This window comes from Seriola dumerili, unplaced genomic scaffold (assembly GCF_002260705.1).
Source record: "Seriola dumerili isolate Sdu_G_001 unplaced genomic scaffold, Sdu_1.0 BDQW01000219.1, whole genome shotgun sequence".
NCBI lineage: Eukaryota > Metazoa > Chordata > Actinopteri > Carangiformes > Carangidae > Seriola > Seriola dumerili.
In genome coordinates this window covers 4,070,895-4,141,803 of record NW_019174474.1, presented here as the reverse complement: position 1 = coordinate 4,141,803, position 70,909 = coordinate 4,070,895, and the positions used below count along the sequence as shown (strand labels likewise).

The window sequence follows — 70,909 nt, the reverse complement described above, 5'->3', positions numbered from 1 at the left end:
TTTCTACCACGTTTCCCTGCTGTAAATTCATGTGGTTTCCATGTCAACGAGTACTCACCATTACTCAACTCCCACACAGTCCTGTCACTATGACCTCAGTACTGTGTACACTGCAAGTGTGTGTGTGCGTGCATGTGTGCGTGCGTGTGTGTAAGTGTGTGTTTGTAAGTGTAAGTGGTAGAGTGGTGCGTGCACCGCGTTTGCTTTTATTGAGATTTACATTTACATTTACTCATTTGGCAGACGCTTTTATCAAAAGAGACTTATAAGTGGGAGGGACAAAACTAGAGCTTCAGTGCAGTTCGAGACCTTGGTGTTTGTACTAAGTACTACATCTATTCAGTTAGTGCAAGAAGATCAGGCAAGGAAGTTCACCAAATGTGCATAGTAAGTGCTAGTTAGGCATGTTAGGGTACAGGTATTAGGAGAATAGGTGCTCTCGGAAGATATGAGTCTTCAAGAGATTTTTTGAAGATAGAGAGGAATGGCCCTGCTCTGATAGAATTTGGTAGCCTGTCCCACCATCGGGGGAACCACAGCTGAGAACAGTCTGGACTACAATTGCCTTGTATGCGGGGATAACAATGTCCGACGACATTCCTTAGAGGAAAGCAGTGGCCGAGAAGAAGCATAAGGCTGTATGATTCAAGTAGATGAGCGCAAGGGTCATCTGGTGTGAACAACAGGTATATTTGGGTGTCATCTGCATAGCGGTGATACAAAGCTATGTGAGTGGAGAATTGGACCCAGTGCTGATCTTTGGGTCACTCCTGTGGGGAGGAGATAGGATAATGATGTTTTAACTTGCCATGACACACTAAAGCAGTGCCCAGTGAGATATGATGAGCCATGTGAGAGAGTACAGACAGTGGGATGTGGTGGTTCATTGTATCAAGGGCTGCTGATAAGTCCAGCAAGAACAGAGGACTGAGCTGCAGCTCAAGCATGTCAGTCCCTCTCACTCTCCCCTAACTTTCCTGTTTATCTGTGCTATCAGTATAAAATAAAGCAGAAATGCCAAAAAAAAAAAAAAAAAATTCTATTAGGGACAGGAAGTCTGCAAAGCGGAGAGTTGATGTTCATATGACGTATGATAATTAGTGAACAACTATGTTCAGGAATAAAAGACAACAGTGTGTCTCGCTAATCCACCAAATTGTCCTGGTGGATGGTAAATGACAACCATGGAAACTTTTACCAAAGCAGTCACCAGAGATAGACAGACAGTGATAAATAAATTTGACCTAGTTTCAGATGGACAGTACTATACTTCTCAGTATGCCTACAAGTCTTCCTCACCAGATTTAGTTTGTCTAGTTGTCATAATTTAGTTAAGATAAAGTATAATGTTTTTGGAAATAACACCGGTTCAGAGAGTTGGGGGGGGGGGATTGTCATTGGTTTTTGTAGGGATTAAATAGACGACATGAAATATATAAATTAGAAATCTAGAAAAGCTGACAGGTAGATTTTGTTACCTTTTTCTGACCAGTTGTTGGCTGTAGCCTTATATTTAACAGAAAGATATGAAGGTGGTATTGACCTTCTCAACTAACTCTTAGCAAGAGAACATCTGTTCAACTGCTTATTCATGCAGTTATCAAATCAGCCATTCATGTGGCAGCAGTGCAAAGTATAAAATCCTGCAGATACAGGTCAATATTTATGTGATCTCAGTGACTTTGATCATGGCATGATTGTTGGTGCCAGACGGGCTGAATTGTGTATTTCTGAAACTGCTGATCTGTTTCACACACAACAGTCTCTAGAGTTTACTCAGAATGGTGAGAAAACAAGTGAGTGGCACTTCTGTGGACTGAAATGCACTGATACTGAGAGTGGTCAGAAGACAATATCCAAACTGGTTGGACACGTTGAACCTTGAGATGGGTGGGCTACAACAGTAGAAGACCACATCAGGTTCCAATCCTGTCAGCCAAGAATAGAAATCTGAGGCTGCAGTCAGCACTGACTCACCAAAACTGGACAATCGAAGAGTGGAAAAACGTAGCTTGGTCTGGTGAATCTGGATTCCTGCTGTTGCATGCAGAAGGTAGGGTCAGAATTTGCCATCAACAGCATGAATCCGTAGAACGAACCTGCCTTGTGTCACAACAACAACAACAACAACAACAACAGTCTAGGCTGGTGGTGTTGGTGGTGGTGGTGTGATGGTGTGGGAAATGTCTTGGCACACTTGGGTCTCTAAATGCCATTCAATCTTGATTTGACTGCCACAGACTGTCTGAGTATTGTTGCTAACTGTGTGCCACTGTTTATGGCCACAATTTACCATCTTCTAATGGCTACTTTCAGCATGATGCATGTAAGCCCATGTCACAAAGCAAAAGTCTCAAACTGGTGCCATGAACATGACAATGAGTTCAATGAATTTCATAGGCCTCCTCAGTCACCAAATCAGAATTTAAAACACCTTTGGGATGTGGTATAATGGGAGATTGGCAGCAGGAATGTGCAGCTGACAAATCTACAGAATCTGCAGAAATTATGCAATACAATCAGGTCAACGTGGATCAGAATCTCAAAGAAATGTTTCTAACATCCTGTGGAATCCATGCCACAAAGAACTGAGAGTGTTTTGAGAGCAAGGCGAGGACCTATCCAGTATTGGTATAGTGTTGCTAAGAAAGTGCTCGGTGAGTGTAGACCCAAAATGTTGATGTATTCCTTTAACCTAATTTTTTATGTGCTTTCCGCATATGAAGGCATTTGTGCATTGTAACACCATCATGGTATATGTTTTGGAACTATATGAAAATATGTACGATAATTGCATTTATTTAGAGTGCCTGTACCTTTAATTGGTGGTTCGTGTCCATTCTATTCCGAAATAATTGCCATGTTGCCTCCATTAAAGCTTGCCTATTTCTGTCTTAGTCTTAGCAGTCTTAGCTGCTGAGATCACAGATTTGGTAGGAGGTGAAGGAGTGAGGTGGATTGAAAAGACAATAGTTGATAAGACTCCTGTCTTGTGAATCAAAGAAAAGATGAGCAGACAGATTCAAGTGCTGATACACAAACAATGCAAGCAGTTGTGCACAAGATGGAGTGTTTCTAGTGTTGCTGAGTTGAGGGAGAACGGGATCCATCACTCTGTTTCAAACTTCTCTTAAATGTCTTCTTTTTTTCAACATCCTAAGCTGTGTTGAACACCCTCTCCCCCGGCTCTGCTCCTCCACTGGGACATACTCTGCATATTGTGCCGCACCTTTGCACAAATGCACAGACGCATGCTCACATATAAACACTCACACACTCACACACTTGCAAGCAAACACACATTCTCTGCACCATGCGAGGCCTCACTACTGCCACCGTTGCCATGGTGACTACACTGCATGTTTGAATTAAGCATTACATTACAGCAAAAGCATCTCTCTCTCCCTCTGACTCTGTCTCTGTTCCTCTCTCTTTCTCCATCCTCCACCATCTCCTCTGCGCCCTGCTACTGTACCAGAATGTGCAGACTGGTGAGGAAATGAAGATGTTTGATATGGACTGTACCGAGGACGGCGTATGTACACTAGATCTGCAGCTGCTGACAACAGCAGGATAGTTGGGCTTTAGTAAGGCACCAGGGCATCCGTGGGATTTAGAGATCTATCGCGCTACATTGGTGCATTGAGTGTTAGCTGGTCGATGTAAGATAGAGTGAGCTGATCCAGTTGTACTGTGGGGTATTGTTAGGAAACTTGGGTTTGTTAAAGCATGTAGAGACTGCTACTGTATGTGATTTTATGATTACTGTATGACTGCATGGCATTACGCTGTTACTGCCGACTAATACATGACTGATTTGGTTAATTACAGTGTCTGTTGTGACCTAATTTAAACCTGTAACTCTGTAGTTTGCATTTGGACCTGACATTTGGTAATTGTGTTTTATGGCTTTGAAAGAGACGATAACAGCCCAGCCTTGTGTGTATACTAGGATTGGGAGGCTCCCATGAGCTTTGTTGTATAAAGTCTGCAGCGCATCATTTTCCTTAGCTGTTGAATTTACTGTCATCTCTTCATCTGTCAGCCCACATGTCATTATGCCCTCCCTCAGGGAGCTTTCTCTGGGTATCCGCATGTGGTCCAGCATGTGGGAGGATATGCATGTGTGTGTAAGCCGGTGTGTCGATGTGTTTCTGTCTGATGCACACCTGCTAAATTCCAGACAGGCAGCATATTAAAAGTAAGATGGACGACTTTTTCCCTCTCCTTGCCTCACACATTTTATTCATTCTGCCTACTGTGGCGGACAAATTCTGTTGTTCTGTGTGCTATGGGAGGATTCAGAAAGCTAGGAATGTTACCGAAAGGACTGAGCTGTACATTTACTGCCACTGGGCTCCTCGACAGAGAGGAATTCTTGCAGCACAAAGACTGAGAAACTGAAAGTCTTGGAGACAGACTGACAAATTTAAAGGCGTTGGACCAACAGAGAACAAAACATGAAGAAGTTGAGCTCCAACCGTAGCCTGAACAAGGTCCTGGCTAAGTGCGAAGCGTCCAGTTCATCTGAATTTGACCAGATCAAAGCAGTGAAGACAGGATGGGCTGGTCGTCTGGGGGATGCCAGGAGGGCACTGAGCCGCAAAACCAAAGGATTTTCATCTCCCTCAACTTCATCCTCAACACCATGCCTTTTCTCCACAGCTCCCCCACCACCCAAGAGAGCTCCAAGCACCACGCTGACACTGCGCTCAAAGTCCATGACCGCTGAGCTTGAAGAACTGGGTGAGTGCCAGAGAGCTGGCATGCAAACTCCAAACTCTCCTCTTCCTATTCTGTCATATTTCTGCTTTCCCTTTGTCATTAAAACTTGGTGTGTCTCCTAACTTTTAGAATAGTCACTTCTGTTGGCTTGTTCTTGTCATTTTCCCTCCTCTGCTGACGCTATCTTTTTCCCACCAAGCTTCTGCTCGGAGGAGAAGAGGAGGTGAGTCTGAGGCAAGAAACTGACACTTCTCTGAACGTCATAAAGATGATTTGTCACTGCTTTGTCAGTTTAAGCAGTGTTGATTAGAACAGAAGAGCAGAACACTTGAAACACGTGGATTCTCTTTCTTCACTTTTTGTCTTTTTTTTCTCTCTCTCTGTCTCTTCCAACTCTTAACACTCACTCCCTAGTGTTCAGCAAGGAAACACAGTGAACTTGTATTGAGATAGCGCAGTGATTTTGTACAATGATGACAGAGCATGACTTTATATCGCAGTGTATAGCTACATTTTGGAGATGCCCTTTTAATCACAGTCCGTAGTCGTTTCTGTGTTATCGGCATCAGAAATGATGGCACAACATTTCCCCGGATTTCTGTCTCGATATTTAGTTCTTGTTCATTTCCTTTTCTACAGAGAGGCTAGATGAGATGTTGGCATCCCAGGAGTCTATGTTGCGTTCTCAGCCCTCGGAGGCAGATTACAGGGCAGCCACTGTCAAACAACGGCCTACCAGCAGGAGAATAACACCAGCAGAGATCAGTGTGAGTGCACCTCCACGCAGAACACTGGCAGACAGCACATACCACTATACTGGCATATATACAAACTCACTCTGACACATAATGTACTTAAAAAACCCCTGGAAACATGTATGCATGCATTATTTTGTGTTACTTTGTTATTTTACTGAAGCTTTAAAGACAATAAAAATGTCTCTCATAACATGTTAATATGTCGGTTTGTTGCGCTGCAGTCACTGTTTGAGAGACAAGGGATGACTCTACATGGAGGTCTTCACCCAGGCATTGAGAGAGGTCACATACCACTACCAAAGGGGATGTCCAGGACCAAGTCTTTTGGTAAAACAATCACCCATCCTGTAAATATTCAAATAAGGTGAATGATAGTGTATCTTATGTACAGTATCATTATAGGTAATACATTAACATGCAGAGGATATAAGGTCTTTTTTTGTAAATTGCATCACCACACCCACAAAGAATAACATGTAGGCAGCAATACAACAAGTAGAAAATACAGAGGATGAAGCTACAACTTAATGAATCTAATTTAAAGTGCATATTGATAAAGAATCATTTCCTGTCAAACCTTGAAAGATGAACAAATGTTGACAGTTGACATAGTTACAAATACATACTTACATTGCATTACATGTTCAGAATGTGCAAATGTGCTTCCTGAATATTCACAGAAATAGATTTGCAGAGCAGATGTTCAAGCACAGAGCCTGTTTCTGAAGTAGATATACACATTCATTATTAATACTCTCTGTATTATTAAACATTTTCCCTGTTTTCAAGTACACTCATTAAATGAATGTTGAATTAATTGTAAAATAAGTCAAAAATAGTTAGATGTTACATGTTTTATTAAAGTATTGTATAGCTGGGGTTGAGACACCTGATTCATAATCAACTGTGTGAATTAACAGATTTACGGATGGATGCATTCCTGTGTGTGAAGCTGTGGATCTGCTGGGCTCGTATAACATGTTCCTTTTTCATGAGTTTATACCTCATCACCAGATGATCTGTGCTTTCCCCCCCCACCCTCATCAGGTGCCACTGAGGAGGATCGGCTGTCTGCCCTCGCAGGCGAGCACCGATTTCCCCGTAGTTCCTCTATGACAGACAGCCTCAGAGACCACTCACAGACCCATCCTATCCCCCCACCTCCACAAACCGCACCTCCTCCCCCTCCTTACTATCTAGACACTGGTCCTCCCCCAGCCTTTTGCCCTCCTCCGCCCCCATCCAGGACCCAGAGTCAGGGCCATGAGCCTGGAGGACGCTCCAGCTTCAAGCCCTCCTCCCTGGACCTGCCTTACGAGGCTGCTCAGCGGCAGGCCACGCACATCGAGAGACAGAAGAAAGCCCGCTCCATGATCATCCTCCAGGACTCTTCCCATCTACCTGTAGAACCTACAGAAATTCCCCGACCTTCTGCTGCTACTCCACCTGAGCGAATCAAAAGGAAGGGTCGAGTTATTGACAACCCTTATGCTAATGTGGGTCAATTTAGCATTGGACTGTACACACCCACCAAGCCCCAGAGGAAGAAAAGTCCCCTGGTGAAACAACTACAGGTAGGTTACATGTTAGGGATGATATCTGATTTGACCTTTTGTGCCAAAGACCCTATGACCTTTGGTTGGTTTTTTTTTTCACTGCAGGTGGAAGATGCACAAGAAAAAGCTAGTTTGGCCTTAGCTGCTGCCCACTCCCGAGAAAGCTCACCCTCAGGACGACACCCACATACCCATGGGCACACACACACCAGCCGTGCAGACTACTACCAGCAGCAGCTGATGGCTGAGCGAGAGCGTATGCGTGCCCAGGGAGAGATGATGCTTCAGGGTAAGGGACCCTTTGCTGCTGCAATCGCTGGAGCAGTGAAAGACCGTGAGCGACGGCTAGAAGAACGGAGGAAATCCACAGTCTTCCTTTCTGTTGGGACCATGGAGGGGGCGTCTACCACCAGCTCTGACGCCCCCTCTCTGACTCAGTCTCACTCCATCGATGAACGGATGCTCACCCGAGAGCTGGGACAGCTGCCTCCCCCTGCCTTGGCCCTGAGCCCCTCGCCTAGCGGGACCACTTTCATCCATCCGCTCACAGGAAAGCCTCTGGATCCCAACTCACCACTGGCTCTTGCGCTGGCCGCAAGGGAGAGGGCACTGACCTCCCAGAGCCAGTCCCCAACTAGCAGCCCAGAGCCTAGGACTAAACAGGAACGGGCAGGCCAGGGCATAATATTCATTGACACTCAGACCAAAGAGTCTCCACATGAAGGGGCACCCACATCTCCCCCTTTTTCACCTAAAAGCGCCAAGGCACCAGGGTATGGAGTTGGATCGTCCCCGGCATCAATTTTAGTTCCCCAGCCCACCAAACCACAGTGGGCCACATCACCATCACCTGTATCATTTCGACAGGAGATGGAGGCCAGAGTAGAGGAGAGGAAGGAGGAGAAGAGACTAGAGGATAAAAAAAGTATGTTGATCAGTATTATGGATACATCACAGCAGAAGACAGCAGGGCTAATGATGGTCCATGCTACCAGTAATGGCCAGGCTGTTGGGGTAGGTTCAGAATTAGAACAGACCCCTGCCCCAGCGTCCATGGAGCCCAGCAAATCTCCAAGTCCACGAGCTAAATCCCCCAGTCCCACCGTTTCCCAGCCCCAGCCCCAGCTCCAGGCCCAGCCTCAAACTCAGCGTCCTGCCAGTCCAGCCCAAGAGAAGAGTCTGGCTCAGGGAAGCTCCGAGGAGGATGTGGATCCATACACAGTGACCCTGCCCCCTGTAATGTTGTCCTCCAGTGACGAGGAAACAAGAGAGGAGCTACGAAAGATTGGAGTCGTTCCACCACCAGATGAGTTTGCGAATGGGCTGCTGGCACAGGCACAGGAGACGCCAGTGTCCCCAACTAAACCTGCCACCTCTTCCACAGCCCCTACAACAACAACACCACAAACTCCCTCAACCCCAACAACCCCTATTGTGACCCCCACCCAGCCTCAGCCTCCCCAGCCCCCACCTCCAGCCAGTGCAGCAGCTGTCTCAGGGAAGCCCTCTGACCCTCTGGAGCCCCCACCGGTGGGCGAGTCTGGCTCTGCAGCTGACTCAGGCGTGGAGGAGGCTGACACGCGCAGCTCCAGCGAAAGAGAGCGAGACCACCATCTCGAGACCACCAGCACCGTCTCCACGGTTTCCAGCATGTCCACATTGTCCTCAGAAAGCGGCGAGCCTGCCGACACACACACCACGCACACCTCCTATGCCGACGGGCAGACTTTTGTGCTCGACAAGCCGCCAGTGCCTCCTAAGCCCCGACTCAAGTCCCAGATAGGAGGCAGTAAAGGCCCTGTCACCTTCAGGGACCCTCTGCTGAAGCAGAGCTCTGACAGCGAGCTGCTATCACAGCAACAGGCTGCTGCCCTGGCTGCTGCTGCAGCTGGAGGAGCTGGGCTCCCCTCAGGTGGTTCAGCCTCAGTGACTGGACTAGCTCCCACCAAGCCGCGCTACCTCTTCCAGCGTAGGTCCAAGCTGTGGGGGGACCCAGTGGAGCCCCGTGGGCCAGGAGTGGGGCTAGGTATTGGGAGTTTGGGCAATCTTGGTGGGCTGGGACTGGGGCTGGGTGCAGATGAGGGAGCAAAACCATCTGTTATGGGGGAGCTCAGTTCACGACTACAGCAGCTAAATAAAGACACTAGGTCACTGGGAGAGGAACCACTGGGGGCATCACTTGACCCAGGGAGGAAATCACCTGTGGCAGGTGCCAGGTAAGAGATAAATCTAGTAAAAAAAAACTGTTCTGCAAAACTGTATGTAATACTGGGTGACAGAACAAGTGGTCACATTAAAAGTGATTATTTCAAATTTTATTCATACCTCTCACTCACATGGTGGCAGAGACATGAGACATAGCAAACAATTTCAGGGCTCAGCCTCAGAGAAAATGGTCTTAAATTGATGCATACTTGTCAAACACTGAGATTAATTCTTTACCCTTATTTAACAAGCCCATTGGATGAAAGAATGCAAACACAGAGGCTTTCATTTATTATTTAAAAGCAAACATATTTTATTACACCGATTTAGTCTATTTTAGCCTGAAATCCTATAGCATTTCTCAGTAAAGGGACATCTCGAGGCCGAGTCAAAGCCAGCGGCTTTAAGATTTATTTCTGTAGATGCTGTGATTTTATTCACATTATTAAAATATGCAAATTAAATTTTAAGCCAGTCTACTGTGATGGTTAGTGATAAAGACGTCACAGGTCACCAACACTGCTGGCATTAGCTTCCCTGACAATATTAGTGTAGAAACATAGTTAATATGTGATGTACATTTCTGTGAGCCATACAGTCTGTTGCAACATCAGCAAGAAGAAAGCACATATGTGGCATATAAAAGAGGCAAACACAAACTTGCTTACACAGTGACATCAGGGTTATCTGAGGCTTCTGAAGCACAGTAGTGTTTTATGTCTGTTTTCTGTGGGTGTTTTTGTTCACACCATACCTGAAAGTACAATGAAGTCGTTTATATTTCTGCAGATGTGAGGACACCGAAGAGAGTAAACCTTAAGGTTATAGCCCCTAGGGTAAACCAAAGCTTTTTTAAATATATTTTTTCCTAACAAGCCTATCAACTAATCCCATTGACAGAGAACAACCCTTTTATACTTTTTGTTTCATGTATTTTCTTTTAAAAATAATTTGTTACCTTGTTTGCATCACCTGATTTCTTCACTGCTTTTTCAGAATCTTTCAGAAGAAAATTTCTTAACAAAATACGATAAAGTATTTGGCTATAGTGCCAGAATTACTGGTTTTAGAGATATACGATAGTACAAATGATTGCTCTGGTCTCGGATCTAAACTGCTCCTTGTTTCCATAGTTACAGATGTACTGCTTGGCCTCCTGTTAAGTGATGTGTGTTGTAAAGTACATACAGTAGACAATAGTAGTCAATAAGTTAGTGTTACTGTGTGTGTGTGTGTGTGTGTGTGTGTGTGTGTGTGTGTGTGTGTGTGTGTGTGTGTGTGTGTGTGTGTGGGGTGTGTGTGTGTGCGTGCGTGCATGCGTGTGTGTGTGTGTGTGTAGTAGATTATCTGTTGGTGCAAACAAGGTAACAGGGCTTGGAGGCATGCACTTCCTAAAAGCCTATCCTCATCTCACACACACTCTCACTATTGGGTTCTAACCTATGACCCTGCTAGTAGTTACCCTTCCAGCTTTTCCTTGACCTTTTACCAGAGTCCGTGTTCAAATAACACATAATACATCCTTATATCCACAGCTCTTTGTAGCCATCACTGATATAAATTTCATAAGACTTGAAACTGTAGTTTCCTTCTTATCACCGCCCCCCTTCCCACAGTAATATCAGTGATAACCTCAAAGATTTAAGGATGTATTTCAAGTATTTGAACATGACCGAACTATAATGGTGTGTCATGTTAAAACCATCCACACATGTTCTTGGCATTAGCAGTCATGTTAATGACGAGACAACCAGACAAAGTCCTGACCTCGTCAGAAGTCCTGAGGTGCCATGTGGAGTAACTGTCAAATAAATGGTGGAGTCTTCAGTTTGATCTACTCATAATTTGGCTTAGGAGTTTTCTCAGGTGTACAATAACCTGCCTCAGCCTGGTTGTCTTTTATGGCTTGGCAGGTTGGAGTTAAATTCTGATGTTTGAAGAATGAAAGTTGTCTTCTTGGGTTGTCGACTATAGTTTTATTCAGCCATGAAATTGACACTAACTGATGTTGATTTTAATGTGCTGTTTAGGAAAGGAGTTCAGATACAGTGATTTATCTATCCCAGTCTTAGAATGTAGCCATCAAAGAGCTCAGGAGTTTGTAGGCACTGTTCAGATGCAGTTCAGTTTGATTTTTATTGCTTTGTCCTCGTCTTTGTGAATAATTAGGGTGGAAAATTGCGCTGTACTTCACTGCTGATTAAGAGGAAGCTGAAAGATATGAAGAGATCATCTAAGATTGAAAAGATTTTAGAATAGACGCTTTCGCAGTCGTCTCATCATATTGACATCTGCAGGTGGAGCTGCCCAACTTCACACAGCTGAAATCAAATTGCTTCACATTTTTTGTTACCATCCAGCTCTCAACAAAATCAGTTACATAGCTGTCTCAGTAAAAGAATGAAAAGTCTTTCTAGAATTGATCATCACAAGGCTTCTAGTTATGGCCTTTTAATGGCCTTACACTGGCACTTGTTAGTATTTTGTGACCATAACTGTCCTCAACATGGGTGTAGCAGAAGTCTGCTGCTACTTCTTGTTTTTGCCTCTGGACATCTTGGAGGCAAGATTTACCTCCAGTACCTCCATGGATATAGCATTGACATGTATTTAGAGTAACCAGTTGTTAGTTAATGCCTTAGAAGCATGTTTTGCAGCCACATCCTTTTATAAGGATTGCACTATTATTACTAATAGTCGTTTACTATCACAATAGTTTGCATAGAAACACTTAAGACAATGCATTGCTTGGGTGACCACAAGTTAAATATGTACCGTAGTCACTATGTGACTTTGAGCCAAATTCAGCCATTACTCATTGACAGAACACAACATCATGATCCCTGGATGGAAAAGGTGACCATGATATCAAATACAACATATCATATAACACACTGTTGTGATTGGGCTCGCCCTTTCCAGACATTATGCAATCAAATTCATCCCCACCATCCCCATTCTGACAGTGGATTGCCCTTGGCTGTGGCAGAGATGATCATGCACACCATTATTTCTTTCTCTCTCTCTCTCTCTCTCTCTCTCTCTCTCTCTCCATCTCTCTCTCTCTCTCTCTCTTTCTCTCTCTCTCTCTTCCTCTGCATTTTTGTCTCTTCAGCTACTGGAACATTTCACATATAACAGAGGCATCCCAGCACCCTTAACTGTAATGTTCTTCCATCACTTACTCCATGCACTGTGTGCCCCATTTAAACCCCTTCAAAAACCGCATATGCTGCTATATTTTGTCTCTCTTGTATCCACCTCATTCACATGCTGTGTATCATAGCTTTGGGTGGTTTAGAAACCTATGGTCCTCGTTTCATTTCAGTTATGCTTTTTGGTTTTCTGTTCTTCTCCGTTTATGTAATTTGCATAACTTTGTTTTGTTTTTCAGTGATTGTGTTGAGGATGGCCATGGTCCCTGACTGTCTTGCTTATTGGATACTGTAGGTGTCTTAAAACACGCTAAAACAGATCAGAATATGCTGCAATTTGTACGTCTTTATAAGGCAATACACATACACACATCTCACTACAAAAAAATGAAAAATAAATTTAAAAAAATGTATATAGATATGTATAAAATAACTTGTATTTTGCCAGCAAGTATAGAAGTTCTTGAGGTCCGCATAATTTCAGAATAAGTGCAAAAGCAACCACTAAAGTCCAGGGACATGTGCCCTCCTTTTATTGTTGTGTTTATTTGTTTGTTTGTTTTTCTTTGTTTGTGCAGTGTTTGATATGTGAATAGTGTGCTCATTTCTCTCTCATGTAGCCCACTGGTCAGACCTTCCCGTGCTGGAGCCTACTCTGATGTCTTTGTCACGCTGCCACATCAGCAACACCAGCAAACAAATGCACACACAGACACACACATGCACGCCTGTACAGTCACATACTCACACGTGTACAAACATAAGGCACGTCAAAGACAGCAGAGTTGGCTGAAGCAGATTATAAGTCTGGTTGGCAGGCTGCGTCTCATGGAGTGATGCTAACATTCTCTCCCATTGCTCTCTCTCTGCTCACCTTGCATGCTCCGCCCTGCTGCTCTGATCTGATTGGTCTAGAACTGACTGTGCGCCCAGGAGGGCAGGACGACTGTGTAAGTGCGCATGGAGCTCATCTCATATCCGTCGGCTCCCTGTAGTCTGATCATTTTTCCAACCTGTGCGCTGCCTGGCTACCTTTGCTCCATTACACTCTTTAGTCCAAATCTCACCCATGTCAAAAGTTCCAAACACAGTAGAGGGAAAACATGTGCTACACCTGTACATGAGACACCTGCTAACATGCATGAATAAAACAGACACCATCGCACCAACTCTTTAGGCCTCTCCCTTTTGCTTCTCCCTGCTTGCACCAAGCTAGACAAAACTGTCATGTTAGCCTAAATCTCCAGTCCATCTTCTCCTTTCTGACCATCCTTTCCTCCATTAGCTCAATAGTATACTAATGGCTTATCAGCCACTCTTAGACTGTTTGACAAATTTATACTTCTGTTGTATTTCAAAAGAGGATGACCTGTGAAACAATAGATTAACCAGTATTTGCTGTACCTGTGAAAGAAAGTGGAGTGCCTGTTGCTGCAGTATCAGATTCCCACTGCTAAAGAATTATTGCTGAATTGTATTAGTACAGTTCTTCCTCTACATTATGCGGGTGGTAAGATTGGGTTGGTTTCCTAAATGGTAGATTTAATGTTCTGAATAAAGTGTTAGCTGCACCTCCATGGTAAATAAGAATTTGTTTGATGAAATGAAGCTAAGCTTTGTCCTTTAGCAGCAGTTCCAAGATATGATAAATTTTAGAGCTGTTGTTTTCATACACTCGTCATTATTCATCATACAAAGGCACATTTACTATATGTAATTTTTCTTCTAATGTGCTGAAAGCCAAATATGAAATTCTACTCTTAGTTCTGCCTACTGTGTCTAAGTGAATGTGTGTGTGTGTGTGCATGTCTGTCCTGTATTTGTTATATATTAAAATGTGAATTCAGAGTAATTCACAGGAATCACTTGAGGGAAGCAACAGTGCCTTAACAGGCAATAGCTTTTCATTAAATTCACGAGAGGGACAACACTCAGTAACGGTCAGAAGGACTGAGGGTGGAATATGTGTCAGTCAAAACAGAACTTCATTCTCAAATGCTGCCATATATTTCCTCGTATAGTTAATGTACAACTTAAAATTATGATGTAAATCCAAAGTGATGTTTCATGACTGAGCAGTAACAGGATTTTTATCCAAGGCTGTAAATAATCTCAGAAACTCATGTTTCCACCAGTGAATGTAGCTTGCTGCTGTGATGTTGCTGTGATGTGAGAATAGCTTGGTCTTTCTAACAGTCTTTAACCTCTAGCTTACACTAACTTGAACTTTAAAAGAACTGACAACAGTTTATACATACTGCATAACCCAAAGCTCTCACTCCTTTCCTTCTTTATTTTTACTTGTTCACCTTCATCTCACTCTCTGTCTCTGTCTCCAGACTTTTCAGCAGCCTAGGCGAGCTCCACACCATTTCTCAGAGAAGCTATGGCACCACATACACCATCCGCCCTGGCAGCCGTTACCCCGTCACCCGACGCACCCCCAGCCCAGGTTCAGGCTCACCTGATCGGGGCGACCCTCTTGGACGATTCTCAGGCTTCGGCCTACCGCCCTCACCGACTACACCGCCACAAACCATCCTAAAATCCTCTAGCCTCAGCCTACCCCAGGAGCCTAAAGAGGTCCGCTTTGTAATGAGGAGCTCCAGCGCCCGTTCCCGCTCTCGCTCCCCTTCCCCATCACCCTCCCATTCCCCTGGCCTGGGGTCACCACTTTTAGCCCTGCGGCCCTTCCACCAAAAACCCCTCCACCTCTGGAACAAGTACGACGTTGGAGACTGGCTGGAGAGCATCAATCTGGGGGAGCACAGAGCAGGGTTTCAGGAACATGAGATTGAAGGCTCTCACCTCCCAGCTCTAACCAAGGATGACTTTGCAGAACTGGGAGTGACACGAGTTGGACATCGCATGAACATTGAACGAGCACTAAAACAGCTGCTAGAGAGCTGACCCCTGCCCTGAGACACAGCAACAGTTAGAGAGAAAGATGAGGATAGAACGGGGAAGATGCAAAGTTGATGAAAATGAAGAGAAAACATAGGAGCCACTCCTCTTTTACTCTGGCTGCTTTTATGTTCTGCATCACAAATGTTTACTTGTCGTCCTCAGCGACACTTTACGTTACCATTCTGCATCAATACCCTGCACTTGGCACTGCACTGAAGAGGAGGACACAATACATTTGTCCCCCTCTACTAGGCCCTTAGTGTCTGCCCACCTTCTTGCCTGCAGCCAATTAGATCAGACTTCAAAATGGGCTCTGGTCTTTGCCGAGGAGAATCGCATGAGCTCCAATTAAAACATCTGATTTGGGAAAACAGTTGTTCCCTTAGTAACACCCACACTTTCTCTCTCACTTTTCCCCTCCTTTCCTCTCTACCTCTATCCCTTCATCTATTAGGCCTCTGAAAGCCTTTTGCAGTTTGAGTAAAGGAGGAGGAGGAAGAATTTTTGTTCCAAACAGAAAGCTCAGTTGCCTTTCAAAATATTTATACAGAGATCAACAATGACAAACACAGGACTATGGACATAGTGCTGACACAGCTCTGATAAGGTGCGTCTTCTCTATACCTGCTGTTGTTTTTAAACCGAAGACTTTAGAGCCCAGAGGTGGAGCTCCACAAAGTAAACCACGGGAGAAAACCCCTCCGCCTTGGTACCCAGACTGTGCTATCTATTATATTTGGAGAATGTTTAACCAACACTCGTGGCTTTTTTCATAATCAATTTTTTGGTTTTCCAAAGGGAATATTATATATAGGTATTATATAATATGATATATATGTATCTAAATATAGCTTTCAGAAGAAAAGACAATGTTGCAAAGAGGAAATGTAATAATTTGCGCCTGTTTTTGGTTTTTAGTATAGAAGGCAGAGAGAAATCTTTATTCCACCAATAGTTTACTCATTTCTACCAATTATATACATAAATATACATATATATATATATATATTTGAAAGAAAAAAGTATATAGATATGGAAATGAAATTTTTGTCATAGGTATACAACTTTCCTTATGGTCACCCTTTCTTGAACCGTAGCATGACGAGTTGCATCATGGTCTTGAACAGAGAGTTTGTTGTTTGTTTTTATTTTCTTACGGTCTTCCTTCATACTAAAGGGCATCCCGTAATGTGAGGCTGAGACCCCAGTTGACACCCATCCCTACTGCTTCAGCTACAGATCTTACCAACGTTGCTCTGTCTCTGATTTATCCACCTTATGAGACAGCTAGTCGGTAAAAGGGGCTCTTCATCTTATGCCTGTTACTCAGGGATGGAAGTTTGGGGCACTAGCATGGAGAGGTTGTTGGCTGTTGTTTTAATACTATCCATTTAAATTCTTACCTGTAAGGACACTTTAATACCACCACAGTCTGAAAAATGTTAGAGGGCTAGTAAAAATTTCCATCCCTGCAACCCCTGAGGATGCTTCTCAGACTGGGCCGCACAAGGTCGAAAGAAGGTCAGGAAAAGGAAACATTGGGGTGCTTCTCATCACCAGTAGAGAGGAAATGACCATGGAAGATTTAATTTTTCCTACAGGAGGAAACCACTGTTAAGTTCCAAGTCTGTTAACCTGGCCAAATTTACCTGGAATATAACCAACAAAAACTTGTCAAACAAGGGCTTAAATGAGCTAGACATACAGTATGTGCCCTTCTGAAGTGGCACTGCAGGGAACGTGTCTGTAGTTTATCAGGCTGTGGGGATGGGAAAGCCTCTGTAAGGTCTTAAAGAAAATTCAGTATTTTACAACCTGGCAGCGTCTTGCAACATCAACTGCTTCCCTGTATCTCTACAATTTACTTAGTGAGTAAAATAATATCATAAACGGTGGCAGCCAGAACTCTGAAAATAAGACCCAGGTTGTAAAAAATAAATGAATAAATAAAAATAACTGAATTTTTCTTTAACAATATAAAAATCTATAATTGTACTCATGAGTAGCTTCTGCTGGCAGTGAGAAACAGTGAGTTTTATTCACGCAACAACAAAAAAAAAAGCATTTTATCCATAGCTTTTCTCTGACAGTTGAGGTAATCTCTATTACCACAAAAAAAGACACCTCCATACATCAGCAGCATCCAGTCAGTATGCCAAGTCAGTTTCACTTGGCGAGAAGTTGTGTACATCTTTTTTTCTTTTCTTCTTTGCTAGCAGTTTGTAAAAGCGGGTGGCAAATATAACGTTGTATCTGGGTTGTAGGAATAGCACTCACTGCCTCACTGTGACCTCACTGATTATTTTACTTCTGACTCTGTCCTCAAACTCATTTGGACTTTTTGTGTTAATGGTTATTTTTTTAATTCTTTTATTTTTTCCTCTTTTGTTGTTGATTTGTTACCCTCGGACACTGTGGGTAGATTTTGTAGCGTGTGAAACATGATACTTAAATCTTTCACTCATTTGAATTTTAGAGTGACAGAAAAAAAAACTAATATCCTGTCCATTCTAAACGTACTTACACTTGTAAAAACGAACAAACTACAAATATTTGCTTTTTTTAAAAATCACAAGCAATGTATATATGATAGATTTCATATAAATTTTTGAAAAACACAAAGTATATAGATCTATATATGAATGTTTGGCATATATGCATAGTTAACCACCTGTGGAAAAGGTGAGCAGATTTTATTCTTTCTATGAACTCTTGAACTTTTGAACTCTGAACTATGAACTAGGGGATGATTTGCACAAAACAAGGTGACAAGGTGCTAACATAAAAGCCACCCATTGTTCAAGCGCATGCGTGCATCTGGATTCCCTGAATCTCTCTGTGTGGTCGTTCCTCTTCAGCGTGTGTTTACAGCTGTGTGTGTATGTGTGCAAGTGCTTGTTTGTTTCCATTTTGTGTGTGTTTGTGAGAGAGAGACGATGAGAATGCACACATGACCGTGAGAGAGTGTATGGTTGATCGATAGGGTTTACATCATTGGAGCTAGTCCACTATAGCCTTACTGTATTACCATCAGAGATTCCCGGCAGTGGCTGTGTCACAAACACACACACAATACATTCACACACAAACAGAAAAATGCACACATACATTTTCATTTCCAGAATGAACTTGTTTTGCATTCTCGTCTCGTACTGACGTCTTCGAAAAGTGGACTGCCCAAGAGGGAGGGAGAGACAGAGAGAAAGAGAGATAACCATGGGATACTGAATGAAACCATTGTAACATTTTATACTGCAAGACAACTATAACTCACCTTGTAACTGTGTAGGCACAGCTTACACAGTGTCACTGTTTTGTACACCCATTCCCAGATGACATTTGCGCTCTTTACCCTCCACTCTGTCTGGCAGCACTCCTTTTTCCTTTTTCAGACCTTCAGTTTCTGAGTTTTGGATATGCTATATGAGGTGATCCAGTGAGGAACAAACAACACAAAGGAAAAATGTGCCAAAAAATAACTTAACTTTTAACTGTATATTTGTCTTTGCTTTAGGACTATCTTAGTTACAGCATTCTTGAGCTGTTAGACTCAATAATATGGTGCCATCTCCTGGAAATCTTGAGAACTACGGACATTTGTTAGATCCTACAGTATTTCCTGCAGGTGGAAATACAGTCATTGTTATTATTTTGTAAAGAACCAGGCTATAAATATGTATATATGTATATGTATATATACATATATATATAGCCTGTGTATATCTACCTGTGAGCTTTGCATCAACATTTCTATTTAAATTTTGAGACAAAGTATCACAATTGCTTGATTTTACTGTGATGAAGGTTATTATCCAGCTTGGCTTACTGTTCCCCTATAAATACAAATAACGAATGAAACACAAACAACGTGTACAGTCTGGACTCACACAGGCTGGCCTGGTTAGAAGAAACAATGCTGTAGTGAATACCTGGTTGGATTGTTGTGTAAGTTTACCACAAATACAGATGCAAAATGAACAACGTGTAACAGACTTACACATCATTAGGTCAAATAAGTTCAGTGAAGGGTTATCTTTGTCTTATTTTCTAATCAACAAAGCACAATCTACATAGTGTAGGGGGAGCAGTGTAACCTTTTTAAAAATCCACTGGGTTCCGGTCACCCACTGGAACCAGTGATCTTATCATGAAAGGGGTTTTTCTTTCATTGTTGGTTTTCTCCTTGTTTGCACTGTGAAGTTTAGAATGGTGGATGTATCACTGCAACGCCTCAGCCTTGTCTCACAGGTGAACTTCCCCTTCTCAGCATCTGATGACCAGGAAAATCATCTGCAACTTCTCCCACCGACCTCTGGACGCTTATAGCAGTACAACCCCTCCTTCATTTTAATAAATGAAAGCCCACGTTGAAACACAAGTAAACCAGAAGCTACCTAGTATTCCTCATGCAGCAGAGTAAGGGTGATAGTGAAGGTTGAGGCAAGATCTGAGATGTTGCCCAGGATATCTCCACCACAGAGATATATGTTTGTTATATTATGTAATAAATTTATAATTAAAACATGAACTGCGTCAAATTCTTGTTCCTGCTAATTTAGATTGTCTCAGAATTAAAACTATGTTCCAGTGTGATTTATTGTGAGTAAATGCCACATAAAACAGTCAAATATAAATAGAAAATATACATACATGGTTTCTGTGTACATCATAATCATAGAAATAACTGAATTATGTGTTATCACCTTGTCTTACAGTGAGGCTTCACACAGGTTCTTCATAGCAACGTTCCTACAAATCACAAAGGACACAGCCGAACATTTCACAAGGCTGAGACCTTCACAAGAGCACAGCACAGTTGATGTCCGCTCATACATGACCAGCAGCTGCATGTTCTAAAATGCTGAAGTAGACTACTTAGTGCTCTTGTGCCAGCTGCTGAATCACACAGCAAGTCGGAAAGAGACATGATAATTTGGTTACATGGTACATTAAGTTTTCATTTGAGAGGCGCTGAAAACAGACTTTACATCATAAAATGAATGCAAAAAAAGCAGCCAACAGAAACAGCTCCCTGCTGGCCTTGTTCACAACACTACAAACAAACATTGAGAACAGCAGCAAATACAGTTCATAATCACACGTTCTCTTTGCTCTGTGTGGGTTCATCTTCAATGCCTCATATTCTTATTACGTGACACAAAGTAATTGGTTTTCACGCAAACATTCAGCCTCACTGTGGTATATTTCACAATTATAATGGTAGATATTGTTAGACAAAGTATGAGTGACAATGCTAAAATAGCAGCTAAATGAACCTGGTAAACAACACAATTCCTAATTATTACTCCAGATTTATTTCCCTGCCAATGTCACTGTACAGATGGAGGGCAGCGACTTAAAACCTGATGAAAAGACTGTCAGCCATCCTCCAGTAGCAGACTTACAATCCAATAGTATAAAAACAGACCACCACAATTACATAAGGACAACATGCTTGTTGATTGTGTCCATCACAGAAAATCAGAGATATCTGGCATTTTGACTAAAAGAATGATCTACTGGCAGCATCAGCTCCAAAGGAGGATAAATAATCCATGAGATGACAAAAGGGTTTACAGGATCTGTAAAAATCTGTCAGGCCAACTCAGGACTCTCTGCTTTCAATCCATCCTCATCTGTCTCTGAATTAATTTCTTTCTTCTCCAGGTCAAAGTTCTATAAGAGGAGTGAGACAAAATTACATCAGTACAAATATGTTGTCAGTCAAAAATGCTTATACAACTCATTTCAGCAACATAGAAAAGAGATTACTATGTGCACTTTCCACATGAACAAAAGATTTGAAAAGTAAATTGTGTTGGGGTTCATGAATCATAGTTCAAATAATGTAGGTTTTGAGTAATCATGTAAAAAATCTATTAAAAAAACAACAATGGCAGATTATAAACCAATTATGGAGTTTTTAGAGCAACAATTGCATAATACAACATTTTTCAGTCTTTGCAGTAAACATTATTTAGTTAGGGTTGCATAAAGCTACACCAGCTTAAAAGATGAGCACATCAGTGATCAGACTATGTTTTAGTATTCAGAGAGAAGTACCTCTAATTCTTGCATTACTTCATCCATGAAGTCGCTGGGGTTTTGCTTGTAGTCCACTGCTCTCTTGATCATCTCTCTGAACATCTGTTGTGACAGTTACAGTCAAACTATCAACATACACGCGCAGTTAAAGTGGTCTACAAAATGTATGATCTTACACTGAATTATAAACTGAATTAATCCGACTGTTTGTTTTAAAAAATGAGCACTGTCAATCCTTGTACAATTACATAGCATGATCTGTAAAACTACTAATGAGCTTGAAATACATGGACTTATGGATCACTAATATTTAATACTTAGAACAAAGTTCAAACCTTGACTACATTAGTCCCATCGGCCGCTGATACAAAGTAAAATGGGAGTCCTTGCTTCTTCCCAAAGTTAAAGCTTCTCTGCGTCACCTTCAAATCAGCTGTAGACAAGAAAAATCTGATACGTCCACATCAGTAAATCTAGTCACCTTTGTTGGTCAAAAGGTGAATCAAATGACCAATGTTTGCAAAATGAAAACAAACAAACATGATTACTCATCCTGCTGTAGCATTTTAAGTGCATAAAATCACTGTAAGAACTGAGTATTCATTGTTATGTGCAGTGTGAAAACCAAACTCACCATCGATTTTGTTGGCAACCACACAACAGGGTATCTCAGGTCTGTAATCTCTCAGCTCCTTATACCAGTTGGCCAGATTCTTATATGTGATCTTCCTTTGAACATCAAAAACCTTAAACAGAAAGCAGAGTATAAAAGAGTGCTCCCTGCTTTGCTGATTTCCACTGGTGCAATTCAACAATTATCTGACAGAGAGATAGAATCACCATCCTCATCTTAAATTCCATTACATGACTGCAGTGAGCAATGAGATAAACCCTTCAACACCAAGCAAACAATCTTAACTCTTAAACTCATCCTCACCAGAATGCACTGTGAAATCATGCATGAAAAATGCATGAAGCATGACCAAGTGATATAAGGATCAATACACAATGTTTAGACCATTTTATGATTTTTTGTGAAAGTAACCCATCTGAAATATTCTATTCCTTTCATCTCTGAGCACTAGAATTTCAGTCTCAGTTTACCTCGTGGCAAGTTCCTGGTAGGAAGCAAGAAAGGGCAAACTAAGTGATTATTGAAAGGCACCTATCTTAAAACCAAGAGTGTGGCTTACCATGATGCATGCATGTGCTTTGTGATAGTATGACGGATGCATGCTCTGAAACCTCTCCTGACCAGCTGTGTCCCAGAAATCTGTGGATCAAAAAAAAAAGCCATCGCTGCAGAAGCAACAAGAAGTCTGATCCTGGCTAATGCTGCTGATTTAAAAATGGTTTTAAGATGGGTGAAATTATTTCCAGTGGTCACTCAGAGCACAACAAAGCAGATGCACAATACATACCGACGGCTATCGTCTTGTTTCCTACAGCTGCGGTGTGTTTGTAGAGAGTCAGAGCATAGGTTGACAACTGCTGAGGACGGCTGTAATAAGAGTTAAGGATCTTAACCTCTCAGGAAGGTCTGCTTTGGTGGACGCATGCCCACTTGAGTTTAAACAGCATGATCATGTGCAGACAGTGACTGTAATGGCTATGACAGGACGATATAATGTTAACTGTAAAATACAGTCACTGCTTCATTTTAAATTTCTAGAGCTGCTAAAGGATACTATTCATCCATTAGAAACCTCTCCATCAGCCTAGAAAGAAATAGAAACAGTCTGTGTCAACGCAACAATACTGTTATGTTATACAGGACAACAGATACTGAGGAAAGATAAAAATATAATGAAACACATCACAAAAAGGTAGTGTGAGATTATGACCACAAATACTTACTTAGATTTACCAACTGCGCTGTCGCCCAGACAGATGATCTTCACTTGTTCGTCTGCATCGTATTTCTTCTGGTCCAGTTCAGGAATGCTGCCAACGTCACCAGCCATTCTCTTCTTTTATTGCTTTGACTGGGATGATTGTATCAGCAGATGCTTGTCTAGTTGGGTTTATAACTTAAATACCTGAAAAAAACTGAGTTCCAAAAGGAGCTAGCATCCACCGGCTTGTGACAATAAAAAGTGTTAGCTAGTTTGCCACCGGTTAGCTGAGGTTACCATTGCGTAGTTCGACTGGATGGCAAAACCGATTCTAGCTGAAAGTGACAATGGCACATAAATAGTCATTGATTACATTTTAAAGTCTCTTGTAAACACCGTGCCATTACCTTCTCAGTGCGCTCCGAGACACTCAAGGATGCAACTGGTGCTAACAGCTAACAGTGTGCTAGCGCCGCTAAATGAATTAGCGTTGATAGCGTTTGTTAGCCAAGGGTACTTATTCAAATGTCGACGACTGTCTTGTGTATACTATTCTTCTGTAACACGAGGACAATCTATACTATTTTCTTCACTAGCGAATCAGGGATCCGGATAAAAGTTTGTAGATGTTGCATGAAGTCCCCGACGGTTTTCGTTTCTATGCAACGGAGACGCCCGAAGGACCACTTCAATAAGTATGCTACTGTCCTTGTATGTGCCTGTCAAAAATCCTAAATATAACATTAAAACTAATTATACAAGTATGTATGTAGAATTCTGCAATTTTGCAGAATTTTCCCTTGAACAACATACCCTTCCTCACGGCCTGCCTTATTATGCCTTTTTACTATGACTTTTTATGCCATACTATACTATGACTTCGTTTTTCCTTATTTTACTGTTGACCCTTTATGCCTTACTATACTATGACATTTTATGCCGTATTATACTATGACTTTTTATGTCTTACGATACTATGACGTTTTTATACCTTACTATACTGTGACGTTTTTTTAAGCCCTACTATACTATGACTTTTTATACCTTATGATGCTATGAAGTTTTTATGCCCTCCTATACTATGACTTTTTAAACCTTATTATACGATGACCTTTTAATGCTTCCTATACATTTTTATGCCTTACTATACTATGGCCTCTATGGAGCAGCTCGGTAGAGCAGTGGTTATAACTAGAAAATGACAAGGTTATGGATTTTAATCCTGGTTTGGGTCCTTTCTCTATGTAGTTTACATGTTCTCTCTGTGCATGCCTGTGTTCTCTCTGGGTACTCCGGCTTCCTCCCACAGTACAAAAACATGAATATTAGGTTACTCAAGTGCCTTACTATACCATGACTTTATGTCTTACGATACTAACACATTTTTATGACGTTTTGTGCTTTACTATACAATGAGGTTTTTATGACGTTTCATGCCTTACTATGGTATGACGTTTTTATGACTTTTTATGCCTTACTATACTATGATATTTTAATGACTTTTAATACCTCATTATACATGACGTTTTACTATGATGTTATTATGACATTTTTACATATTACTACACAAGGCCTTTTTCTGACATTTTCATGTTTTATTATACTATGGCGTTTTATGACTTACTATACTATGGTGTTTTTGTGCCTTACTATACAATGACCTTTTATGCCTTACTATACCATGACATTTATACCTTATGTACTATGACCTTTTATGCTTCCTATACTATGACACTTTTATGCCCTACTATACTATGGCTTCTGTATGGGGCAGCATGGTAGAGCAGTGGTTAGAACTTCTGCCTTACAATGACAAAGTTATGATTCGAATTCTGGTTTGAGTCCTTTCTCTATGTAATTTGCATATCACCCTGTGCATGCATGTGTTCTCTCTGGGTACTCCGGCTTCCTCCCACAATCCAAAAACGTACATATTAGGTTACTCAAGTACCTTACTATACAATGACTTTATGTCTTACTATACAAACACATTTTTATGACGTTTTGTGCATTATTATACTATGAGGTTTTTATGACTTTTCATGACTTACTATACTATGACATTTTCATGACGTTTTATGCTATACTATAGTATGACATTTTTTGACATTTTATGCCTTATTATAGAAAGACATTTTATGCCTTACTAGGATATGATGTTTTTATGTTGTATTATGCCTAACTATGCCATGGTGTTTTTTTTACATTTTTATACTTTACGATACTATCACATTTCCATGACGTTTTATGCCTCACTATACTATGAGTTTTTTTACATTTTATGCCTAACTATACTGTGACGTTTTTATGACTTTTCATGCCTTACTATACGATGCCATTTTAGGACATTTTCATACCTTACTACACATGATGTTTTATGCCTTACCATAATATTATGTTTTTATGACGTTTTATGCCTCACTATACTATGAGGTTTTTTGCCTTACTATGCTATGACGTTTTCTGACATTTTCTGCCTTACTATGCTATGAAATGTTTTGACATTTTTATACCTTACTATACTTTAATGCTTTTTTTGAGATTTTTATACTTTACTACACTATGACATTTTTTGCCATTTTTATGCCTTACTTTACTATAACGTTTTTAAGTTTCATACCTTACTTTAATTTGACAGTTTTTTTGGGATTTTTATACTTTATACTACTATACTACACTATAATGTTTGATGCCTTACTATAGTATGACGTTTTCTGACATTTTTGCCTTACATTACCATGACGTTTTTATGCCCTTTTATGCCTTACTATAATTTGATGTTTTTTATGCCATTTTTATGCCCTACTATACTATGACATCTTTATGCCCTTTTATGCCTTACTATAAAGGGCCTTTCTCTGACATTTTCATGCCTTACTATACTGTGATTTTTTCATGACTTTTTATGCCTTACTATACTATGACGTTTTTATGCCCTTTTTTGCCTTACTATATTATGATGTTTTCTGACATTTTCTGCCTTACTATACTATGAAATTTTTTGGCATTTTTATACCTTACTATGCTTTGATGCATTTTTTACGTTTTTATTGCCTTACTATACTATGAAATTTTTTGACATTTTTATACCTTACTATGCTTTGATGCTTTTTTTACGTTTTTATTGCCTTACTATACTATGAAGTTTTATGCCTTACTATACTATGACGTTTTATGCCCTTTTATGCCTTACAATAGTATGACGTTTTTATAACATTTCATGCCTTACTATAATTTGACATTTTTTATTACGTTTTTATTGCCTTACTATACTATGAAGTTTTATGCCTTACTATAGTATGACGTTTTCTGACATTTCCTGCCTCACTATGCTATGAAATTTTTTGACATTTTTATACCTTACTATAATTTGACATTTTTTTTTACATTTTTATTGCCTTACTATACTATGAAGTTTTATGCCTTACTATACTATGACGTTTTATGCCTTACTATAGTATGACGTTTTCTGACATTTCCTGCCTCACTATGCTATGAAATTTTTTGACGTTTTTATACCTTACTATAATTTGACATTGTTTTTTACATTTTTATTGCCTTACTATACTATGACGTTTTATGCCTTACTATAGTATGACGTTTTCTGACATTTCCTGCCTCACTATGCTATGAAATTTTTTGACGTTTTTATACCTTACTATAATTTGACATTGTTTTTTACATTTTTATTGCCTTACTATACTATGACGTTTTATGCCTTACTATAGTATGACGTTTTCTGACATTTCCTGCCTCACTATGCTATGAAATTTTTTGACGTTTTTATACCTTACTATAATTTGACATTGTTTTTTACATTTTTATTGCCTTACTATACTATGACGTTTTATGCCTTACTATAGTATGACGTTTTCTGACATTTCCTGCCTTACTATACTATGAAATTTTTTGACATTTTTATACCTTACTATACGTTGACGTTTTTTTTACGTATTTATTTCTTACTATACTATGACGTTTTATGCCCTTTTATGCCTTACAATACTATGACGTTTTTATGACATTTTATGCCTTGCTATACATTGAGGTTTTTTTTACATTTTTATTGCCTTACTATACTATGACGTTTTATGCCCTACAATAGTATGATATTTTATGCCTTACTAAAATTTGACATTGTTTTTAACGTTGTGATTGCCNCATACTTACATTTTCTGCATTATTATACCGTGAAATTTTTTGACATTTTTATACCTTACTATACTTTGACGTTTTTTTTACGTTTTTAATGCCTTACAATACTATGACGTTTTATGCCCTACAATAGTATGATATTTTATGCCTTACTAAAATTTGACTTTTTTTTTACGTTTTTAATGCCTTACAATACTATGACGTTTTATGCCCTACAATAGTATGATATTTTATGCCTTACTAAAATTTGACTTTTTTTTTACGTTTTTAATGCCTTACAATACTATGACGTTTTATGCCCTACAATAGTATGATATTTTATGCCTTACTAAAATTTGACTTTTTTTTTACGTTTTTAATGCCTTACAATACTATGACGTTTTATGCCCTACAATAGTATGATATTTTATGCCTTACTAAAATTTGACTTTTTTTTTACGTTTTTAATGCCTTACAATACTATGACGTTTTATGCCCTACAATAGTATGATATTTTATGCCTTACTAAAATTTGACTTTTTTTTTACGTTTTTAATGCCTTACAATACTATGACGTTTTATGCCCTACAATAGTATGATATTTTATGCCTTACTATACTATGACGTTTTTATGACATTTTATGCCTTGCTATACATTGAGGTTTTTTTTACATTTTTATTGCCTTACTATACTATGACGTTTTATGCCCTACAATAGTATGATATTTTATGCCTTACTAAAATTTGACATTGTTTTTAACGTTGTGATTGCCTTACTATACTATGACGTTTTATGCCTTACAATATTATGACATTTTTATGACATTTTATGCCTTACTAAAATTTAACTTTTTTTTTTACGTTTTTATTGCCTTACTGTACTATGACGTTTTATGCCCTTTTATGCCTTACAATAGTATGACGTTTTCATGACATTTTATGCCTTACTAAAATTTGACTTTTTCTTTCACGTTCTATGAAATTTTTTGCATTTTTATACCTTCCTATACTTTGACGTTTTTTTTTACGTTTTTATTGCCTTACTATACTATGACGTTTTATGCCCTTTTATGCCTTACAATAGTATGACGTTTTCATGACATTTTATGCCTTACTAAAATTTGACTTTTTCTTTCACGTTTTTATTGTCTTACTATACTATGACGTTTCATGCCTGACAATAGTATGACGTTTTTATGACATTTTATGCCTTACAATAGTATGACGTTTTTATGACATTTTATGCCTTACTAAAATTTGACTTTTTTTTTCACGTTTTTATTGTCTTACTATACTATGATGTTTCATGCCTTACAATAGTATGACGTTTTTATGACATTTTATGCCTTACTAAAATTTGACTTTTTTTTTTACGTTTTTATTGCCTTACTATACTATGACATTTTATGCCCTTTTATGCCTTACAATAGTATGACGTTTTTATGACACTTTATGCCTTACTAAAATTTGACTTTTTTTACGTTTTTATTGCCTTACTATACTATGACATTTTATGCCATACTATAGTATGACGTTTTCTGACATTTCCTGCCTTACTATACTATGGAATTTTTTGACATTTTTATACCTTACTATACTTTGACGGTTTTTTTTAAGTTTTTATTGCCTTACTATACTATGACATTTTATGCCCTTTTATGCCTTACAATAGTATGACGTTTTTATGACATTTTATTGCTTACTAAAATTTGACATTTTTTTTTCACGTTTTTATTGCCTGACTATACTATGACGTTTCATGCCTTACAATAGTGTGACGTTTTTATGACATTTTATGCCTTACTAAAATTTGACATTTTTTTTTACGTATTTATTGCCTTACTATAGTATGACTTTTTATGCCTTACTATAGTATGATGTTTTCTGACATTTCCTGCCTTACTATACTATGACATTTTTTGACATTTTTATACCTTACTATACATTGAGGTTTTTTTTACATGTTTATTGCCTTACTATACTATGACATTTTATTCCCTACAATAGTATGACATTTTTATGATATTTTATTCCTTACTAAAATTTGACATTTTTTTTACGTTTTTATTGCCTTACTATACTATGACGTTTTATGCCTTACTATAGTATGACGTTTTTTTGACATTTTATGCCTTACTAAAATTTGACATTTTTTTTAACGTTTTTATCTATGACGTTTTATGCCTTACTATAGTATGACGTTTTTATGACATTTTATGCCTTACTAAAATTTGACATTTTTTTTTACGTTTTTATTGCCTTACTATACTATGACATTTTATGCCCTTTTATGCCTTACAATAGTATGACGTTTTTATGACACTTTATGCCTTACTAAAATTTGACTTTTTTTACGTTTTTATAGCCTTACTATACTATGACATTTTATGCCATACTATAGTATGACGTTTTCTGACATTTCCTGCCTTACTATACTATGGAATTTTTTGACATTTTTATACCTTACTATACTTTGACGGTTTTTTTTAAGTTTTTATTGCCTTACTATACTATGACATTTTATGCCCTTTTATGCCTTACAATAGTATGACGTTTTTATGACATTTTATGCCTTACTAAAATTTGACATTTTTTTTTACGTTTTTATTGCCTTACTATACTATGACGTTTTATGCCCTTTTATGCCTTACAATAGTATGACGTTTTTATGACATTTTATGCCTTACTAAAATTTGACATTTTTTTTTACGTTTTTATTGCCTTACTATACTATGACGTTTTATGCCTTACTATAGTATGACGTTTTCTGACATTTCCTGCCTTACTATACTATGAAATTTTTGGACATTTTTATACCTTACTATACTTTGACATTGTTTTTAACGTTGTTATTGCCTTACTATACTATGACGTTTTATGCCTTACTATAGTATGACGTTTTTATGACATTTTATGCCTTACTAAAATTTGACTTTTTTTTTTACGTTTTTATTGCCTTACTATACTATGACGTTTTATGCCTTACAATAGTATGACGTTTTTATGACATTTTATGCCTTACTAAAATTTGACATTTTTTTTTACGTTTTTATTGCCTTACTATACTATGACGTTTTATGCCTTACTATAGTATGACGTTTTTATGACATTTTATGCCTTACTAAAATTTGACATTTTTTTTTACGTTTTTATCTATGACGTTTTATGCCTTACTATAGTATGACGTTTTTATGACATTTTATGCCTTACTAAAATTTGACATTTTTTTTTACGTTTTTATTGCCTTACTATACTATGACGTTTTATGCCTTACTATAGTATGACGTTTTCTGACATTTCCTGCCTTACTATACTATGAAATTTTTTGACATTTTTATACCTTACTATACTTTGACGTTTTTTTTAAGTTTTTATTGCCTTACTATACTATGACGTTTTATGCCCTTTTATGCCTTACAATAGTATGACGTTTTTATGACATTTTATGCCTTACTAAAATTTGACATTTTTTTTTACGTTTTTATCGCCTTACTATACTATGACGTTTTATGCCCTTTTATGCCTTACAATAGTATGACGTTTTTATGACATTTTATGCCTTACTAAAATTTGACATTTTTTTTTACGTTTTTATTGCCTTACTATACTATGACGTTTTATGCCCTTTTATGCCTTACAATAGTATGACGTTTTTATGACATTTTATGCCTTACTAAAATTTGACATTTTTTTTTACGTTTTTATTGCCTTACTATACTATGACGTTTTATGCCCTACTATAGTATGACGTTTTCTGACATTTCCTGCCTTACTATACTATGAAATTTTTTGACATTTTTATACCTTACTATACTTTGACGTTTTTTTTAAGTTTTTATTGCCTTACTATACTATGACGTTTTATGCCTTACTATAGTATGACGTTTTTATGACATTTTATGCCTTACTAAAATTTGACATTTTTTTTTACGTTTTTATTGCCTTACTATACTATGACGTTTTATGCCTTACTATAGTATGACGTTTTTTGACATTTCCTGCCTTACTATACTATGACATTTTTTGACATTTTTATACCTTACTATACATTGAGGTTTTTTTTACATTTTTATTGCCTTACTATACTATGACATTTTATGCCCTACAATAGTATGACGTTTTTATGACATTTTATGCCTTACTAAAATTTGACTTTTTTTTTTACGTTTTTATTGCCTTACTATACTATGACGTTTTATGCCTTACTATAGTATGACGTTTTTTGACATTTCCTGCCTTACTATACTATGACATTTTTTGACATTTTTATACCTTACTATACTTTGAGGTTTTTTTTACATTTTTATTGCCTTACTATACTATGACATTTTATGCCCTACAATAGTATGACGTTTTTATGACATTTTATGCCTTACTAAAATTTGACTTTTTTTTTTACGTTTTTATTGCCTTACTATACTATGACGTTTTATGCCTTACAATAGTATGACGTTTTTATGACATTTTATGCCTTACTAAAATTTGACATTTTTTTTTACGTTTTTATTGCCTTACTATACTATGACGTTTTATGCCTTACTATAGTATGACGTTTTTTGACATTTCCTGTCTTACTATACTATGAAATTTTTGGACATTTTTATATCTTACTATACTTTGACATTGTTTTTAACGTTGTTATTGCCTTACTATACTATGACGTTTTATGCCTTACAATAGTATGACGTTTTTATGACATTTTATGCCTGACTATACTATGAAATTTTTTGACATTTTTATACTTTACTATACTTTGACGTTTTTTTTTACGTTTTTATTGCCTTACTATACTATGACGGTTTAGGCCTTACTATAGTATGACGTTTTCTGACATTTCCTGCCTGACTATACTATGAAATTTTTGGACATTTTTATATCTTACTATACTTTGACATTGTTTTTAACGTTGTTATTGCCTTACTATACTATGACGTTTTATGCCTTACAATAGTATGACGTTTTTATGACATTTTATGCCTGACTATACTATGAAATTTTTTGACATTTTTATACTTTACTATACTTTGACGTTTTTTTTTACGTTTTTATTGCCTTACTATACTATGACGGTTTAGGCCTTACTATAGTATGACGTTTTCTGACATTTCCTGCCTGACTATACTATGAAATTTTTGGACATTTTTATATCTTACTATACTTTGACATTGTTTTTAACGTTGTTATTGCCTTACTATACTATGACGTTTTATGCCTTACAATAGTATGACGTTTTTATGACATTTTATGCCTGACTATACTATGAAATTTTTTGACATTTTTATACTTTACTATACTTTGACGTTTTTTTTTACGTTTTTATTGCCTTACTATACTATGACGGTTTAGGCCTTACTATAGTATGACGTTTTCTGACATTTCCTGCCTGACTATACTATGAAATTTTTGGACATTTTTATATCTTACTATACTTTGACATTGTTTTTAACGTTGTTATTGCCTTACTATACTATGACGTTTTATGCCTTACAATAGTATGACGTTTTTATGACATTTTATGCCTGACTATACTATGAAATTTTTTGACATTTTTATACTTTACTATACTTTGACGTTTTTTTTTACGTTTTTATTGCCTTACTATACTATGACGGTTTAGGCCTTACTATAGTATGACGTTTTCTGACATTTCCTGCCTGACTATACTATGAAATTTTTGGACATTTTTATATCTTACTATACTTTGACATTGTTTTTAACGTTGTTATTGCCTTACTATACTATGACGTTTTATGCCTTACAATAGTATGACGTTTTTATGACATTTTATGCCTGACTATACTATGAAATTTTTTGACATTTTTATACTTTACTATACTTTGACGTTTTTTTTTACGTTTTTATTGCCTTACTATACTATGACGGTTTAGGCCTTACTATAGTATGACGTTTTCTGACATTTCCTGCCTGACTATACTATGAAATTTTTGGACATTTTTATATCTTACTATACTTTGACATTGTTTTTAACGTTGTTATTGCCTTACTATACTATGACGTTTTATGCCTTACAATAGTATGACGTTTTTATGACATTTTATGCCTGACTATACTATGAAATTTTTTGACATTTTTATACTTTACTATACTTTGACGTTTTTTTTTACGTTTTTATTGCCTTACTATACTATGACGGTTTAGGCCTTACTATAGTATGACGTTTTCTGACATTTCCTGCCTGACTATACTATGAAATTTTTGGACATTTTTATATCTTACTATACTTTGACATTGTTTTTAACGTTGTTATTGCCTTACTATACTATGACGTTTTATGCCTTACAATAGTATGACGTTTTTATGACATTTTATGCCTGACTATACTATGAAATTTTTTGACATTTTTATACTTTACTATACTTTGACGTTTTTTTTTACGTTTTTATTGCCTTACTATACTATGACGGTTTAGGCCTTACTATAGTATGACGTTTTCTGACATTTCCTGCCTGACTATACTATGAAATTTTTGGACATTTTTATATCTTACTATACTTTGACATTGTTTTTAACGTTGTTATTGCCTTACTATACTATGACGTTTTATGCCTTACAATAGTATGACGTTTTTATGACATTTTATGCCTGACTATACTATGAAATTTTTTGACATTTTTATACTTTACTATACTTTGACGTTTTTTTTTACGTTTTTATTGCCTTACTATACTATGACGGTTTAGGCCTTACTATAGTATGACGTTTTCTGACATTTCCTGCCTGACTATACTATGAAATTTTTGGACATTTTTATATCTTACTATACTTTGACATTGTTTTTAACGTTGTTATTGCCTTACTATACTATGACGTTTTATGCCTTACAATAGTATGACGTTTTTATGACATTTTATGCCTGACTATACTATGAAATTTTTTGACATTTTTATACTTTACTATACTTTGACGTTTTTTTTTACGTTTTTATTGCCTTACTATACTATGACGGTTTAGGCCTTACTATAGTATGACGTTTTCTGACATTTCCTGCCTGACTATACTATGAAATTTTTGGACATTTTTATATCTTACTATACTTTGACATTGTTTTTAACGTTGTTATTGCCTTACTATACTATGACGTTTTATGCCTTACAATAGTATGACGTTTTTATGACATTTTATGCCTGACTATACTATGAAATTTTTTGACATTTTTATACTTTACTATACTTTGACGTTTTTTTTTACGTTTTTATTGCCTTACTATACTATGACGTTTTATGCCTTACAATAGTATGACGTTTTTATGACATTTTATGCCTGACTATACTATGAAATTTTTTGACATTTTTATACTTTACTATACTTTGACGTTTTTTTTTACGTTTTTATTGCCTTACTATACTATGACGTTTTATGCCCTTTTATGCCTTACAATAGTATGACGTTTTTTTGACATTTTATGCCTTACTAAAATTTGACATTTTTTTTTACGTTTTTATCTATGACGTTTTATGCCTTACTATAGTATGACGTTTTTATGACACTTAATGCCTTACTAAAATTTGACATTTTTTTTTACGTTTTTATCTATGACGTTTTATGCCTTACTATAGTATGACGTTTTTATGACATTTTATGCCTTACTAAAATTTGACATTTTTTTTATGTTTTTATTGCCTTACTATACTATGTCATTTTATGCCCTTTTATGCCTTACAATAGTATGACGTTTTTATGACATTTTATGCCTCACTATACTATGAAATTTTTTGACATTTTTATTGCCTTTCTATACTATGACGTTTTTATGACATTTTATGCCTTACAATAGTATGACGTTTTTATGACATTTTATGCCTTACTATACTATGAAATTTTTTGACAGTTTTATACCTTACTATACTTTGACGTTTTTTTTACATTTTTATTGCCTTTCTATACTATGACGTTTTTATGACATTTTATGCCTTACAATAGTATGACGTTTTTATGACATTTTATGCCTTACTAAAATTTGACTTTTTTTTTACGTTTTTATTGCCTTACTATACTATGACGTTTTATGCCTTATAGTATGACGTTTTCTGACATTTCCTGCCTTACTATACTATGGAATTTTTTGACATTTTTATACCTTACTATACTTTGACGGTTTTTTTTACGTTTTTATTGCCTTACTATACTATGACGTTTTATGCCCTTTTATGCCTTACAATAGTATGACGTTTTTTTGACATTTTATACCTTACTAAAATTTAACTTTTTTTTTCACGTTTTTATTGCCTTACTATACTATGACGTTTTATGCCTTACAATAGTATGACGTTTTTATGACATTTTATGCCTTACTAAAATTTGATATTTTTTTTTACGTTTTTATTGCCTTACTATACTATGACCTTTTATGCCTTACTATAGTATGACGTTTTCCTACATTTCCTGCCTTACTTTACTATGAAATTTTTTGACATTTTTATACCTTACTATCCTTTATGCTTTTTTTGACATTTTTATGCCTTACTATACTATGACGTTTTAAATGACAATATATGCCTTACTATACACGGCCTTTATCTTTTTCTCTGACTTACTAGACTGTTATGACCAGCTCAATTAACATTTAACATTCAAGGGAGGTCCACACAGTAGGCTTGAGTTAAAGTGATATTTCTTTTAATGCAAAAGGATAACAAACATAGTTCACAGGATGTGAGGTCAGTTATCAGTGTGTGGTGGAGGTATATGTTTGTCTTGTGTGTGTTGTATGGTAGACACCAACAAAAAAAATTAACAACAAATGAAGAGACTGTCAGGGGGTCTGCTGTCCTGGGAGAGAGAGCCAGAAGCTTGAGGAAACCTGGCTTTTATGCCCTTCCTCACAGGTGCAGCCAATCAACAACCTAAGGTGGGTGGAGTCTCCTAGGAACCAGGAAGCCAGGCAATGCAAACCCAACCAGGAGACCAGGGCATAGCAGACATGGCATTAAGCATAGGAGCGGGTAGAACACCTGTAAAAGAGGACAGAAGCCAGCAAGCCAGGGCAACACATGCGGCTGGGGCCATCACAATACTATGACTTTTTAAGCCTCACTATTATATGACTTTTTTGCCTTACTATATATTGACAATTTTGTGCCTGACTATACTATGACCTTTTACTGCTTTACTGTACTATGACTTTTGTCGCCTTACTACACTATGACTTTTTATGTTTTACCATACTGAGAAATGGCTTACCTGAAAAATAAAATTGGCTTAAAAATTATGTTACATTAATACAAATCTCAGATGTGCTGCTAATGAAATATTTTTAATTAAGTGTAATTTACTTAAATACTGATAGTGGTCATAAACCTGACAAAGTGACAAGTACCAATACAACAAGGTCCATTACTGTGGCAAAAAAATATGATCTCAGTAATTCTGAGTAGTTTGCCTTTTGTCTTTATTCGTTCATGCTGTGTGAATTTTTCATTTGAAATAAGAGATGATATGTGGCATTATTCAGCCACATCTACTATGAGGGGTGAGATGTATTCTGAGTGACGCAGTCCAAAGGAGAAGCTTGGAGCTTTTGCTCTTGTGACGGTCACCTAGGAAGAGAAAAGTTTCAGTAAATGAACAAAATGCAAAATATTTTTGGCCTGTATGATAATTAAATGAGGCATAATGGGGTTTCTTACATTCTCAGGATAGTGCGTGCCAGGTCCTGGTTTCCTTGTAGTTTCACCAGGAGCAAAGTTGCGGCCTGTCATGCTGAAATGGGGTGGTTTTTGCCTGTAAATACAAGGGTCCACAACTTTGTAGGCAGCAGGGCCAGGAGTCTGGGGGAAAAACAAAGTATAGAGAACAAGGATAAATCACAAGAATTCTGCATTATTTTAAGAAAATTGCTCTCATGACTGTGAGTATGTACCTTCTTCAGATCCTCATGGAAGCTTCCAGTTTTGCTGCGGCCACAGAGGGAGTAGGTGGGAGCTGCAGATGTAGCCACAGTTTTGGGCCCCAGCACAGGAGGCAGATTGTACGAGGCTGGACCTGCAGAATGAGCCAAAGCTGAAGTTTATATTCTTTGTGCCATGAAACTTTGTAAATCACAACTCAATTCAAGATGACACACAAATACAATATGTTACCAGGTGTTTTGTGAGTGCTCATGTCTTTGCTCCTCCCAGACAGAGAATAAGCAGGAGCAGAGCGGAAGATGGACCTTCCTGAACGCTCTGGGGAGTAGCGGCCTGCACACCAAAGACACACACCAAATTTATATAAAAATACTGCTGACAGGCAAACTCAAATCACAATAGTCTGCATCCAAACAAAACCAGCATATTGTCAACTTCTGATGGGTAGTTTGCATGTATATAAAATCAGCAGTATTTTATTTCCATGTGCTTTTACAAAGTATATTCTAATGTGTGAGGGCTGACCTGGTCCAGGGGCCTGGAACAATCTTGGCTCCTTTGGGCGACTGTGGAGAGAAAATGCAGGAGTGCCGTCTCGGCCATCTCTGGTGATGTTGGAGGGAACAAGGTATCTTGGTCCAGGGGAGCAATCAGGACTGGTCTGGTTATGAAGTTTACCTAAGCTGAACACTGGTGCTTTGTATTTGGTAGGGTCATGTTTATTGACACCTTTATTGCAAGAAACAAGGACAGACAATGTCAGTACTAATAATGGTGTTTGTGGTGAAAAAAGGCTTAATGGTCATTTTGGCCATACCTGTGAGTCCAGGCAGTGCATACTTGGGTCCCGGGCTACGATAGAGAGCGGCTATAGGCCCTCTTGGCTTGTGGGGCCTCCAGGATCCAACCCAAGGTTCAGCACTAGCCATTACCTTGAGAGAAAGAGATAGATTGAAACCAAAAGAAAATTGGTAAATTGGCTTTTAAGTCAATAAAAGAATGATAATAGGAATGCTTCTGCTGTCCCTGATACCCTGCAGTGCAGAGAGAAAGAAGTCATTTTAAAAAGCCAAAAATGCACTGATGCATGGGGAGGTCATGGTATAAAAACAATTGATATTGAATTAGTAAATATTGGTTAGAATGAAATACTGCAACAGTATTAGAATTGCTTGAAGTGAATATTCTCTCTGATTCTCTGCTGCACCTGCTAACACTTGGGATACTTTACAACAAGTTCTATAAGAGAGGGTATTATGGAAAATAGTTGGGGTTGATTTTGTTGTTAGAAATGTATCTGAGGTGCTGTTGAAGCCTGAGGCTGGCACTCCTTACTGTTCCTGATGTGATGGAAGTGCATCATTTAAACATTCTGCACCATGAGCTGCTCCTCATTCTGATGTCACCAGGAAATGCAATATCACCACCCAATCACAGCAGTAGTTTTTGAACAATAATAATAGCAGTAATGATGAAAAAAAATATCTAAACTTTATATTAATTTTTGTAATATTAATCTCTCTATTTCTGCGCAAAGCAGCAAGCTAAGTTACTGGATCATAAATCATTCCACTGGCCAACTTGCTGGTAGCAGTTTATGTATGTTGTTACACAGCAGTGAAACTTACAACAGTTCATTTAGGTAATTTAATGAACTAGTTACATTATAGGGAAGCTGCTATTTGTCAGTATATACATACAGGGTAATTTGCAGGTAAAGCAAAACCAATGCCACACCTGAATCAGTACAGTATGTTTTACAAACCCAGAGTAGCCTGTCACAAAACCACAAGATGTCTACAAACAGTAACTGCAGTTCATTTAGACGTCAAATAAATAGATAATTGATTGTACCTTATAGAAATCCTGTGATCCTGTCGCGAGTGTCCTTCTATGTCAGGTTTTATCCCCGGAACTCAGCATGTGCACTGAACCCAAACACAGATTGTTTAGTGGTAGTCAACTTCACTATGACAACGTTGCCATGGAGATGACTCTTTGACAGGCATGTCTATGAATATGTGTGTGTGTGTGTGTGTGTGTGTGTGTGTGTGTGTGTGTGTGTGTGTGTGTGTGTGTGTGAACAGTGTAGGAATTTACAAAATGTGAATACATAAAGCACAGTGTGGAGATGGTGTAAATGATTTATTAGGTATAAAAGGCTGTAACAGGCCAGAGGGTCCCACTGTGACAGTTTGGTTAGATTTAATCTGATTGTACTAAGGTACAGTAGATTACATACTATTTAAAGTAGACATTCAACAATATACATTACAATAAAGCATTGTATTGTGTCTCAAATTCTAATTTGGGGGCTTTATCTCACGTTTAACAACTGTTCCATGACAATATGCAGAAGTGCCTCATGGCATAGGTGAATTAGGCCAAGGGTCCCAACATTTGCATCCACCTGATTTTTTTTTTCTTTTTCTTCTTTCTTTTTTTCATAGCTCATAGGCTGTTTGATTGTGGTTTCAAGGATATATTCATGTTCAAATATGAGAGGGTTGGATCTGAGAGTCTTAATCTGTAAACACACAAGTTTAATATTTGTACCTATTGTTCATTAAGGGCAATGAATGCTCAAAATTATATGAATGTAAAAAGAAATTCTCAGCCAATTAGCCAAGATTTAATGAAAAAACTTTGTATCTGCTTGAAATGAACAGTCATCTTATGCTCCATTACATTTTCATGCATGCATTGAGCCTTATGAGTGGTTTAGTATGTCAAAATATGAGCAACTGATGATGATTGATTGATCATGATTTATGCTTCTGGCCCTGACTGTCACCAGCATACCAGAGAGAGGAATTCATATTATAATTATCGTTATTATATCATAGTAATTATTATTTATCATTATTTACATTTTAGCAAAGTTAGCTATTTATTTGATGTATCTAAAAATATAAAGCCAGCTGGTTTTGAATCTAAATCCACTGTGTTCTTGTTGTGTGTTCATTTTGTAAATAGGAAGATTTAATTAGGTGGTAACAGTAAGATGCATATGGGGATTCCCTCACCTAGGGCTGCAAAAAGGTTGAGACTGGTCCTAATCAGCCTTTTCACAGCAGACATGTTAACCTGTTACAATAGGAAACATCTTACTAAGGTATTTCTATTAACATTGATCTTGGCTCTGTTCTGTTCTCAGGTTCCCAGTGGGTCATGGCAGTGTGACAGTGACCAGCAGCCTGAAACTGAAGCAGCTAAATATAATTCATCTTTACACCTGAGCTTTTCCTGTGACATGTCAAAAATGTCGATCATGAAAATTACACCTCCTGACTTTGTCCACAATCAGGTGTCCTGGATGAAATACTGACTTTTTTCAAATGAAAACTGCTGTGAAAATTGTTGTTCTAATATGGATTTTTCTTCATAGTGTAGCATTGGTGCTGCAGGCCCTCATGAGGTATCTGCAGTTGTGGAAAGTTTCTCTCAAACTGGACTTCAGGAGCTTCATCAAAGTTGCAAGGTTTCCCATTTCCTCTTGGGGGCGCTATTGGTAAAAAGAAACAAAAAAGGCAATTATTGAACTATTACGCCCTCATATTAAAGTGTTGCAGCAGCAGCAGCACACACACACACACACACACACACACACACACACACACACACTTAGACATGATATAATTCTATAGTCTTACCCTTGTAAGTGCTCGAATCAGCCGTTGTAGCACTGCATCCTCTCTGTGTGGACACAGGCTGGTCACTGTACCCACACAGCTCAACAGACAATAGATGGTGTGTTTCTGTGGCTGTAATAATATTTAAAATATTTTTTTTTTCAGAGTGCAAAGAGTGCAAACAACAGACAAAGGCTTTTGCATGTGTGTCCTTACCTTCTTGAGCACACTTAGAGGCTTCCTGTTTTTTGCTCCAATACACAACCTGTCTACATCCTCTGCACTCAGAACAGGCTCCTGGATTAGGTTGGAGGAAGCATAAATATTGAGAGAGGAATTTTTAAGACAGTATGGGAAGTGCAAACTGAAATTCAGAATATCAACGTGTCTTTTGGCTAGACTGCAACAATGGGGCTAGCCCTATAATCATGACCATATCTGGTCCAGCAATATACTAGATTTTGACACAATGTTATAACTTCATAGTTCCTGGACAAATTGAGATTACTGGCATTATGGCTTCTTGTTTGGTGGCACTGACCCTTAACTTCTCCAGCCAGGTCCACAAAAGACAACTGAGAACATGAGGATCTGACTCAGTGACCATCAGAGCCCATCCACAGTCACTACTGTTCAGCTCCTCCTGTTGAAAAGATGAGTGAGGTCAATTTTAGAGGTCAAAAGTTATATGTTCTGCTGTAAAAAATAGTTTCACACCACGGCTTTCCTTACCTGCAGCAGAGCCGACCTTTGCAGTATGGTTTCTCCTGGAGGACCTTGTTCTGCCATTGCCTTAGCAACAGCACGGGCCCCTGAGGTCGGGCATGAATTATCTGGATTTCTGCACAACTTTATATGACAGAGATCACAATGTTTTAATGCATTCACATTTTCTTTATCATCAGCTTTTTTTCACAGCAGGAATCGTAATTACCTCAATGTTGGAGCTGTATTTGGGAAGCACCTTTTTCGCTGCACATTTCAAACTCTTATCACAGTTGTTGCTTGTTTTCATGCTGGAAACCGGGATGTTAAGTGTATGTGACTCCTTTTTGGAGGTCTTACGACCTTGTGAAAGTGTGGCAAAGATCGGACTAACTGGTCTCAGATCAGGTCGTATGAGATCCTCCACACACCAGTGTCTCTCATTTCCAAAAGCTGGGGTGCAGTGTGGACTCGGCTCCAGATCCTTCAGGACAGAATGCAACAAATTGAGAAAAGCCTCAATGATCAATTTGATTTAACAGAAGACATATGGATAATTCATTTATGTAAGTCTGGTTGCATAATGAAATTTAACCTCATTTACTGTGATCTTGCTGAGGTCAGAGTCACTGTAGCTGCGTTTGTCCAGCAGGACCTCTCTCTTCCTCTCCAAGAATCCCAGCGGCTCATCCCAGGAGAACACGGACCCTGAGCCCACCCATGAGCCCTTATGGCCCTCCCTTAGCAAGGGCAAGTACTGTTTGGCCACCAGAGTCTCCCTCACAGTCCTGCTCAGGGTCCTCAGTGCTGACCTCTTTTCCAGCTCAGCATGGACCTCGGGTGGAGCAGGGAGACCCAGGGCTAAGCAGGAAATACGCACACACAGGAGGTACACCACCTTAAGAGATGGTAATGAGGCCGTCAGAAAGGAGGAAGAGGTAAACTACGTTCATGACGCAAGATTAATGTAGTAAAATGATCAAGTACTCACCTTTGGTGTTTGTCTGAGGGTGCGTGCCTCCTGGCCATGCAGCAGTAGAGCCTGACGGTTTAGATAGTGCTGCAGGGTGAAAGGGGCTCCATGCCGCAGGCTGAGGTCGGGGTATTGGACCAGCTGTGTACCAAGCAAACGAGCAAAGTCAAACACCTGGCTGATCTGTGCCCGGGTTTGGATAGAGCGAGGCCGTTTAATCCGCACGTAGTGGACGGCCTCACTTGGGCTAATGCGCAGGGTGTAGATCAAGTAACAGGCTATCAGCACGCCTGTTGAGCAGCAAAAACACAGTGGCAAACACAGTGAATACACATGAGGACATTACATGTGCACAAGCTGACAAACACAGTGTTGACATGAACAGCAGATATGATTTGTTTGTTTATTCCTACCTGTCCTGCCCAAGCCTGCATGGCAGTGCACAGCCACTCTTCCTTCCCTCACTGCAAAGGCCAAAACCTTCACCCCATCAATTATGCCAACGAGAGAGGACACACCAAAATCCGGCATCGCAAAGTTGTAAAAGTAAACTGCAAATATACAAATATGTGCACACATGAATACATATATATAAACATGTCAACAAACATGTAAATTCATATGGATGTTCTATCTTCGATCTTCTATGTTGTGTATTTAATGTATCAAGATCTCACTGTCATTGTCCATGAAGATCTGTGGAGAGTAAGTAAATCCACTTTCAGAGTCTAGGGGAGGTCCACAGTGAGCGTGCTCTCCTGGGAACTGCATGTTGATGATCGATCTGATGTTCAGCCTGGGAAAAAGTCAAAATTATGAAGGTGACTGTGTGTGGCTGTGTAAGTAATACTACTTGTTACTTAAGAAGACAATGTCCAGGCTCATAATTCCTACAACTACTCTTGTATCATGCATATCCACACACTGCACAGACAAACAGGAGAACAACAAAAATACAGTACTGCGGGAATAATAATGAACACTGATTACCTTCGAAACTGATCTATGATGTTGTACTTCTCAATTAAATGATTGGATGGTCGTGCCATGGCAACTACGTCATCTGTCACCCTAGGATAGAGAGAAGTTCATGATCATCAAACTACCATTTACCCTTTTTTCATTTTATTTTTTTTGCTATATCACATAACAAAGCAACATCTATGATACTGCAGTCCAACAGTCTTACCAGGAGGAGAAAAGGCCTCGAATAACCTGTTGGTTTAACTTCCAGCACTCTGGTCCTTCATAGCGACAGTCTACTCCTCCACAAGCAAGCAGACACAGGAGTCTGGGTGGGATAGCCTTCACCAGGTTCTCTCTGGCCTGGGAATAGGAAGGTCGTGGTACTGGTATGTGCGGGTTCAACGTCGGCATCATCCTGCACCAGAGGAAACCCCCAAGATCAGCCTTCACTATCCCACCGTAGATATAAAGGATTATGCCCCAACTGGGCTACCTGGCAGCCTCATATCACCTTCTTTTCATGTTGAAATTAATGAGGTACTGCAGGCCACTAAAAAAGGGCCTTTGACAAAGATACACCTTGTTAAACTGACAATTTTGGTACTTGTGTGTCTAGTTGTGTCTGGAAAATATATTGAGCAGAATAAAATGAATGATTTAAAAAAAAAAAAGCCTTACCTTTCTGATTATGTTGCACAGTGAAGTTATAAATCCCATGAATATGTTTTCATAAACCAAGAGTGCAAGGAAGAGAAGGGAAAGGGTGATGGAAGCAGTAGAACACACATGTGCTCCTCAATGCTGACCCACTCTGCTGCTTACAGATACACATACTAACAAAACTGTGCTGACCCAGCTTTGCTAAGCCTGATTAGCTGTCATAAATACATTAGAACAGACATTCACACATGATGGCAAGCCTATTATATAATGCTTATACCTTCACCTGTAAACACTGTGTATGAATGCCCTAATTACCTGGTGCCTGCTAAAGCTTTATACATGATTTTACTACTGTTAATAAACACCAATAGGGTTTGTGTTTACTCTGCAAGAACAATGTATGGTTGTTCATGTATCCTGGTCTTGTATCAAAACACACCATCAATCTCTCACTTCCTAATATCTGAACAGATTTAAACGATACTACTGTGGATGAGTGGAATGATGACTTTGAAAGAAGCAGCTATCGAGAAATAATTTTAAAAGCGTATTTCTCTGAATTTTAATGTTGGTAGAAAGTCTTCATCTTAATGACCAAAAGTGACAAAAAACTGACACACATCATAGGCTATGTATTTGTCCTATCAGTGACTTTGTACATCTCCTCATTCCTGTGGGACTGGCTCTGGACATATCACCCCCTGCAGTGCAGCAATGGGAACAGCATGATAATGATTGGAGTCTATCTCAGGGTGAAACTGTTATTTCAATAAAAATAAAGATTGTGTCTTCACATTTGTAAGAGAAAAGTATATGGCTACACATTTTAGGGCAGACAGAGTGGGGTTCCATGGTAAGCATCCCCAGGTGTGACCTGCATAATGTTATCCAATATCCATGCTAAGAAGCAAAAGATGTTTTATGTTTTGTAGTAAAGACAATTTAGAAATGATTTTTCTTTTTTTTGCAGTCTGACTATAATTTGGCGTTTCACATTATAAGAGTAATTCAGAGATTATTGGAGCATAAAACTATATCAATGTTAAATAAAATCAGGACAGAAAGGACCAATCAAATCCTGTGACAATTATGCCACGGCCTGGTTATCGTCATGGTAAGTTTTGGCCACAGAAGAAATGTCTGTTTATACACATAGTAAAGGTGAACACATTTTTTACATCCATTCATCAATAGGTTTTCCTCCTACATAAGATGCTTTATTATGCTTGCAACATATTCATACATGATTGGCAGCATCAGCGTCTTACACTTTGATACTGTGTATCATGTGCATTTTCTCTCACACTTCAGAGAGCAACGTCTCCCAGATCATTTAATCTTATTTCCAAGGTATTCCACATATCCTCCAACCTGACCGACAGGGGAAATTTTCCTTTCAGATATAGCAGTGCTATATTTTGACTATTTTTCTCCTTTGGTTAAAATGATATCTTCCTTATGGCCTTATATATGTTTTCTTTCTACCATCTTAAAAAGCCTACAGCCTCTAAAGTTAGTAAATAACCATTTACTGACTTTAACATGTAGTAGAATTACAGAGAGCAAATTAGAGCAACATGCCAGCATGTTCGCTCTGCATTTTTCTGCCAGGTGTCTTTCAGTGTCATTAGAGGTCAGAATAAAGGTCAACTGCAGTGCAGTTCGTATAGACTCAGTATCCTGCTCTAACATAGCATTGATTGGCATTTCTGATGTATTGCTTTGAACTCACCGCTTGTTAGTTTACAGCTGTAAGAGAGACACAACAACTTATGTACGCCTATGACCTTTCAGTTATTATTCAAAATAAGCTTGCCTGCCAGGGGATATTTTCAACATGACAGCAGAAACAGTATAGTTTGCTGTACAGATAGCTTAGACAAAGATATATTAATGATGTAATATGTGGTAGGAAGTGTAGTGGTTTCAAAGTGAGTGGTACTTAACCAAAGACATATCGGGACACATCTGTAACAAGCCTAAACAGAGTTGATAGCTGCACAACACACTTCCTCTTGTCAACCGCAGTTCCTGATAAGAGTGTGTAAGCTGAGTGTTTTACTGAGTTATTATGAAATAAAATGTGAAAATTAGGAAAGTGCGATTTGTTTTCACCTGTGAATAAAGTAGTCAGAAAATGTTTTTCATAATATCTGACTGGGTTAAAGCTTCAAGTCCGGGTAAGATGACAACTGCTTATCGTCAATGAGTGGAGACCAAAACAAGCTTTTTTTTTTAAACACTGGATTTATTCAGAGCTTTTTTGTAAAATATTTTTAGCCAATAATTTTCAAGAGTGGCAGCTCCAGCATCTGCAAGCAAAGGTTGGAATGTATACCCAAATAAATCGATGGGCAGGTATGTTTTTGTGTTTCAAAAGGGGTAGAATATAATACAGTATTTGCCATCAGTTGGTACAACAAACTCAGCACTAAGCACTGCCCAAAAAAAACAAAAAAAAAACAAAACAAAAACAACAGAAAAACATGCTACTTTACTGAATCGTGCTGACACTGGCCTTGTGTCAGAACTGAAGAGACACTTCTTTCCTCCTTATAGGTTAAAAAAGATTTATGGTCACAGAGGACAGAAGAACTGAAAGTTTAATTAAATCCTTTTCCATGGTGGTTGTTAAAGAAAGGTCACAAATGTTCAAACAGGATAAAATCCTGGTCGATAGTAAAGTCAAGTTGTAAGAAAGCAAACTACACTCGCACTGGTGTGGTTCTGCTGCACCACAGAATATGTTGCAGCACAAAAGGAAGTGTCCTATTGCATTATCTTATCTTTCAAAAGCAAAAAAACTCACAAAAGCATCTTAGAAGGGCACATGACCTAAGAGTGAGATAAAGAATGGATTACTAAGATTTGTGTTAAGAGGGACCAGAAGGCACAATGTTCCTTTTTGGACCCATTTACTGGGAGGCCATGTGGTTCCACAATACTAACCAAATCTATCTGTGAAATCACTGCAATCCTCATCTTTCTCATTCTATGGGATATGGACCTTTAGAGAAATGATTTGGCATAAGATTGAGGACACAGCAGTGAAGAGCAAAGGGCCAGGTCTGCAAGGGAGTCAAATATCCACGAGGGGTTGTAGAGCTGAACAGCTTGTGGCAGCCTACAAGCCGTCCTTCCCCAAAACTCTAGGGTTGTATTATCATATCCCCCCAACCTAGGCTCGACAAGTTCAAAAATTATACAAGTGGTTGATTACTGCAAATGCTGCCAAGACAGGAGCGAAGGTGTCAAGTGGAAAAACAACTCCCATCACTCTATTCATTGTTTCCATGAAATTTCCCTAATAGGCCATTTGCTCATCATGCAACTGGAATACAACTTGTTGCCATGTAAGATTTTGGAAACAAAGAGAGAAAAGTAGCGACTATGTCAAGAGATAAAACAGTCATAGTATTGATAACAAAATAAGAAATATGAGATAGTAAAATTTCCCAAAGATGATTACATTGTCCACCAGCCTTGTCCTTTTGCTGGAAGACCAAATGTTTCTGGATTGAGTGTCTGTGCCTTCTCTCCTGTCCTGTGGTGTTCAGTCTCTCTCACTCTCATCTGTCCAGCCAATCCTTTATTAGTTCTTGGAAAGCTCTTTGGATAGCCAGTCAAGTCCTTCATACAGCCCAGTGCCCTGGGTGGCGCAGGTTGACTCAATGTGCCACTGTGGAGACAGAGATTATATGGTTTAAATTAGGAGACTATGAATGCAGCTCTACATATGCTTAGAAAATATAATTCTACTGCAGGAGTGGGGATCGTGTTTCTATTCAGATAACTTACAGTTTTGTTGCGGAGGGCGTGTAGACCAAGTTTGTCTGTGAGTTCGCTGACTGATAAGGCATTGGGGAGGTCCTGTTTGTTAGCAAACACCAGCAAAACGGCATCTTTCAATTCGTCCTCCAGCAACTAGAGGGACAGAAAACAGAGATTATAAACCGTGAGACTTCATGTTAGGGCCAAAACACTAAAAACAGATCAAACTGTGATTTTATTTTATTTATTTATCTTTTTTTTTTTTTTTTTTTTAAATCACAAGAATTTCTCAAAAAGCCTAATTAAGTTAGAAGTAAAGAAGTAAAACATCAACTGTATACAGATATAATTAGAAATATGTGCAGCAAAATTGCAAACGACTGAATAAGAGGACAGCCAAAAGATGTTACACTAATAGTGGTTCATATGCCTGAGAAATAATACAAAAAGGGCAGTTTTGGGATATTCTGGAGGCTTAGGGGTCTAAGAAACAAACAGAACAACCCTGGTTTAAGTCTGACCAGGGACATTTGTTGCATGTGAAAAATTGGCTTTGATGTTCATCCCTCCTGCTGGTCTAGAGCACTTCAAGGTTAAAATAAAAACAAGCATGTAATATAATGAACTTAGACAATGTGAACCGGTTATCCAGTGTAAAATATTTCAACATGAAAAAGAATCCAAAAACTATGAATCCTAAAACTGGTGAGGTTAACCATGAAATCGTCATATGAAGAGATTCTCTTCACAAGATTATTGAGTCTTTACATTTCCCTAAGGCACAGACAAACATACTGTACAGGTTTCAGTTGTCCTATATACAGATCCCTGCAGTTTGAAGAATTGTCATCCAGTATCACTACGTTCCATGACACAAACAACACACAGAAAGTCCAGAAAACATAATGTGACTGATGTTGTAACTGGTGTGGGAGGGTCATTCCATATTTAGGAGGGACAAACAATAACACTTTTTGTTCTGATTTAACCCTGTCACAAAATGACACAACTAAATCAGAAATATCTTATCCTCATGTCATGACAATAATCTAAAATTATGAAACTCACAGTGCACACTAATAATGCATTACTCCCTACTGAGCTAAACATATTAAATACCTACCATCTTTGAAAGCTCTTCTGCAGACTCTGCCACTCTTTCTCTGTCATTACTGTCCACTACAAAGATGAGGCCCTACATGGGATAAACAGTGAAGAGGTTAGATTTAGTTCTGAATATAATTTAGTAATTAGATGAATGTACAGGTATTAAACACTGTTGATTACTGTAGATTACAAAGATTTTGAGACATTTGGAGAAATTAAGAATTTTTCAAAAATGTGAAAGATGTGCATCTTTCATTAATATGTTGAAACTGCATCAATCTTAACAGCAGTAAAAAGATAAGGCGCTGGCAGTGTGAAATAGAAGTTGTTTTTTTAATGTGAACATAATATTCATCTACTTTAATAAACAGTAGTAATACAGCCAAACAGAAAGAAAGAGAGCACTTGTTGACAAACACATACATAAGATAGAACCATTCCAGTCTACTGGGAGCAGCTGTTTCAGTACAATACTTGGGTGTCTGACTTCTAGTTTATCAAAGTATTGTACTATATTGTACTGAAACAGCTTTACTTGTCGGAGTAAAAGTATTTGAGAGCTGTGTATAACTACTGCCTCTCACTGACACTGCCATTTGCTGTTTGCTGTTACACAGCACTGGGACAGTCACACTCATACCTGTGTGTTCTGGAAGTAATGTCTCCAGAGGGGTCTGATCTTGTCCTGGCCACCCACATCCCATACAGTGAAACTGATATTCTTGTATTCTACTGTCTCCACATTGAAACCTTTGTAGAGGGAAGAGAGGGGAAATTTCTTAATAATACACTTGTATTATCAATGTGAGGCACATGTTAAACAATCAAAAGGAACAAAAATAAATTTAAAAGGTAAATGTTTCACTTACCAATGGTTGGGATGGTGGTTACAATTTCACCTAGCTTCAGTTTGTACAAGATAGTCGTTTTTCCGGCAGCATCCAGCCCAACTACAGGGAAGTGAAGTATGGTTAAAATCGACATTTGCATTGCATCAGAAGAGGACACCAGGGCTATGTATAACAACATGCTCTAAATTACATAACAAGCGTTTTCCTATAGGTGTAATCGTCAGACAGCAAAGGACATGCAATAACAGAGTACATGCGACTGCAAAAAGATAATCGTCTATAGCCTACTGAGCCATTTTCATTAATTAGTATGAAGGGGAAAAACAACCCACAATTATTAAATTTGATTATAACATTAATGTTTTTACTTGATCGAGAACATAGCACACCCTTAATGACCGGAAATAGAGCTGGGCATTAACGCAATACAATGACAGTTGTCCATCCAACGTCATAAGAAATTAGTTACCCAATACTCATTTTACTAACCGAAGTAAGGAAAAGAAGGCCAGCGCCATAACCAGTTACCGTCTAACAGATTAGGTTAACTAACAAAACCTAGCGTGAACATGTTTCTAGTAGATTATCAATAAACGTCTTTTCCTCAACTAAGTTCGCGTTAGGAAGTTTGGAAGAAATTATTCGATAAAAGACACACCTGACAACGCCAATCAAACCTCGTTTAAATAAAAGATATCATTATGTAAATACGATGTATTTAAATTTAAGCCGTTTTCGGGATACAGTTGCCGTTGGCAGATTTAATTGCCAAACTTCCTTCAAAAAACACACGGAACCCATACAGTAACGCTTGGTGGTGAAATTAGCTTGACCTTTTTTTTTCAAACAATAATTAATCAAATTGCTCTCAGTTGTGTTTTAATTCATATTCTATCCCAATGTTATACTTAAAAAGTTTTAGAAATGCATTACCAAAGCTCATCAAGAACTAGCTAACTACTCGTCTAGCTACAGCTAAAGCTAAAAACCGTGCATTGACAAACGCTAGCCAAACAAAGCTTTCACCTACCCATCAAAATCCTCATTTGTTTTTTGCCAAAGAGCCGGCCGAAGATTGACGAGATGGTGAGCCCCATAACTGACCGTGGATGTTTGAATCTATGGAAATAGCACTGATATTAGCAACGGCAGGGGAAAAGTGTGATGATTTCACACTGGTCCGGTTGCTCTGATTCAGGACTACTGCCACGTCCGGGCCAACGTGGAATCCATGACGTCATCAGTTTGAATCAACTTTATCAACACACACATTGACACCTGAACACGGCGACGTTTTGAATACACTTTTTTTCCCGACACATTTAAGCTCCTCTCTTTATATAGAATACCCTGCATCACCATTTTGCGGGAGATATACTTAAACACAATGGAAAAGACAACAAAAAAATGTTTTCATCTCGCGATATTAGATGCAAGGCTGATTCCTACCACTAGATGTCCCTTTAATACAAACGTTTATCATATGAGGGTGTGCTGTGAACCTACTACCTGGTTGCCTGACATCAGCAGGTAAATTAAATGAATGAGTCACTGCACTTTAGAGCCCTGTGTGTGTGTAAGAGAGAGAGAGTTTGTGTGTCTAAGGCTGGAAATGCAAGTAAAGAAATTGTCTGGACAGTAGATGATAAACATACAGCCTGGCAGTGGGCCAGATGAGGGCATATATATCTGTTATTTTGGTAGGAAATTTGGCTCTAATAATCAAGAGAGGGTAACTGCCCAAATAGCACAGAGGAAATTACATTTCACTGTTTTCTTGCCTGCCTTAATTGTCTTTATATCTTGAAAGACGGGTGGTAAGACAAGGAATATTCATATTCCACCTGGGGATTCTTATTTCAAAGTATTGCAGTGACACTAAGACATCTACAGTACAAATGCAGACATACAAGCACACTCCCACAGCAGGTGGAGTCAAAACAGCAGCACGTGACAAGGTGCAGATGTTTATAGAGGTGTGCTTTGATAGGAAAAGGCATTTTCAAAAAGACCTGTTATGGGGACAGGTTATTTAGCTGCTCACAAACAGAGTGTGACGTGTGGATAGATTGATCATTGGATATCTACCATGGAGCTCAATGGTACACTGAGTGGAGATCAGGTAGGTATTACACTGAATACTTTCGAGTATATTACAGAATGAAATGAAAATTTTTAGGAGGGAAATGATTGCCATACATTTCTGAAAACATATTTGCATTCTGTTTTTCAGATTGATGTTCTCTCTACTGTGTACTTAGTGTTACTCACACCCAGGTACTATGCTTCCTCATACTTTTTCAGTCTCGTGCATGCATCTTACCAGCTGTATTTACACAGTTGGCCTATTTCATGACAGCTGCCAAACCTGTAAGGTAACATGCAATAAGAGGCAGGCTTATGTTTCCTTTCTGAATACCTTCAGTGTTGCACGTTTCTGTTCTATTTAGGTCATTGCCACCCATGTTGCTTCCTGAAATTCAAATATTCAGCACTCAATTGTTGCTCACTGAATAGTTGCAGCTACTGCAATCTTATAAAAATTCCCTCAGTGAACATAATCACCATGCTGTTGCATCTTTGCTTATGAGTATTTAGCTCTCTTTCTTTAGCTTGTGACAAATGAAGCAAAACAATAAGAAAGAGAACAAACTGATGATGGAGAAAATGCGGGAAAAAAGCATTTCCCCAGCGCCTTCAGTTTTTGCAGAGCCTAGAGAAGCGTTAAGATTTAATGTGTGCACCCACATGTAAGAGTCACATGTGCCTGAGATAAGTTGTCCGTCAAAGAAGTCTGTCTCATCATCAGTCATTGACCTGTCCAATAAACCTATCCTCAGCTCAGTCGGCTTTGTGTTCCTCATTCCTTGTAAATCTTATGCACATGGTCAAGAATATGACCAAATTCTCTGATATGATATGATTGTGCTGCTATTCAATACTTCACATATTTCTGATTACCTGCAGTGTGATTGGGAGTTTTTCTGTCCTGGTGGTTTCCATATTGAAATGGAGGCATCTACAACAACAGGTGAGTCAAGTTGTATGTATTTGTGGATGTGTGTGTGTCTGTATTCTTGTGTTTGGGTTTGGTGGAATATGCTTTTGCCTTACTGTATTTTGTGACTAGTTAAAATGCTATATATATTATATGTTTGATAGTTTATTGATTTATTTTTTGCTCCGCATCTTATCACTGGAAGGTTTTTGGCATAGAGTGACTCAGTTTTCAGCAGATTAAAAGGCTGCAGAAAACATATTGATTTTTGTGTGTTTGTGTGTAGGTGCACTTGCTGGTGCAGCTCGCCCTTGCAGACCTCCTGGCTGCTCTGATCCTGATGTCCACCAGTGTCATGAACAAAATTGGAACCATCAACAGTGTAATGATCTGCCTATACAGCCTGCCACTGTCATTGGTGAGGGACCAAGCTCTTACCCTTACAAATAAATAATTTACAAGATTAATTTGCTTAAACAATGACAGGAAAGTTGTGAGACATGCCAAAAATAAGAGAGGCTTGGCTAAAAAAATCTGCTTAGATTTATGGTACTTTCCAGAGCCACTTGGGACTGAGAGGAGTCACATCATTGTAGCAGTAAAATAAGTCAAACACTTGTGTTCGTTATTATTCCCTCATCCTGAAAGGTGACACTGCATGTTTCATGTTGCAATTACTGTTTTATATAAGTGTTGCATTCCAAAAGTTTTATAATGTCTCTTTAAATCTATTGTGACTTACAGAGACAGCATTAACTTAAATCCAATGTTTTTTTAATTCACATTATATATTACAGTGATAAGGGCTAAGGGCAGAGTAGACATTGATTTTACATAAAACAAATAGAGAAAAGAATGTAATGTCAGAACAAAAACAGTGTTACGCAGTTTCATTCAGTTCGGGTTGTGGATTTGTTTCAAGATGTAGATATGGAAACTATTTAGCCTTTATCAAAAGTTCAAGTGTTTAAAAATAACTGTGTCTGTTTACATTTCTGAATTGACTGACCTGGAAATGAAGTCAGTTCAAGCCTGAGATTAATAATTTCCTCCACGTTTTTCATGTGTTAATATGGATGCAGAATATATGGACTCCAATAGGTACTGCAGTGAAGTTGTTATTCATTAAGATATTTAAGATGATATTTGCCCATAATAAAAAACTACTGAGGGGATAGATAGATAGATAGATAGATAGATAGATAGATAGATAGATAGATAGATAGATAGATAGATAATCATGAAGCATGTTTTCTTCTCATAACTAAAGTAAAGCAGCTTTTTTACGAGCTAAAGTGAATAATAAAAATGTCCTCACAAAAAATCATAAAAAATGTCCCCATAAACACAAAGAGCAAGTGTCTGAACTTGGTGGGAATATTGCTCTCCAACCTCATGAGGGAAACAAACAGATTTTGGATTTATGGAGTAAGACAAGGATGTTTTTGAGCTAGTCCACGGCTGCAGCAGCATTTAATGTATGCAAATAAATGTTTTTAAGTGATCGTTCTTTCAGCTTCATAATACATGTTGCTAAATCTGGCATTCACTATATATTCTTTGTGTGTTTGTCTGTTCTGTTCCAGACATTTTACTTTGTTTCATTTCTGCTGGTGGTGGTTTACGCATGGAAGTCGAAGAATGGAATCCAAGGATGGAGAGCAACGCCAGCAGAAAATGAGGGCGGACAGGTGAGTCGTCAACTACGTTCATAGATTATAATTTGTCCGGAGAAGAGTCAGGATGGAGTCATTCATTTCTTTCTTTCTCACTATCTGTCTTGGATTACAGAGTCAGTGTAGACAGAAAATAGTAGCTATACCTGTATATGCCATGGTGTGGTGAGTTTTGTTACTTATTTTAAATATTGTAATCCACTCATTAAACCACCTTTTCAGACCTTATGGATATCATCCCTGACAAACGCAACTGAATTCTGTCTCTCTCCCTGTCCAACATCTTAGGTTGATCCCCATTGCAATATACTTAGCATATGTTCTCACTCCCTTCATAAAAGCTGCTATGGTGATTCCAATCGCTGACAAATCACTAAGCGGGACCGTCCAAAGTGACAGCATGTACTGCACCAGGTGAGCAGACAACCTTCAAAGATTAACTTCTTCCAAAGTCACTTCTTTCAAAAAGTTAGAGAAATGAAATAGGTCTGTTCCCCTGTGTTTCTGACCTTTTTGATTTTTCTTTTTTCTCAGTTGTATTTTGTTCTTGCATGTCTGGAGGGACTCCTGCCCAGGATCTGTGAGTAAAAACTCTCTCATGACACACTTTTATACACTTGCTTTTAGCTAGGCTTCCCTGTATACTTTCATTTTCATTGGCTTTTTAAGAGCAGAGCAGCTTCTATTAATAAGCAATGTGTGTATGTGCTAACATGATTTTTTTTTTTTTTTAACCAGGAAAAAATCCATGACACTTTCATCAAAATTTTTCTTTTCCTTGTGGTGATACCAGTGATGCTGTCTTGCTCTGTAAGTCATAAGCAGTTACACTATCTTAAGAGGACATTTTTATTTGCAGTTTTGTAGTTGTGGCAATATAATTCAGATTTATAATTTTGCAATACGATCTAAAGGCTTGGGAAGTCTATTTACACGTGTGAGCAGAATGTAATCTTTTCTTCTTTTTTTTTTTTTCTTGTGTCAGGTCATTTACTATAATGTTGGTAAATGGTATGAAAGACATCAGCATCATGGTCTTTTTCCAGTGGAAGGAGACGGACGTTCAAGGAGGAGATTCAAAAGAATGATTTCTACAGCAAGAAATATGGTGATGGTCATCTTATTCTGTTGGACACCAGGTACAGAAACGCATTTAAAGATAATGTAATTCATTTCATTGGTTTTGACTCAACATCAGACTGATACTCTCTGTTTCCTCCTCCTGCAGCGCTTATCCTCATTCTGATGTCCACAATTATGATATGGATAAACATTGAACAGCGCAGACTATTTGGCCTTTACATGATACAGGTACATTTTCAAGATTTCAAATGACAGGAGAAAATAAGAATTTTTATCTGATGTCTGAGTTGCAAGAAAAAAAAACACTTTTTTTGTATATTTCAGGCTGCCACTGTGTCCCTGCAAGGTTTCCTGAACAGTATGGTTTACGCCTGGAGACGGCCAAACTTCACAGAGGCTGTTCTTGGGGAGAACACACCCCTGGTGCCACACAACCGCCTGGCCTTCTTTGATGAATCGCTCAGGAGTTAATCTTGATTGTTGACTCTAAACACGCGAAGAGAAATTGCTGGCACACCACACTGCTGGCCTGAGGAGGACCGACTGCCTGCACACTTCATGACTTCATGACAGTTTAGACTGAAAGATAAAATGCTCTCATTCACGGACTGAAGATGAAGAGAAATAGAACAAAAAGATGAAGGAAACACAAAGACCCTTTAAACAAGCAACAATTGATGCAGTGCTTTTCATTGCAACTGCTGAATTTTTCTTATAGTAAACAAAGTCATAGTAGCTTCGTTAGCATATTTTTTTGTATAAAAATGGGGACAAAAAGGACATTAATTGTATGACTTTGTTGTATTTATATGTGCTGTTAATGTTTTATCAAAGACTTAAAAGATGTCATACAGAATTATGGATGTGGTGTTTGATTTATATGTTATGTTTTATCAAATGTATTTGTAGTGTTTAATAAGGTGCCAGTTGTTACCTGCTGTTTTATTATGGACTTGTTATTCAACAGTACCTCAGCACTCTGTAGTTCAAGATAAGAACAATGGAAAACCTGTCGGGGTTGCACATATGCCGTCACCTTTCTGTCATTTCAGAAGCACATGTCACCTACCATAATATAGAGTTCAGTCTCAGGAGCACGGCACATGACAAGAGAAGGAACAAACTGTCTGCTTTGTCATGTCTGGGTGCAACCACAACGGTTAACTTATCTCATAAAAAATACTGTGTGGTTGTGCAACTGAGGTCTTATATAAGATCTTTCAGATATATAGTCTCACACACACACACACACGCGCAGGCACAAAGATCAGCACATTCTCAAGCTGTAGTATCTCAAACTCCATGACAACGTTGTAGCATGTTGAAAGACTGCAAGCCAACCTGTGATCGCCAGTTTATCTGCTGTACTTTAAAGCAAACGTGATGTGCACAACTCATCTGCTGAAGGCTATATGGCTAGCTACATGGGTTTGAGTTGCATATGATAAAAAACAAAATCTAACAACTGCACTGTTCAGACTGATCAGACAGGAATAACACACAGAGATAGATTTGAAATATGTCTGTCAAAAACATTATTTTTTCAATGTGTTTTAATGTGATTCAGTTGAGGCAAGATTAACAAACACCTTTGTATGATAACTATTATCTCAGATCCAGAAGTGCGTTGAGTCGCTTTACTGTAATAAAAATCCACACAGCCTGCATCCTCCACACCTGGTCACCTAATTATAGTTTCCTTGGAGATTCATTATCTGATGTGCATGAGATCTACTTCCTATTCATAGATGTTGTGATGAACAAAAGTGTTCCTAAAAAGCAGTCCTACTCAGCAAATATACAGTATGTCTACAAGACAAAGATTTGAAAAAATCTGAAAAATCTTGTTCCTGATAATAAAACCATTTGGTCAGTCCAGTGCAAGTCACTATCAATGACCTATTAATAGTATTTATCACTGATTGATCATCTTTTGGTCATATGTATGAAGTAGCCAACCAGAGTAAACCTTATATCATATTGTTCATTCTTGAACATATCAGGCTATACTAAAAAAATGAACTGCACGACAGGGTTCACTGGCATAAACAGCACCCATCCTGTAGCAACAAGACTGCATGTTCATGTGTTTATGTGTACGCGTAGTTGCTCCATTAATTATCTGCCCAGTGAATTTTCTGAATATGATGAATGAACCCTACAGATTTGCTGACTAAACTGCAAGGCTGTGGCCTAGAAATGACTCTGGATTTCTAAATATTTTCTGTCCTCCGGCTCCAAGGTTATTTATGCAGTATGGCACAGTGACCACAAAGCTGTGCCTGTGTGAGAAAAGGTAAAGCAATACATACATTTGTGGTCATTTTTGACACTTCTCACTTTTCTAATTCCAGTATATGAACAATTTCCACAAATTAATTCTCTGATCTTCATTGACATCATCAGAGGGTTACAACAAATTAAAAACTGTCTGTTATAGCCACCTGTCAAAGGTGCCCATGCTAATTTGTGGTCCTATATTATGATGACAAAAAAACCTACAAGGAAACACTGCAAACTAACCTCCAACTAAATTAGTTCAATTCCTTTTTCAATTACATTACTGGCACTCACTCTGATTACATTTTTTCTTTTCTAAATATTGGTCTTGCTAACCAACAATAATCTAAAATCCAAAGTTTGTTGGAAAGTCTGTCTACAGTCAAAAAAGAAAATTAAACAGAGTTTTCTAGTGTTTGATGGGATAGGAGTGCCAGTGGAGAGTTGGATGATACAGAACTATATTTTTGCAATCAGCCTTAAAGGTGAAACTCCAGCATACCTGTGTGACACACCCTTTAGAAGCACACGCGACTGCTCAGCTGTAAACAATGGTAAAAATAGCACGTAGACTACTAAGAGCTGTAAATAGTCATTTCACCTCCAGTATTAAAACCCTTCAGTATCAAATCAATGGTCAAAATATCACATAGACTACTAAGAGCTAAAGATTTGTAAATTTTTATAGCCTCCTGTGTTATTTTTCTGACTGCTTTACACACTACACAAAAGGATCCAGAGTTTGAGACCACGCATGTGGAGTATGAACAGTTGAAAAGTTCAACCCTGGCATCAGAGGGTTTTAAAACTGACTTAATACCAAATGCAAGATAAGACTTTTCCTAAACCAATGGTATGGAAATGTAGATGGTTATTCTTTAGCACAGGTAATAATAGATTGAACAAAAACTGGGAAGTGATTTTTCCACTGTTTGCTGAAAATGTTATCATGCTTCCTCTTAAAATATTCTTAATCTATTTTCTTTACAGTAAAATGTTTTTAACAAAATACATTAATCACAAGAATACACAGCATTCTCTTCTGTCAGATTTAAGTGAGACACACCCTCTCTGCAGTCTCTTTTCTTCCTCTCCTCTTTCCTGTAAATGTGTGACTGTGGCAGTGATTGAAAAGTTGCTGCTGTAGTACTAATGGTGCCAACCTTGTCTTTTCTTCTCAGAAGTCCATGGACAAGGATCTTTGCTGGGCCATTTCATAGTTCCCTCTTCGGCTTCCTGCTCTGCGCACATACACATCATATCTTGCATCCTCCTCCTCCTCTTCATCCTCCTCCATCACTCTATCCTGCCGTCCCACTGCTCTATCCCCCATACTGTGATGGCCCTGCATTCGGCCTGGTTTCATACTAGGCCAGCTCTTCTTACGCAGACTGCTGTTCAAGTCCCTGAAGGGAGGTAAGGTGCTCTGGAAGTCCCCTCTGAAAGGGGGAAGCTCCATGGATCCCCTTCCCAGTCCATGTGCACCCTGACTGGCTTTGATGGAGTTGACAGAGGCCTGAGAGCCACAGTGGTGCTCGTGTATGCAGCGTGAGCCTGATGAGGATCTCCTGAGCGCCTGCAGGGACTGGAGTTCCTCTGATAACTCCCCAAGGTCCCCAGAGATCTCCTAAAAAAGAATAACGTTGTCATAATTACAATTTTAAAAGGCCATGACCATGTTCAGGTAATACTTTATCAAAGTGATCAAACTAACCTTGTCTCGGAGGGTAAAAAGCTCATAATGCGGAGGATCAAACACCTCCTGGAAGTCGCCCCGCTGAAACAGATTATTCTTGCGGACCAACACCTGTAAAATATGATTAAACACACTTGGTAAATTAACTATTTCTACACCAAAATTTTGTGGCATGATTGTGACTTGTCTGTTACCTTTTTTCGTGGCTGTTTGACTTGCACCAGGATGGAGACAATAAGGAGCAGCAGCACCACTCCCGTAGACACACAGATTATTGTCCCGTGGGTCTTTGTGATCTGGTGAAAAACACCTTTGTTCTTTTTCTCTGGATGATGGAGAGAGGGATGAGGAGAGATAAAAAATATGAAGGCCATTCAGATGCACTGAGAGTACATCAGTCATCTACCCATTGCCATCCCCGTCAGGACGGTCTGTATCTTTGGTTGCCAGGATTAGTTCAGAGGCTTCACTAAGTGTCAAGGCACTGATAAACAGCCATCCCAGTCAACTGAGGTGCATAAGAGCCACTTATCAACCAAAATGCTTTTAGCTGGAAAGGTGCCTAAGATGATAAGAATCTACTTCCCCTACCAAGAGGAAATATTGTAGGAATTTTCTGTAGTGTCCAACATTGACCTATATTCACTGCTCCATGGGACCAGGGTGAAAAATTACATCGGAGACTTGCCGGGATATTTGAGAAAAAGGATCCTCAAAGGAGGGTCAATGTGACACAACAGAGCCAGACATGACATGCATCATCATATTGTCATACAACATGGCAGAATTTCGAAGGAAGAATCACAAAGTGCTTCAGCACAACAGGTGTACCTTTGCAGTTGCTCTCATCCCAGGGAAAGACACAGTTTTGTATGCCGTTGCACACCAGAGAAGTGTTGATGCACATGTTACTGTGGCAAAAGAACGCACTTCCTGCACAGGGTGCTGAAAAACAAACACAAGTGTATTAGTACATGTTGCAAGCAAGCTGATAAAGCAACCAAAGAGATAAACAGTAAAAGGAAGTTCTATCTATTTCCTGTACTTCTTTGTACTCAGGTTTGTGTAATAGGGATTCCATTTATAAAGCACTTCTTGAATTACATTTATGCTGCTCTCTTTTCAAAAGGATACATGGAAATCCAGAATTTTGTAATATTTTTTAAATATTATACAGTTTAATGCATTCTCTACAACTGCCACTTTTCTCTTAAAAACCTGCATTATTGAATAGAAAACACAAGCAAGTGCTATTACAGATCTGTTTGCAGTCCAGGCCACACACTGTACTTTCCCTCGCACAGCAGCTGTGACCAAACAAAAAGGACATTGGTGGGAAATGTAAAATGACAGAGATTAAGAGTAACTGAAGGAGAAACTCACGGTCAGCAAAAGATGTGAACAGCATACGGAAACGGCTGAGACGGCTTGTCTCATCAGCCCACATCCTCACTACTCCCACACCAGTGTCCAGCATGATGTCATTAGCTACTGTACTACAAAACTTGGCCTGCAAGAAACCACACATTATTTTCTCTCAGAGTTTTGGATGTGCAGTCTCATTGAGGCCAAGGTCTGTAGAACAGTTGCTATATATTTCTGATTGAAATGTGATATGAAACAGGAGGATACATGGCAAGGAAAGACGGACTGTTGTGTAGCAGAAGGAGAGAGAAACTCAGAACTGAGAGAATAATAAAATACTATATGCAACAAATAAAGTATATCAGATCAAAGGGCTTTCATTTTACAGTACATATTATATCATAAATGATTATTCAGTATATTACCTTGAGGTCCTCAATGGCGTTACTGCCATCATAAACAGCCACAAAGTTCTTCTTACATTCATTTGAGTTTTCCATCTGGTATTCCAAGAATCGCAGGTAAATCTGGAATAAAGAATGTGGAGGAAATACATGGTACATTTTGTTCATTTTTCATGCAGTTTAGTGTATTTTTCTTTGCTATAAGAAGACATATCTGCATTACAGGTTCAAATATAAATCATTTCAAGCCAGGTTTACTGCACGTGCCCTAATGTTGACTGCTGGATTATCAGCCTATGTTTGCTTTATACTTCATGTGCACATACATGTAGGTCAAGCTGCAGATGTACTGTCTGATTATTTGATGATAAAATACGTAAAGTGCATTTATCTAGGGTTTGTGTGATAGGAAGTTGAATTCTTTGTCTTTCTGATTATGTAAAGGCTGTGGAACAAACACCCATCACAACTGATGAAGAGGTATGGAGGACGCACAATGCACTGCAGGCTGGAGACTCGTCTTTTCAATCACTGTGTTGTCATTTTGTTCCCAATGAATCATATCCCCTCGCATCAACAAAAGGTTGGTTTTTTTTGTTTTTTTATCTCCCCTTATTTCTTACCATACCTTTAATTTTCTCAGCTTTTCTCTCTTGTATAATCATCCTGATCACTCCCTGTCCCTGCCACTGCATTCTCTGTGCATCTTGTATTACTGATTATGTAGGAAATTAGTTGTGCATCAGCTAAATGGCAAAGATGTTACAATATTAGTGGTGCAACTGAGGATTCAATTACTAAATAAATCATTATTTTCATTATCCATAAATCTGTCAGTAATTTTGTTGACGAATCGATTAGTTGTGTGGTCAACAGAAAATAGTGAAAAATGTCTGTTACAATTTCCTAAACCCCAAGATGACGTTTTCAAATGTCTTGTTTTGTTTGAGTAATTGTCTAAAATCCATCATAAAACATTCAATGTATTATCTAAAAGACAAAGAAAAGTTGAAAATCATGGCATCTGAGTGGCTGGAATGAGGGAATATTTGGTATTTTTGCTTGAAAACTGACTTGATTATCAATATAGTTGCAGGTTAATTTTCTTGTCAATCATCTAATCAGTTAACTGACTTATCCTTTAAGCTCTAGAAATGATTCTGGATTTATAAACATGTTCTGTCCTCCAGCTATGGCACACTGACCACAAAGCTGTGCCTGTGTGAGAAAAGGTAAAGCAATACATACATTTGTGGTCATTTTTGACACTTCTCACTTTTCTAATTCCAGTATATGAACAATTTCCACAAATTAATTATCTGATCTTCACTGACATCATCAGAGGGTTACAACATATTAAAAACAGTCTATTATAGCCACCTGTCAAAGTTGCCCATGCTAATTTGTGGTCCTATATTATGATGACAAAAAAACCTACAAGGAAACATTGCAAACTAACCTCCAACTAAATTAGTTAAATCCCTTTTTCAATTACATTACTGGCACTCTCTCTGATTACATTTTTCCTTTTCTAAATATTGGTTTTGCTAACCAACAATAATCTAAAATACAAAGTTTGTTGGAAAGTCTGTCTGCAGTCAAAAAAGAAAATAAAACAGAGTTTTCTAGTGTTTGATGGGATAGGGGTGCCAGTGGAGAGTTGGATGATACAGCACTATATTTTGGCAATCAGCCTTATAGGTGAAACTCAAGCATACCTGTGTGACACCCTTTAGAAGCACGTGCGACTGCTCAACTGTAAACAATGGTAAAAATAGCACGTAGACTACTATGAGCTAAAGAATTGTAAATTTTCATAGCCTCCTGTGTTATTTTTCTGACAGCTTTACACACTACACACGTTTTTAACAAAAAAATACATTTTTGTTAAAATGTATTTAACAAAACAATATACTATAGCAAATGCCGTACCCTGTTGTTTGTTGGGGCTCGTATAGTCCAGATGCAGTCCACTGCCTGGTCTGGCCTCACTTTGTACTCCTCCTCCACCTGACTGGAACGGATCAGGCCGTCAGCCCCGGACAGCTCAAACTGACAATCTGCCCCACAGACGGTGACCGAGGACAATAACACAGAGGCAGAGACAGTGGAAACACACGAGGGAGAAAAGGGGGATTAGGGATGGTAGTGAGGGGAAAGTGCCATGACTTTGCATCACATGTTCATGTAAAAAAAATCATTTGAGTAGGTTTGTAGTTGCACTACCTGGGATAGGGTTTAGAAGTCCTCCCACATGCAGATGAAATTCAGGGTCTATGGGGGGAAATCACAAAGATGAAGAGAGATATCACACTAAAGGCCATCATCGGTCAGAATGCAGATATTTGATTGGCCAATAATAGCAGAGACATTTGATTATATCATTATTTAAGCAGACCAGATGAACATTCAGTGAGTATCAGGATGGTGCAGTGAGAACACTGCCATACAGGGATCAATAAACCATCCCACTGTGTTTACATCACCTGCAGTAAAGCTGTACTGGACCTGGAAGCCGATCCCCTCCAGCTCTTCATCACTGAAGAAGCGAATCCACATGAAGCGTCCGCTAGAGAGGACGAGCCCTGGGTTGGCTGAGCCACAGAAGCGATTGATGAGTGGCGAGAAGCTGAATGGACCGTCCCGCACCTCGATGTGGTCAAAACGACACTCAAAAGACGCCTCGATGTAGAAGGCGTCGTCAAACAGCAGCTCTATTCTCTGGCGGGGCAGGGCTGGGGGAAGCATGGTGGTATGTCACTTCTACTGCCACAGAGGTCAGCCAGACAGATAATAAGACCTTAGAATGGCGATAAAAATGTCTGCTCCTTTAAGATTACCTTCGGTTTTGCTGATTTTTCATATAGTATTACTAGATCAGACTTTTGTGTGGCTTTGTTTTGTTGATTCCAATAGCAATTACAGGGAAAGTGACGTACAAAATGACAGCAGGGTTTGACATATTCTTTGGTGTGCAAGATAATGAGATAAGATAACTATGAAAAAGTTATGTCCTGCCAGCTTGTTTGTACTTTAACAACCATAGAGGGAAATGACTTTAGCATTGCATATAATGACTTGGTCAGAAATGGGCTTTGTTGCCAAGACAGACAAAACAGCATAATTTGTGACCAATTTATAATGAGCGACGTTGATGCCATTTTTGAAGGAAGGAGGCAACAGAAACAGCAGCTTGAATTCTTTGTCGTCTTGCACACAAAACAAATGAAATAGTGTTTGCGGTGATGCCTGCTCTCCATCAGATTCCCTTTAATTAATACCAGAGCTCAAGAATCTGGCCCTAATTCAATGTCCAAATCTATAACATTCACAAAATTAGAACAGGAGCTACATTTTTGGATCAGGCTGAGGCACATATTGTTGGTTACCTTCCAGTACGTAAAGGCACTCCTTGTTGGGAGGGTACGTATTCGGGTAGTTGGGGGAGCTGAAGGTGCCACCATCTGTGTTTCGTACCCAGTTCCCACAGTGACGAGAATGCTGTGGCTGTTGAGAAGGTTTAGCTCCTTTTGATCCTGCTCCACCATCTGCATGTGAAATGACATCCAACTGAGACATGATATTCTGACAGTAAATCAGATCTTTTCTTTAAAAATATACAGTTAACGGTACCACACAAAGACTAACGACATCTAAGACAGTGCTGTATGTACCTACCTGTGTAAAAACCTCACTAATCTATAGTTAAATTAGAACATGTGTCTTGATTTAATGAAGGTATCAATCATACCTTTAGTCTTTTGTGCCAGAGCAAATCCCTCCTCAATGACCAGGAGAAATATCCAGACTGTAAAAGAAGCCCAGAGTGTGTGAGGGGGTAAAATCGAGGAATAAAGGGAAGAGAGAGAGAGAGACGGCTTTGCAGAATTTCTGTGTCTTTGCTTGCTCTCTCCTCTGAATCCCTGAATGTATACAGCAGACCAGGGGTTTGGAGTTCAAAAGCTTGGCAGGAAGAGAACAAGGACAAGCTGCTTCCTTATAACTCTTACTCCCATTTCTGCATCCTTCTTTTTCTTTGCTGGTTTTTTTCAAGGTTTATATGTAACACAGTGGATGAGAGCTGAGACTGTTGACAATCTGCTGACTGCCATGTGTGCTGTGCAAGGACGTCTAACGGCAAATAAAACATAGTTTCTGTTTCATGAAACCTTATCTTGTGCCACATTTGTGCCCTATTACATAAAATATGACCTAAATAGAGCATCTTGCCTGAGGGCAACGGGCCACTGAAATTTGCCTTGAGTTTTCACCAAAGTGGCAAGTTGACATGTTGGCATGTTGCTGTGAATGTCCAGTGACAAACTGCAAGTCACAGGACAGCAGTGCTAAACAGCTATGTGCTGATTTCTGGCCAACGGTTCTTTTTCTTTTTGATGATTTATTGGTTGCGCTCACATGGGCCCCTTCATGTTTTATTCCATGTTGCCATGTGTTATGTTAAAGTAAATTTAAAAAACGATCCAAGGATTACTTTCTATCCCTACTAATCTTGAGAAAACCCCAAATGAGAATCTGCATTATAGGCTGCTGTCACAAATACACTACTTCTTACAATGAAGCAGGCAGTGTTTTTGTTCAATGAAGAACCACCTCCACAGAAACCATGTTCAGTGTGTGTGTGTGTGTGTGTGTGTGTGTGTGTGTGTGTGGAGGAAGAACTGAGGCAGCAGCAGACTAAATAGTCCTCCTATCACTGGCCCACCGCAACCTGGTGAAAGGTGAAAATAAAATTTTTCCTTTTGAAGAAAATTGGGATTTTATTGATCTTCGTAGTTCTCTCGTGTAAAAAACATAAATATATTACAGCAGTAAAACGTGGCGCATTGGGAGCTGTCACTTCAGCACCATGAATGGTTCCACCAGAGAAACTTTCAAAACAAACAGATTAGTTTGGCATTTTCCTGTCTTTTCAAAAATGTCTATAAGTAATATGGATGTCGTAATCACTGTGCAGTTACCGTGGAGTTTTTTTCTGTCTTTATTTTATTTTATTTATTTATTTTTTTTAAATAGCGTGATTGTGATGTCGAATTATTTTTGTGCGCGGATAAAAACCTGAAAATACCAGGAAGTTTGTGAACAACGCACACAAATGTGTTAGAAAAAAAAAAAAAAAAAGATTGATCACAGATTAGAAACGCCCGTCTCTCCTACATCTCTCATTCTCCCCTAGACACAGAGAGGAAAGGCACAGTTTCACGAAACGCCCTAAAATCATGCGAGTATGAATAATCCCACTCACCTACACGCATCCTCTCAGAAGAATTCCGTTTTCTGGCTTTGGATTTCAAACTTGACCAGGTTTGAGTCCCTCACATCCCCCTGCCCGTTTAAATCAATGGTCCGGATTAGCGCATGTTAGAACCACTGATTTCCAAAGTCCAACTTTCACCTTTTCATCCTAATCCTATTGGTCAATATGAGAGAGGTTTCTGGGGCAAAAAAGAGCTGATGTAGAACTTCTGATTTATTATCGGTCTTCACTTAGAGAGAAAAAAACTGTGAGATGAGCAGAGTTTCCCTGCGCAGAGACGCTGTTACCGCAGAGCTCAAGTCTGTATCAGTCTGACTTCTCCTCTTAAATGAACAGATGATCTGTCTGCGGCTGCTTGCGGTTTTAAGATTGGGCTCAGTTGGCGCGGGAAGGGGGAAGAATTGATTGCGCATGTGCATAATCATACATGAGTAATAAGTGATATGATAATCCTCACATAGCCTGTCTGGCATATTGATGAATTGCATTATGAATTAACATTTTATTTTAATTTAATTAGCTGATATATGGCAAGTGTCCAGAAGGGGACACACACACACACACACACACACACACACACACACACACACACACACACACATACATACATACAGAGGACACCTGTGCCAAAGAACTCAGTGAGCATAAATCAGTCACACATTGAATTCCTATGTGTGCATTTCTATGCAGAGCAGAGAGCAGGGCACATTCACTGTTGTCTTTTCTCATTTTTCTGGAAGGACACAGAGCGCCTGCAGCCTTAAAAAAAAAAAAAAAAAAAAAAAAAGGCGTCGTGGAGCTGCAGAAAGACAAAAATGGAAGCCAAGAGTTGGTGGGATGGAGAGATTTTCCTTTGATGTGTTGCCTTATAACAACAGAACCTGTCACCATGTCCAGTGGCAGATTCGTGACTCATGCAGCAGCTGATTGTAATTGCTTTGAATCAGAAGCTTTGGACAATGCAAGGTTGCTCCTGGCAGCCAAAGGCAATCTCAATCTGACAGATGCCTGAGTGTAAATAAGTGGTACATTCTAATATCCTAACATCCTGGCCTTTCACACTCACACTTGGATGGTCATATGCATCTGTTGCCTACTACAAACCTATTTTTGATGCTTCTTTTAAAACAGACTGCCATTCCTCATATAAGTAACATAAGCCGAACTACGACTTAAAACAGCAGACACTTTAATTTCTAGTATGATGACAAATGACAATTACAGGATGATAGTTAATGCTGAAACACTTTGCCACTGTAGCACAAAGAGCCATAAATTCACTGAACTGACTTAGTAATGTCACTTACACAGCAATATCTATCCTACGTTGCTAACATTAGTTGATATTATAGCAACAATAAGTTACTGGTCATACCAGACCGAGATTGTAAGATTGTATCAGCATTGTAACAGCTTGGTGTATTTAATTAAGCAATGTTGTGTTTTATCGCTTATGAATTTAACTTACAACAACGACTGTGTTATTAGTATTTTCAGAAATTACATAGTATTACTTTAAGTAAAAGTCCAGAAGTACTGTCAGTAAATTAAAGAATCAAAATTATACAGCAGAATGGTTTCTGAATAGTCTCACTGTGACATAGGCTATTTTAGTGTTGGATTGATATTACTGATAAATTAAATGTGTAAGTAGTAAGATATATCATTGGGCTGTTTAATCTGAACAATTCATCATATGTCATAAATTGATCATATGTAAAATCTTTGTGTGCAAGGTAACTAGTATCATCAGATAAATGTAAGTAAAAAGTACAATATTTCCTTCCTAAATGTAGTAACATGAAAGTATATCAGAAAATGTAAATACTACTACAACGATAATAAAGTACAACTATGTAAGATTTTAAGTACAGTAATAAAGTAAATGTACTTAGTTACATTCCACCACTGTTTACCAGATACAAAAAGTAGATGTGGCGCGATCAATACTTTTCAACCAATGTGTGTAAATTTATGTTGAAAACCCATTATTTGTGTTTTCCCGGATGATAATGATCTTTTCCTTCCCTGCTTCTCTGAATTTATGTTTCTCACATAAAACTTCTCAAACAAATTCAAGTAAGACAGAAGAAAAACAGCAGCCACCAAACTTCACAAACAATCGGCAAACCACAAAGCAACACATCCTATCAGAAAGCCCACGGGCCATATTTTCAAAGTCTCCAAGGCCATCATTATTCAGTAAGGTGGGACCAATTTTTCCTCAGCAGTAACAACCTCAGGGTAAATTAATTCAGGAGGAGATGAACAAACTCACCCACACAATATATGCACCATCATAAAGTTGCATCATCTGGGCCTGTGTTTAAAAATGACACTGCTCCCTTATGATTGATGACAAAGTGAAAGTGTTGCCTCAGAGACGCATGAATCATTTAGTTTATAGGACGTGTTTGGTTTGGGAGGGCTGCTGAGACACACTGCCTCATCTGAGCTGCCTGACATTTGAACCACAGCGAGAAAGTGCAAGTGACGGGTCATCGACAAGCTTCGATGAATACCAGCTGTTGCTCTCGTGACCAGAGGCCACAGTTGGCTACTATCACTGTTTGTCACCCTCTGTCCGTCCGTCGCCCAAGCCACTCGTAAACACACATGCAAACTGGCAAACCGACAGGCTACACATACACCTATGTTTACTGCACATCAAAGGTATTAAAATCTGCATCTGTTGCCATGGCAACCGGGCTGGTGTCTTGCCTGCTTCTTCTAAGGCAATCAGAGACCTAGGAAGCAAAGGTTTTTACAGGGTTTGACAGAGACGAGGATGAAAGCGGAACAAAAGACAAAATCTCCCGGTCTGTCTACCTGCACTGCTGCTGCTAGTGGAAGAAAAGCTTTGTGTCATAGTAACCTAAAGCCAGTGGGAATACTTTTAATCCCCCTGTGAGTTACTGTAATGTTGGGAAAGCTTTTGTAATACCGAGGTGTCCTTGAATCTTTAATTTGCCTTGTCCATGCACACTACTGCAGCCCTGTCATTTTTCTGGGTTTTCTGGGTTTTCAGGGTGTTGAATGTGTATGGGTCCTCTGTGTATGAACTATTAAACGAGCTGATGAAAAACCGTATTCTACGATGTAAATGCAATGTTCCTGATTTGCTTAATTGGTTGAAAACAAGTTTGCTGTTTTGTACTTACTGGGATGCAACTGAAGCTTTGCAGAAAACTATTGTCGTTTATTTTGGCAAAACGCTCTATCTCAATCTCATCTTGTTCAACTGGGCACACTTTATATGCGGAGGAAGATCATGTAATACAATAGAAAGCTCCAAAAGAGCTTCTCATGGAGCCAGTGGTGAGATTATTGTGCCAACTTGAAATCTTAACATAATTTATGAATTAAAAAAGTTGAAGAAACCTTTAACTCTTGTATCAATAGCAAACAATGCATGGTGAATGGCATAATTAATCCTAAGTAAAGCTTATAACAAAGAGTAACTGCACAGAAGAACATCATCTCAATGCCAGTGCCCAAAACCTAATATAACCGAATCCTCAAAAGTACTAACACTCCTCCAGCAGCTGTACATAAGACTCATGCATTACATGTAAGAAAAGAGGTCAACTGTGATGTGAAGATAATCAGACAGCTTTTTGTAATATCACAACCTTTTTGGCAAATGCATGTGTAACCATCGAAAGGAAGGAAGAGACAGTAGAAGAACTAAAGGAGGACAATGAATTCTAAACTGTTCGTTTGCAGGACCAGGGTTGTAATTAGCATTTTGATTGGAGTCTTACCCAGGCAAGTGATTGCTCCTATTAGCGTGTGCTTAAGGATGAAATTAACATCTTTAATTTGGCATGGTCTACAGTTGAGTGAGCCAGGTGACACGGCTGCACACTCCCTTCATTCTCTCGTTTTGTTGTCCTTACTGTGAAAGAACACATGCATGTACCGTGTGCATGAGTGCATGTATGTGCATGTGCGTGTCTTGTGTTGAAAATAATTTTGGTTGTCTGAAAAGAACAATGAGCTTCTAAGGACAGGGTCATTTTTAAGGTCAGGGATTACACAGCAGGACTTTTCATGCAGTTCAACAGAAACGTGTCACAGTGAGGTTAAGAGGTTTCCAAGCACATAGTAATACACTATCTGGACTTGCTTTGAATCCGTGCCACTGTTGCTCGATCTGCTGGTCGCAGTAAAACACAACAGATTGCTGAATTTAGAAGAAAAGCACTTTTATCAGCTTCCAAGGAAAAGTCATTAAGATACCACCACGAGCCTGTGATTGGCAGGAAATCCCTG

General features: G+C 38.5%; 7 protein-coding genes across 8 annotated transcripts in view; 2 read left to right on the top strand and 5 right to left on the bottom strand.

Annotated features, from left to right (window-relative positions):
• Positions 1–19,888, top strand: part of shank3 (SH3 and multiple ankyrin repeat domains 3) — a 91,062-nt gene extending 71,174 nt beyond the window's left edge. Inside the window, exons 15-21 of the mRNA XM_022754187.1 lie at positions 4,666–4,746; positions 4,925–4,948; positions 5,365–5,492; positions 5,705–5,810; positions 6,531–7,057; positions 7,145–9,255; positions 14,739–19,888. Coding sequence (XP_022609908.1) covers positions 4,666–4,746; positions 4,925–4,948; positions 5,365–5,492; positions 5,705–5,810; positions 6,531–7,057; positions 7,145–9,255; positions 14,739–15,309 — 3,548 coding nt within the window. The 3' untranslated portion in view covers positions 15,310–19,888. The remainder of the gene's footprint in view (positions 1–4,665; positions 4,747–4,924; positions 4,949–5,364; positions 5,493–5,704; positions 5,811–6,530; positions 7,058–7,144; positions 9,256–14,738) is intronic.
• A 2-nt stretch (positions 19,889–19,890) lies between these two features.
• Positions 19,891–23,841, bottom strand: LOC111228365 (rab-like protein 2A). Its single transcript, XM_022754188.1, has 8 exons — positions 23,209–23,841; positions 23,040–23,069; positions 22,773–22,852; positions 22,545–22,624; positions 21,986–22,097; positions 21,687–21,784; positions 21,370–21,453; positions 19,891–20,982 (listed from the first exon to the last, which is right to left on the bottom strand). The coding sequence occupies exons 1-8, from the start codon at positions 23,313–23,315 to the stop codon at positions 20,902–20,904; spliced, it is 672 nt and encodes a 223-aa protein (XP_022609909.1). The 5' UTR covers positions 23,316–23,841; the 3' UTR covers positions 19,891–20,901.
• A 12,633-nt stretch (positions 23,842–36,474) lies between these two features.
• LOC111228676 (outer dense fiber protein 3-like) lies at positions 36,475–39,102 on the bottom strand. Its single transcript, XM_022754680.1, has 7 exons — positions 39,044–39,102; positions 38,007–38,121; positions 37,715–37,918; positions 37,421–37,522; positions 37,201–37,322; positions 36,968–37,108; positions 36,475–36,877 (listed from the first exon to the last, which is right to left on the bottom strand). The coding sequence occupies exons 2-7, from the start codon at positions 38,116–38,118 to the stop codon at positions 36,785–36,787; spliced, it is 774 nt and encodes a 257-aa protein (XP_022610401.1). The 5' UTR covers positions 38,119–38,121; positions 39,044–39,102; the 3' UTR covers positions 36,475–36,784.
• Positions 39,103–39,333: 231 nt separating this feature from the next.
• Positions 39,334–44,266, bottom strand: LOC111228614 (protein tyrosine phosphatase domain-containing protein 1-like). Of its 2 annotated transcripts, none has more exons than XM_022754602.1 (13): positions 44,144–44,266; positions 43,689–43,880; positions 43,490–43,570; positions 43,177–43,295; positions 42,913–43,050; positions 42,518–42,789; positions 42,122–42,424; positions 41,756–42,010; positions 41,554–41,670; positions 41,363–41,464; positions 41,038–41,118; positions 40,843–40,953; positions 39,334–40,694 (listed from the first exon to the last, which is right to left on the bottom strand). In XM_022754602.1, the coding sequence occupies exons 2-13, from the start codon at positions 43,877–43,879 to the stop codon at positions 40,572–40,574; spliced, it is 1,893 nt and encodes a 630-aa protein (XP_022610323.1). In that variant the 5' UTR covers position 43,880; positions 44,144–44,266; the 3' UTR covers positions 39,334–40,571. The 2 variants fall into 2 exon arrangements, with proteins under 2 accessions (XP_022610323.1, XP_022610324.1); XM_022754603.1 differs by having other exon boundaries at positions 42,131–42,424.
• A 2,225-nt stretch (positions 44,267–46,491) lies between these two features.
• LOC111228406 (ADP-ribosylation factor 4-like) lies at positions 46,492–51,068 on the bottom strand. Its single transcript, XM_022754261.1, has 6 exons — positions 50,888–51,068; positions 49,876–49,956; positions 49,647–49,756; positions 49,023–49,094; positions 47,927–48,052; positions 46,492–47,807 (listed from the first exon to the last, which is right to left on the bottom strand). The coding sequence occupies exons 1-6, from the start codon at positions 50,952–50,954 to the stop codon at positions 47,721–47,723; spliced, it is 543 nt and encodes a 180-aa protein (XP_022609982.1). The 5' UTR covers positions 50,955–51,068; the 3' UTR covers positions 46,492–47,720.
• An 813-nt stretch (positions 51,069–51,881) lies between these two features.
• On the top strand, positions 51,882–56,723 carry LOC111228387 (transmembrane protein 116-like). The gene is made up of 12 exons (XM_022754223.1): positions 51,882–51,979; positions 52,091–52,134; positions 52,825–52,888; positions 53,142–53,273; positions 54,442–54,546; positions 54,647–54,696; positions 54,820–54,945; positions 55,066–55,111; positions 55,270–55,341; positions 55,517–55,670; positions 55,760–55,842; positions 55,939–56,723. Exons 1-12 carry the CDS (start codon positions 51,947–51,949, stop codon positions 56,083–56,085), a joined length of 1,056 nt encoding a protein of 351 aa, XP_022609944.1. The 5' UTR covers positions 51,882–51,946; the 3' UTR covers positions 56,086–56,723.
• A 125-nt stretch (positions 56,724–56,848) lies between these two features.
• Positions 56,849–66,739, bottom strand: LOC111228385 (neuropilin and tolloid-like protein 2). Its single transcript, XM_022754222.1, has 12 exons — positions 66,623–66,739; positions 65,111–65,167; positions 64,749–64,907; positions 63,846–64,094; positions 63,586–63,633; positions 63,292–63,419; positions 61,381–61,482; positions 60,974–61,100; positions 60,422–60,535; positions 59,785–59,915; positions 59,609–59,701; positions 56,849–59,521 (listed from the first exon to the last, which is right to left on the bottom strand). Exons 1-12 carry the CDS (start codon positions 66,630–66,632, stop codon positions 59,072–59,074), a joined length of 1,668 nt encoding a protein of 555 aa, XP_022609943.1. The 5' UTR covers positions 66,633–66,739; the 3' UTR covers positions 56,849–59,071.
• Between the last annotated feature and the right edge of the window lie 4,170 nt (positions 66,740–70,909).

Coding starts and splice junctions, on each gene's coding strand:
- LOC111228365 (XM_022754188.1), bottom strand. CDS start 23,315: ATGGCTGGTGACGTTGGCAGCATTCCTGAACTGGACCAGAAGAAATAC. Junction 22,098..22,544: donor AAGCACATGCATGCATCATG/GTAAGCCACACT, acceptor TTTCTGTTTAAG/GTTTTTGATGTTCAAAGGAA. Junction 21,454..21,686: donor ATGGGACTAATGTAGTCAAG/GTTTGAACTTTG, acceptor CTGTCACAACAG/ATGTTCAGAGAGATGATCAA.
- LOC111228676 (XM_022754680.1), bottom strand. CDS start 38,118: ATGGCTAGTGCTGAACCTTGGGTTGGATCCTGGAGGCCCCACAAGCCA. Junction 37,919..38,006: donor TGCACTGCCTGGACTCACAG/GTATGGCCAAAA, acceptor CTTGCAATAAAG/GTGTCAATAAACATGACCCT. Junction 36,878..36,967: donor GCACGCACTATCCTGAGAAT/GTAAGAAACCCC, acceptor TTCTCTTCCTAG/GTGACCGTCACAAGAGCAAA.
- LOC111228614 (XM_022754602.1), bottom strand. CDS start 43,879: ATGATGCCGACGTTGAACCCGCACATACCAGTACCACGACCTTCCTAT. Junction 42,790..42,912: donor TGCAGGCTTGGGCAGGACAG/GTAGGAATAAAC, acceptor GCTGCTCAACAG/GCGTGCTGATAGCCTGTTAC. Junction 40,954..41,037: donor CTCTAAGTGTGCTCAAGAAG/GTAAGGACACAC, acceptor ATATTATTACAG/CCACAGAAACACACCATCTA.
- LOC111228406 (XM_022754261.1), bottom strand. CDS start 50,954: ATGGGGCTCACCATCTCGTCAATCTTCGGCCGGCTCTTTGGCAAAAAA. Junction 49,757..49,875: donor AACCACCATCCCAACCATTG/GTAAGTGAAACA, acceptor CCCTCTACAAAG/GTTTCAATGTGGAGACAGTA. Junction 48,053..49,022: donor CAGAAGAGCTTTCAAAGATG/GTAGGTATTTAA, acceptor CTGTCCCTCTAG/TTGCTGGAGGACGAATTGAA.
- LOC111228387 (XM_022754223.1), top strand. CDS start 51,947: ATGGAGCTCAATGGTACACTGAGTGGAGATCAG. Junction 54,946..55,065: donor GACAGCATGTACTGCACCAG/GTGAGCAGACAA, acceptor CTTTTTTCTCAG/TTGTATTTTGTTCTTGCATG. Junction 55,342..55,516: donor CAGTGATGCTGTCTTGCTCT/GTAAGTCATAAG, acceptor TTCTTGTGTCAG/GTCATTTACTATAATGTTGG.
- LOC111228385 (XM_022754222.1), bottom strand. Junction 61,101..61,380: donor ACGCCATTGAGGACCTCAAG/GTAATATACTGA, acceptor GGTTTCTTGCAG/GCCAAGTTTTGTAGTACAGT. Junction 60,536..60,973: donor GTTCACATCTTTTGCTGACC/GTGAGTTTCTCC, acceptor TTTGTTTTTCAG/CACCCTGTGCAGGAAGTGCG.